Source organism: Xenopus laevis, chromosome 8S (assembly GCF_017654675.1).
Source record: "Xenopus laevis strain J_2021 chromosome 8S, Xenopus_laevis_v10.1, whole genome shotgun sequence".
NCBI classification, from domain to species: domain Eukaryota; kingdom Metazoa; phylum Chordata; class Amphibia; order Anura; family Pipidae; genus Xenopus; species Xenopus laevis.
Genome location: NC_054386.1, coordinates 37431074 through 37503162, shown reverse-complemented (window position 1 = coordinate 37503162; position 72089 = coordinate 37431074). Strand labels below are relative to the sequence as shown.

The 72089-nt window shown below is 43.9% G+C and overlaps 1 protein-coding gene across 3 annotated transcripts; it reads left to right on the top strand.

Moving 5' to 3' along the window:
• Nucleotides 1-21480: 21480 nt before the first annotated feature.
• Nucleotides 21481-63806, top strand: phf8.S (PHD finger protein 8 S homeolog). Of its 3 annotated transcripts, XM_041575156.1 has the most exons (23): nt 21481-21712; nt 26957-27274; nt 28682-28767; nt 28886-29003; nt 29272-29432; nt 29565-29706; nt 30421-30607; nt 36666-36828; nt 36908-36995; nt 42919-43025; nt 43185-43276; nt 44813-44902; nt 45041-45292; nt 47088-47197; nt 47332-47516; nt 48274-48359; nt 48742-48869; nt 49448-49540; nt 60108-60445; nt 60920-61015; nt 61838-61947; nt 62042-62315; nt 62475-63806. In XM_041575156.1, exons 2-23 carry the CDS (start codon nt 27177-27179, stop codon nt 62570-62572), a joined length of 3102 nt encoding a protein of 1033 aa, XP_041431090.1. In that variant the 5' UTR covers nt 21481-21712; nt 26957-27176; the 3' UTR covers nt 62573-63806. The 3 variants fall into 3 exon arrangements, with proteins under 3 accessions (XP_041431090.1, XP_018088305.1, XP_041431091.1); XM_018232816.2 differs by lacking the exon at nt 49448-49540; XM_041575157.1 differs by lacking the exons at nt 21481-21712; nt 26957-27274; nt 28682-28767; nt 29272-29432.
• Nucleotides 63807-72089: the final 8283 nt, after the last annotated feature.

Genomic DNA, 72089 nt, shown 5'->3' with positions numbered 1-72089 from the left:
AATTGACACAGGACTTACAAGTTGTCATCAGGCAACTAAATTCAATTCAATAGTCAATTGGATCCATCTCAGTGTCTCCAGGCATGGATTGACATTCCAGGGAATTCGATAAGTCTCTCCCAACAGAGGCAGATCAAAATATTGTCCCAAGTGAAGGCTTGTCTGGGAGTGAGGAAAATTCCAGCACGCCAGTTTATGTCGATGTTGGGTTCAATGTCTGCCTCAATAGGGCTGGTGCCTTGGGCTCAGTGGCACATGAGGATTCCACAGATATCCTTTCTCAGGCAATGGAAAAGAAAAAACCTGGATCAACAAATAGTTATAAAGAAAAAGATAAAGGAAGAATTGAAATGGTGGCTAACCCCAGGAAGGCTAAGCAAGGGAACAGTGTTATTTCCATAGCCATGGTTAATTTAAAAACAGACACATCAGGACTGGGTTGGGGAGCGGTGCTAGGTGAACAAGTAGCACAAGAAAGGTGGCATGTTCCCTCCAGCAATCAGCAATCAAATATCTTAGAAGCAAGAGCAGTATTCTGTGCACTACCGTTTTTTCAGGGAAAGGTAGAAGGCAGGAACATAAAACTACGATCAGACAATATCACAACAATACGGGAAAAATCAGAAGTGATTGGAGTGTTCCCTGTCTGGCCTCGCAGACCCTGGTTCACAGTCCTGCAGGAACTTGCTGTAGATCACCCATAGAGACTCCCAGGCAAGGACCAGACGGGGATGTGCCATAGGATCCTTCAGGTCTGAACCTGGTGGCTTGGAGATAGAGCGGGGAAAACTCAAGGCCTGGGGGTTATCAGAGGAGGTAATAGACACTCTTATCAACTCCAGGAAGAATTCGACCAATACCAGATATTGGAAGACTTGGGAAAAATTCCAAATATGGTGCATATCCAATAACAGGAAACAGCAGGCAAATTCGGTTGCTCAGGTATTGGGGTTCCTATAGACCAGGTTCAGCGCCGATTCTGACTGAGGCGGCTCCTGCAATGCCGCCCCCCCTCACCAACTTACGTGTCGGGAGGGGAGGCAGAAACACTATTGTGGAGAGCGCAATTGCGCTCTCTCGCAATAGTACAGCCGAATTTCCGGTTCAAAAACCGGAAATTCGGCTCTTAAAGGTGCAGGAGCGGCTTTTTGCTGCCCCTGGAATCCTTTCAGGCGATGCCGCCTGAGGCGAGCGGCTCAGCTCGCCTCATTGGCGGCGCGCCCCTGACCAGGTTGAACAAATGATTCAGTCCTTCAACCTTGAAAGTTCAGGTATCAGCGTTATCCTCAATTTCGGGGGTCAGATGGGCCCTTCACCCACTGGTTGAAAGGTTACCAAAAGACTAGTCTCATCTAAAAGATTACATTGTCCACAGTGGGATTTACCCACAGTGTTGGGGGTCTTATCAGGATCTCCCTTTGAACCCCTACAGGAAATATCCTTGTGGAACCTAACGCTCAAATCTCTCTTTCTGGTAGCGATCACATTGGCAAAGAGGGTAGGAGAACTCCAATCCCTAGCCCATGATTCTACCAGTCCAGTATTTTACCAGGATAGAGTGGTGATTAGATTTGACAATGAAGACTCCAGATTTAACAATCTGGATGTGGTTATATGTCTAAAGGAATATGTCAAAAAGACATCAGGAAGACAGATAGATTATTCATAATACCAGGAGGGAAAAGGAAGGGATTAGCAGCATCTAAAGTACCTTATCCAGATGGATAGCAATCATGATTAAGAGGTCCTGCTCCCTAAGAAACAAACCTCCTCCTCAGAAAGTAAGGGCTCACTCTACAAGAGGCATCTCGGCTTCATGGGCAGTGAAGATGGGAACACCAATGGAGGTGGTCTGTAGGGCAGCTTCCTGGTCATCCCCACACACATTCATATCCCACTACAAGGTGGATGTGGCAAATCTAAAAAGATCTCAGTTTGGAAGAAATGTTTTGCAATCTGTTGTTATCCAGAAATAAACCTTTTTGCAATAACTGTGGTTTAGAGTATTTTATATATTCCCTCCCAGTTCGCTTGGGTACTTCCCAGGCGTAGCTGAAATGGTGTGGCCAGGGTAAAAGGGAAAATTACTACATATTATTATTTTATTATTATTATTAACATGTATTTATATAGAGCCAACATATTGCGTAGCACTTTAAAGTAAATGTGATTATACAACTACATCACATGAATTATATACATAGAATATATGGAGTAACAAACATCACAATCAATACAGGTACAAAAAGGTGAGGAAGGCCCTATGCATAGGCATACAGTCTAAAGGGAAGGGAGTAATACACAAGGTGTGGGAGTGGGCAAGATCGAATTAAGTGGGTGAGAAATGTGGTATTGTATGTGGTGTTGCGTTTGGTAGTTAAACAGAGTGAGGGTAGGCTTCTCGAAAGAAGTGCGTTTTCAGAGATTTCTTGAAAGCAGAAAGGTTGGGAGAAATCGGACAGACCGTGGGAGAGCGTTCCAGAGGAGGGGTGCAGCCCTTGCAAAGTCTTGAATGCGAGCATGTGAGGAGGTAATGAGAGAAGAGTTGAGTAGTAGGTCAGTAGAGGAGCGTAGTAAGCGAGTGGGTGAGTATATAGAGATGAGTTCAGAGATGTAGGGTGGGGCAGAGTTATGAAGTGCTTTGAAAGTCAGTGTCATTAATTTGAATTTGATTCTGAAAGGTAATGGAAGCCAGTGCAGGGATTGACAGAATGGTGAGGCAGAGCGGTTGCTGAGGTGTATGAGCCTCGCAGAAGTGTTCATTATGGACTGGAGAGGTGACAGTCTCTGGAGGGGGAGGCCAATTAAAAGAGAGTTACAGTAGTCTAGACGCGATATGATGAGAGAGTGAATAAGAATTTTGGCAGCGTCTTGGGTGATAAATGATCGCATTTTGGATATGTTCCTTAGGTGGAAGTGATATGATTTAATAAGTGACTGGATATGAGGAGTGAATGACAGGGCAGAATCTAGGATAACCCCAAGGCACCGGGCCTGGGGAGAGGGGGTGATAGTGGAATTGTTAACTATGATGGATACTTCGGGGATGCTACTGGTGTTAGTTGGAGGAAAGAGAACCATTTCAGTTTTAGAGAGGTTTAATTTAAGGTAGCGTTGCGACATCCAGGTAGAGATAGCGGACAGGCAGGAGGAGACGCGAGTTAGGAGTTCTGGGTTGAGATCAGGAGATGAGAGATAGATCTGAGTATCGTCGGCATAGAGGTGGTAGTGGAAACCATACGAATTTATTAATTTGCCAAGGGAGGAAGTATAGAGGGAGAATAGTAATGGTCCCAGGACAGAGCCTTGAGGAACTCCAACAGAAAGAGGTAGGGGAGAAGATGATACTCCATTGTAGGAGACACTGAAGGAACGATTGGTGATGTAAGAAGAGAACCAGGACAGGGCTGTGTCACGAAGGCCAAGTGACTGGAGGGACTGGAGGAGGAGAGGGTGATCTTCAGTGTCAAATGCGGCTGAGAGATCAAGCAGTATTAGTAGTGAGAAATGATTGTTGGCTTTAGCGGTTAAAAGGTCATTAGTTAGTCGAGTCAGTGCAGTTTCCGTGGAGTGTTGTGGCTTAAAACCAGATTGTAGGGGGTCCAGCAGGTTATTGTCAGAGAGGAATGAGGTTAGTCGGTTGTAGACTAGGCGCTCAAGTAGTTTAGAGATGAAAGGTAGCAGAGAGAAAGGTGGGAGGTTGTCAATATTGGAGGGATCAAGAGAGGGTTTTTTCAGAATGGGGGTGACAAAAGCATGTTTTAGTTGAGAAGGAAACAGTCCAGTTGAGAGCGAAAGATTAAATAGGTGAGTTAAGGCTTTGATTAGACAAGGATTGGTATTGCGGAGAAGTTTTGAGGGAATTGGATCAAGCGGGCAGGTGGTAAGGTGAGAAGAGGCCAGAAGCTTTGAGACTTCCTCATCAGTGACAGGGGTGAAGGAGCACAGGAGAGATTGGGGAGTGTGGAGGGAGGGTGGTGGAAGTCTAGGGGGGTTGAGTAGTGTAATGTCCCTTCTGATAGTGTCAATTTTGTTTTTGAAGTGCTCAGCAATATCTTGGCCGTGATTTTCCTTTCCTGGCCACTAACCATGTCAGCAAATTTGCTCACCCCATCCCTTAGTGGGAGTTAAGACAGCTTGTCACTCGACACCAGGTACTGGGTTTTGGGGGGTGGATCCTTCTGTATGGAGCGCGGAGAGGGGCTTACCCAGGCGTAGCTGACATGGTTAGTGGCCAGGAAAGGAAAATTACGGTAAGTATGTAGTAATTTTCTCTTTTCTAACATATGGAACATAAACTTTACAGTGGGCTCATGTGTAGGGTAATATAAAAGCTCTATTTTCTTTATTAAGGTTCCCTGGACTTGTGTAATGTAATGTATTTGCTGCAACATATGCATCCGTGCTATTTTTTAATTTCCCGCCATAAGCAAATTAGCGTATCTTCGCTTTGATTGGCGAAGTAATGCTAGCACAACTTCGCCAGCGTTCGGCACCTTGGACAGAACTTCGCATGTTAGTGAATTAGCGTTGTCCCATCGATTTTACACCTGGCGAAGTGTTGTGATCGCTGCAAAGCCGTCACTGGCGAATTTTTGCCACTTAGTAAATTAGCCCCTAAAAGTTAACTTAAAGGTCAGGGCTAGCCACTTCTGTTGCTAGAATAAGGGGTAAGCAACAGAGGTGGCTGCCTAGGCCACAGCCTGGGGGTGGCAGTAAATTGGTTATTGGCAAGGAAACATCAAGTCCCCTTGTGAGGGAGAAGGTTGGGCGTGAGTAAGGGGTGGTATGGCTAAGAGGCAGGCCTTAGGTGCCAATAAAACTATGCACAGTACTGGCTAATTATTTATAGCAATATGTCTTCTTACCTATCCTAGAGAAGAAATTCTATAGGAAGTCCCTGTGATAACCAGCACCGCTGATACATAGGATTAGCTTTAAAATAAAAAGATCCAAGTTCTGTCAGAATTGCCATAGAGTTATAATTTTTACATTCATTTAGTTGTAATCTAATCCCTAAAATCTACTAGTTTGCAAATGGGCATCGCAAAGATTTTACCACCATACCACCATCATTGTTGGACAGGGGTACTTGGGGCCCACTGGAACCTGACTTTAACAGCTGACAACCTCACCACCACAACCACACCTCTACACGACAAACCTCCGGCGCACCCCTCCAAACCGCAGAATTGGGGGCCAAGCAGAATTTTCCCCAGTATCCTGGTGGATCATGGAGCTACTAAGGGGTCATACCATTCCAGAAATTGGGTACAACATTGTGAGGTTCATAATAAGTGGTGTCATATCTATCTTGGCATAATTATCATCATGTTCCTGTTGGCTTCTCTTATGCTTTCAAAGCCTGCTGGGCTACCTTCATCTTGTCATACAAGTTTTCTTGTGGGCATAACACTTGGCAATACGCTAATGCCATAGACAGTTATTTGGCCTGTAATCTCAGTCCAGACTTGCCATTAAACCCAGCTGCATCCTAAAGTGCATGTGGAACGCAGAGTTCTCCATCGCTATGATGCATGCGTGCACAAGCTTGCAGGGGGGGTAGATGCGTGTGGATGGTGGGCACTAGTACCCTGAGGCCTCAGGCGCTGCGGAGAGAAATCCGGCCCTGGGGGCACTGACAAATATGAAACAGTTCATCTTCCTGAAGATTTTGGGATGGGAAGCAGATTATAGAAACCCTTTAAAAATACATTTAATATGCTTTAGACTAGGGCTATGCAACTAGAGGTCAGTGGTACAGAAGTTATCCTTGAAAAAAGATTTTTATAGCTCCCATCAAACCCAAAGACCTTTGTCTAGGAAAATGGCTCATGACATTATAATCGGGCCACGGACCCCACTGAGGAAGCTACGCTTGATTTGAGAAGAGCTCTCCCGCGTGGAAGCGTATGAAGTTTAGCAGGTCCGCATTAAGCACCAAGGCCATACAGAGATTCATTGAGTTTGCCAACTACTACCGCCAGTTCATCAAGGGGTTCTCTTCCCACATAGCCCCCATATTGGGAATCTTTCGGCAGTGAAGCTTGCTCTTGAGGAGTGGAGTCATCTCTAGGAGGGTGCCCCTCATCCAGTCACTATTTACACTGACCATAATAATCTGGAATTTATACAGACTGTAAAAAGACTGAACCCCCGGCAGGCGAGGTGGGCTCTCTTCATTTCCCGCTTCAACTTTGTTCTGACCTATCGCCCTGGCTCCAAGAACCGGAAAGCTGACGCACTTTCCAGAAGTTTTTCCAAAGTCATTGCTTCCTTGTTCCCTCACTTCACCAGTCATCTTGTCCAGTCAGTCCTCTGCTCTGCCAGATAGACCAATTGGAATGGCTTTTGTGCCACCCAAACTCCGTCTTCCCATTTTGCAGCAGACTCATTGTTCTAAATAGGCTGGACATCCAGGCACTGAAAAGACTTGAGCTATTGAATCGACTCATCTGGTGGCCGACCATACGAAAGGATGTCAAAGACTTTGTTGCTGCCTGTACTATTTGTGCCACCTCCAAGCCAAGCCATTCCCGTCCTAGTGGTCTATTACAACCTTTACCCATTCCTTCTTGCCAATGCATCCACTTATCCATGGACTTTACCGTGGAGTTACCACCCTCAAAAGGGAACACCATCATTTAGGTGGTTATTGACCGCTTCAGTAAGATGGCACACTTTATTCCCCTTCGGAAACTTCCCTCTGCAGTGGAACTCTCCCAGCTATTCATTCAATTTATTTGCATGGCTTCCCAGCAGAAATAGCCTCTGACAGAGTTTCCCATTTCATATCCTGGTTTTGTTGCTCTTTATGTAATACACTAAGGGGCATATTTATCAAGGGTCGAATTTCAAATCGAAAAAACATCTAAATTCGAATTCAAAAAGACCAACGGAAATTTAGTCAAAGTTTATTTTTGGTCGAATAGGTCTGATTTTGATCAAATAGGTCCGCATTCGGCCAAATTCGAATCGTACGAATCGAAGAAATAACACATTCGATCAAATTCGATTCAAAGTTTTTGCCAAAAAAACGTTGATTTTTCAAAGTCCACCAATTGACTCTAAATAGGTTCTAGGTGGTCCCCCATAGGCTAAAACAGCAATTTGTCAGGTTTTCGATGGTGAATGGTTGAAGTCAAATTTTTAAAGAGACATGATAAATTTCGATATTCAAATTTTTTTTACTTTATTCAAATTCAAATCGAATTTGGACTATTCCCTAGTCGAAGTATACAAAAAATAGCTTGAAATTCGAACTCCGCATACTATCCCCAAACCAATAGGGCAGAAGAGCAGATGAATCAAGCATTGAAACAATTCCTGAGGAATCCCCAGGGGTGCTTCGCCAATGAGGCGAGTTGAGGCTGTCGCCTCAGGCGGCAGCGCCCCACTAGGTACCAGGGGCATCAAAAATGCTGCTCCTGGTACTTTAAGAGCGAATTTCTGGGGGAGGGGGGGGGCAGCAGCAACTGGATCGCCCCTGGGAATCCCGTCTCCCTCTGTCAGGACAATTGGTCCGAACTTCCTTGGGCAATAGACAAATGGGTGGTGAAACAAACTGGCAACCCCTCCTGGCCTGGGTGCATTTCTTTCTATGGCCCCACCGGCATCTTACACACTTACTCACCCTGGTGGTCTAGTGGTAGTATGGCGTCATCGCGCATAGGCGTGAAATTCAAATATTTATAGAGCCAGTGTCTATTGTACTATTGCCCAACATAGGTCTATTTTACTAGCTCCTGGGTGCAATTCTTCTTGTTAAAAACCATGTTTGACCTTGCCTGTCCCTGTTCCTGTACTGTCTGCTGCCTATCCTGTCCCTTGCCTGTACCTTGATTATTACTACAGATCCTGCTTTGTACTGTGAAACTGGTGTGTTTGACTCAGCCTCTGACCTTGACTTTTCTCTCTCTGACTAGTCTCCTGAATCTGTACCACCTCTTCTGATTGGTATTGATCCGGCCTGTTTCCCGATTATGCTTCTTTTTCTCCGTTCTAGTACTACATTCAGTTTCCTTGCCTGGCCAGAGCTCTCACCCTGGTTCTCTCATACTAAGACCTGGCAGCACCCTAGTAGCTGAGGGCTCCTCCCGAAGCCAAAGGTGGTTGTTATAGATGGAAGAGTGAGCTGGGACCTTGGAGTTAGCTCTGGGTTTGGGACTCTGTTCGTAACATTATGTTGGGCCCGACATGAACGCTGTAGGAGCAGCCACTTCCCCTGCCATCACGGAAGCACTCCTGTCAAGCTTTCTGCAGCATCTCAGGAAACAAGAGTCTCAGCAGGATCAGACAGTCCAATGTCTCCAGAGATTGTCTGAAAAAATGGACACTATCCAGTAGCAACCTGTGGCTCCTTTGACTGCATCAGGTTTGTCAAGCAAGCTTGCATCTGCATCAATGGTTAACCTTATGGTGGAGCCCAAGCTTCCATTCCCTGAAAAGTTTAGAGGAGATCGTATCTGGTTTTTTGTTTTTCGGGAAGCTTGCAAGCTCCACCTGCTCCTTCTCCTGCTTTAATCCCTGAATCTTCTCTTTCGACACCAAGATTCTCTGAGGAACCAATGCAAATGGGTTCAACCCATTTGTCCTCTGAGGAAATGGGTGGGGAGTCCTGTCAATTCTACTCCCCAACCAATATTCTCTTCTCAATTATTGCTCTTCTTAAATTGGGATAAAGGTTGTGTACAGTGTTCTGCCTTCATTGATTCTGGGGCAGTTGGAAATTTTATAGATTTCACCTTCGTACACACACACAGGATACTTATAGAGCCACTAGTTCCCTCTCTCAGACTGGTGGCCATTGACGGTAGCTCCTTTGGTAGTGGGTTGATGTCTTTCAAGTCTGGACTTTTGACTCAGTCCTTAGATAATCATCATGAGAAGATTTTCTTTTATGTCATTGGGTGCGCTCAGACTACTGTAATCTTAGGCCTTCCCTGGTTGCAGAAACACAACCCCCGGGTCGACTGTCACCAGTAAAATATTCCATTGGGGTGCATTCTGTGAATATTCCTGTTTTAAGTATTCCCATACATTAGCGGCAACTTCCCTAGAAGGGTTGCCTCAATTTTATACCTCTTTCCCTGACGTCTTCTCTAAAAAATGCCACCATTTTTTCCAAATTGGATCTAAGAGGTGCTTATCATTTAATCAGAATAAGGGAAGGGGGCGCATGGAAGACGGCCTGTAACACCTGGGATGGGCATTATGAGTACTTAGTAATGCCTTTGGTTTATGTAATGCCCAGCCATCTTCCAGGAGTTGGTGAATGATGTCTTCTGTGATCTTTTGGGTTTGCTATGTTGCTGCATATCTAGACAACATTTTGGTTTATTCCCAGACTTTGTCTGCTCATCGTATTCATGTAAAGGAGGTGCTACGCAGGCTAAGACAAAACCAGCTTTATGCCAAGCTTGAGAAATGTGTTTTTGAGGTCCCCTCCTTCCATTTCTTGGGGTACATTATTTCTCAAAAAGGCCTAGAAATGGAACCAACCAAGGTTCAGACCATTCTAAATTGGGCACAACCACTTTCGTTATGGGCAGTCCAAAGATTTTTGGGGTTCGCCAATTATTATAGACAATTTATAAAGGATTTCTCCACTCTGGTTGCTCCAATTATGGCCCTGACTAAGAAAGGGGCGGATCCCAGTATGTGGTCTGCTGAGGCCATAGCTTTTGACCGGTTAAAAAAGTCCTTTCTTTCAGCTCCGGTACTCCAGCATCCCGATTCTTCTCTTCCCTTCCTGGTAGAAGTGGATGCTTCTGAAATTGGAGCCAGAGCAGTCCTATCACAATGACACCCTGTTACCAATAATATTCATCCTTGTGCTTTCTTCTCTAAAAAAATGTCCTCTGCAGAGGTTAATTACAATATTGGAGTTGCTAGCCATTAAGTGGGCTTTTTGAAGAGTGGAGACATCTTTTAGACTTAGAGGGTGCTAAGCATGTAGTCTCTGTATTCACGGATCATAAGAACCTGTTATATATATCATCTGGCTCAAATCCCCAACAGGCCCTGTGGGCTTTATTTTTCACCCATTTTAACTTCATCATTACTTATAAGCCAGGGGAAAAGAATGCCAAAGCAGATGCCAGAAGTTTTGTTTCCAGTCCCAGGGAAATTTCTAAACCAGTTCTTTATTGTACCCAAGGAAGTGATTGTGGCAGCAATCTGACGTGTATACTTCCTAAACTGAAGCCCAAGTTAACTTACCTTACAATGTTCCTCCTGGTAAAATGTTTGTTCCTGAGAGTCTTCATAAAGCGGTTTTGCTGAGGCGCATGATTCTAAGGTAGCCGGGCATCCAGGTCGCAATAAAACTTGTTCCCTGTTGTCTCTGGTGGCCAACCCTGAGACAGGATGTTAATAATTATATTGAATCTTGCCCAGTATGCCAACATGCAAAATCATCCATTCCATTCCTCAAAGGCCATGGACATATAAATCCATGGATTTCATTGTGGAATTGCCCTCCTCTAATGGGTGAACAGTAATCTGGGTGGTGGTAGACCGTTTTAGTAAAATGTCTCATTTTATTTCCCTGCCCTCCCTCACCTCTGCTAAGTCCCTTGCTGAACTTTTCTTGTTAAACATATTTAAGTTGCATGGGGCCCCGTTGAACATAGTTTCTGATAGGGGAGTTCAGTTTGTGTCCAAATTTTGGAGGGCTTTTTGTTCTTTTACAGGTACTGATTTGTCCTTTTCCTCGGCCTATCACCCACAAACCAAGGGCCTTGACCGAGAGAACAAATCAATCACTAGAGCAATTTCTTAGATACTATTGTGTATATTTATTAAAAAGTGAAGTTAGAGATTGCCACAGTCCTCTAGAGTGAAATTCCGCCACTCACCTTTATTTCTATGGGATTTTGGAAGGCATATTTATTAAAGGATGAACTTTCACTTTCACCCATTGATAAATACTCTTTTGAAAATCCCATAGCAATGAATGGAGAGTGGCAGAATTTCAATCTAGAGGACTGTGGCAAACTCTAACTTCACTTTTTGATAAATATACCCCTATGTGTCCAACAATCAGTCTCTTTGGGTGGATTTTCCTCCTTGGACTGAGTTTGCTTATAATAACGCAATTCACTCATCCGCAGGAAAATCCCCATTTTTCACAGTGTTTAGTCAGCACCCTAGAGTGTTCTCTTTTTCTGATCCTTCCTCTGATGTTCCAGCTGTTAACACTCTAGTTAATCATTTTTCTAAGATTTGGCAAGAAGTCCAAGTTTCTTTGTCCTCTGCGGTTCCTGAATTCGGGGGGTTGTGGAAGCTAAATTAAAATATATTTAAGTATAATGGAAGTGCTACTTAAAATGCACTTCCCTGGTCCACTGTCTCATAAGTAATTCAGTATGAATGCAAGTGCATGTGTTTACAAAACAGGGGTTTTTAGTTATGATCATAAAGTTGAAAAGCCACCATACCACCTCAAGTTAAACCCCATATGGTGGTCCCTAACTTGTTTACCTCTGGTCATAGTATAAAAAGACACTTCTCTGCATAATAGCATAAAGCTCCCCATAGACGCGATGATTCTTCTTGCCGAACGACCAATTTTAGGGAAGTCCGACCAATCCTTAGAATTTATCGTGCGATTAGTGGGATTTGAACGATCGTACATCTTACGATTTTTCGGCCGACATCTGTAAGAAAATTGATCGGCCAGGTCAAAAAATCTTTGTCTGCCCCAGTGCAATCTATATATGTTTGCAGGGCCAAGCAGGCAGCTCCCCTTTGTTTTCCTGGCAACTTGGTCTTTTTAGCTGATGGACAATTTGTGCGATCGTGCGATCGTTCCAAGAAAATCATGGTCTGCCGATGAGGATCGGATCTTTTAAAAATCTCAACATCTATGGCCAGCTTTACCTGTATTCAGTGTGTTTTGAACATTGGTTTCAATCTGAAGGCTGAATCCGCCCCCGCCAGTAAGCGGCTTTTATGAGAGAGAGATTTCCCAAACCAACGCCCATATTTAAAAGCATAGGACCACCATTAGTTTAAAGGGGTGGGTATGGGGTGCTATTACAAAAAAAACACATGAAGCTAAGCCACAGCATCCAGCTAATACAATATACAAAATTCGGGGGGTTGTGGAAGCACTCTAAAGGCTAAATTAAAATATATTTAAGTATAATGGAAGTGCTTGTTACAATGCACTTCCCTGGTCCCCTCTCTCATAAGTAATTCAGTATAAAATGCAAGTGCATGTGTTTACAAAACAGGGGTTTTTAGTTACAGTTATGATTATAAAGTTGAAAAGCCACCATATCACGTCAAGGTTATAGTAAAAAAAGACTTACTTCTCTGCATAATAGCATTACCTGTATTCAGTGTGTTTTGAACATTGGTTTCAGTCTGAAGGCTAAATTCTCCCCCGCCAGTAAGCGGCTTGCTGCTCAGAAAAAAGCCTCTGAAAGACACCGGAAGGCTCCACCTGACTATCAGGTTAGTGATAGAGTTTGGTTATCTTCTAAAAGAAGGGAGGGGTGGTAATGTAAAGAAAGTACCTGGTGGTTAGTGGGGGTGCAATGGCGATGCCCGTTGCACCCAAGGCGGGGATGCCCACCAACCTCTACCTCCATTGTGCACACCGACATGCGTCCACCTGCGTCCAAAAGAGAATGACGCTCATCCACCGCTGCTTCCGGGTTTAACGTTGTGGCGCCTGACATCATTGAGCGCCTGCGCAAAAATTCAAATATTTAAAGGGCTTACACACTAGTGCTCACTGCCAGTGCTTATTGCCCAAATAAGGTCTATTCTCATAGTTCCTGGGTGTATCTATATTGTATGCTGCCCGTCCTGATCTTTTGCCTGTATCTTGACTACTCTCTCGGATCCTGTCTATTACCACTTACTGTGTACGGATCTTGCCTGTGACCTTGACTACTCCTGCAGTCTGATTTTGTGCTGTAATTTCCTGATTGGTATTGACCCAGCCTGTTCCTGACCATGCTCCTACTCTCCGTTCCTGTTTGCACATAAGGTTCCCTTGCTCACCCATAACTCTCTCCCTTGTTCTACCACATTAAGACCTGCCGGCATCTGAGTAGCGGAGAGCTCCACCTGAAGCCAAAGGTGGCTGCTACAGGCAGAAGAGCGTGCTTAGACCGGAACCTTGGAATTTGTTCTGGGTTTGGGACTCCATACGTCACACTATTATAGACATTTCATTAAAGATTTCTCTACGTTAGTGGCTCCCATCACTGCCCTCACTAAAAAGGGGGCTGACCCCAGAATGCGGCCTGAAGAGGCAATGGCAGCTTTTGAACTGTTAAAGAAAGCATTAATTTCGGCCCGAGTGCTACAGCATCCAGACTCTTCTCTACTTTTCTTGGTGGAGGTGGATGCCTCTGAGATTGGGGCTGGGGCAGTTTTGTCCCAAAGACACCCTGTCACCAATAAAGTTCAACCTTGCGCATTCTTCTCTAAGAAGTTTTCTCATGCTGAGATGAACTATGACATTAGTAACAGGGAATTAATGGCTAGACATTTTCTTTTGTACATAGTGTAATGGAAACTGTTACACTCACCCAAGATGGCTTCCAAGATGGCGACCTTCTGCTCCACCGCATGGCTCCTGCTGGGCGCTGTCCTGTGACATCGGCATCTTCACGCTCAGGGATTGGTCGTCGGCGACAGAACGGACGCCGGCGTCAGAATCGGGCGCTGGCGTCTGCGTCTGACGCCAGCGCGTCGACGTTTTGGCGCCAAGCCATGGACTATTTAAACCCCATTCCCCTTTTCTTCCTTGCCCAATTATAGGTTCCATTGACTTGTGTTCCTGGGTGTGTTTCTATATTCTGATTATCTGTGTACCGATCTTTGCCTGTTCCCTTGTCTCCGTTTGATTGCTGCCTGAACTGATATTTTGCCTGTACCTAGACGATTCTTCTGGATAAACCCTTTTGTACTTCGAACCTGGTTTGGTCTCCTCTTTGGTCCACAACTATTACTGCTGTGCCTTTGGGCCCCTTACAGTATAATTGGGCCATGGACCCCTCGGAGGAGGCCCAAGCACCTCTTGATGTCGGAGGGGCCATTCGTGGATTGGCTTCTCGGATGAAAACGTATGAAGCTCAACAATCCCATTTTGGCCAGGCCCTTGAAGCGATCCTGGAGAAGCTGACTGCTCTGTCTCCTGCGGCCCCTGCGGTTGTGCCTGCTCCGGCCATTTCAATTCTGCTTCAGGTTTCTGAGCCACGCCTTCCTGCTCCACCTCTTTTCAGCGGTGATCCAGAAGCGTGCAGAGGCTTTATTAACCAGTGCGAGATTCAGTTCGCCCTGCTGCCAGGTCAGTTTGATTCTGAACGTGCAAAAGTGGGTTATTTAATCACTCGTCTGCAGGGAAAGGCTTTGGAGTGGGCATCACGCTTTTGGGAAAAGGAGGATCCGCTGGTTGACAACGCCAGGGCCTTTGTCCAAGAACTCCGTACGGTGTTTGATGCTCCAGGTCGTGCCACTGCATCCTCCGCTAGGCTTTTCCAGCTGCAGCAAGGCGTCCGCTCAGTCTCCGAGTATGCCATAGAATTCCGCACCCTGGTGGCGGAGACTTCTTGGAACAACGACGGTTACCATGCAGCCTTTTACAACGGATTGGCCATGCGGATAAAAAACGACCTGGTGTCCCGAGAAATTCCCTCCAGATGGGAGGACCTGGTCACCTTGGCCGTGAAGGTTGATACCCGCCAGAGAGAGTTCCAGGTCGAACTAGACCATGAACGCTCCAAGAGGAATTCCCGATTTCAGCCTATCCTGGCCCCCCGCTTCCAGAGACCCTTGCTCTATGATCCTGCTTACATCTCGCCCTCTCCAACTCCTGCGGCTTCTGCTTCTTCTTCGTTACCAGCTGAGGAACCGATGCAGATCGGACGGGCCCGTCTTTCCGAACAGGAGAAGAATCGGAGAAGGGCGGCGGGGTTATGTCTCTACTGCGGGGGCAAAGCTCACTTTGCTCATGAATGCCCAGTGAAGCCGGGAAACGCCAAGGCCTAGGTAAGTTTGGGGAGACTTACCTGGGTGAGATTTGTCGTTCTCCCCATTCTTCTGCTCAACGTTTCCTCCTCCCAGTGCAGATCCAGTTTGGTTCCAAAAAGATTTCTTCTCAGGCCTTCCTCGATTCTGGCGCTGCTGGAAATTTCATGGATCGAGTCTTCGCTGGAAACCATTCCATTCCTCTCCAGTCTTTGGCGAATCCTCTTCGAGTCCTGGCGATTGATGATCGTCCCTTGTCATCTGCTATCATCTCGCAATCCACTCAAGAACTTTCTTTCAAGGTGGGCACTATGCATTTGGAAAGACTGTCCTTTCTTCTTATTGATTGCCCCTCCACTCCAGTTGTTCTAGGTCTACCATGGTTGTGTCTCCATAATCCTGTTATCGATTGGACCTCTACACAAGTTTCCAGGTGGAGCCCATTTTGCTTACAGAACTGTTTACCTGCTGTCCCTGTCGTTAAATTTCTTCTGTGTCTTCAAACTCTTCACTTCCCTCTGTGTATCAAGCATTTGCCGATGTCTTTAATAAGAGTTCTGCCGAGAATCTTCCACCTCATCGTCCATACGACTGCCCTGTAGAACTTTTATCCGGCTCCATGCCTCCTCGTGGCCGCACCTACCCACTTTCACCCTCGGAAACTTCTGCTATGAAGTCCTATATCCAGGAGAATCTTCAGAGAGGATTTATTCGTCCTTCCACCTCCCCTGCAGGAGCGGGGTTCTTCTTTGTTGAAAAAAAAGATGGTAGTTTGCGCCCCTGCATTGACTACAGAGGACTTAACAAAATCACCATTAAAAACAGGTACCCTCTTCCTCTCATTTCTGAACTGTTTGATCAACTTAGGGGTGCCAGTCTCTTTACTAAGTTGGATCTTCGTGGGGCCTATAACCTCATTCGGATTCGTGAGGGGGACGAGTGGAAGACCGCCTTCAATACCTGTGATGGTCATTATGAGTACTTGGTCATGCCTTTTGGTCTCTGTAATGCCCCTGCGGTCTTCCAGGAATTTGTTAATGACATTTTTCGAGATTTATTGGGGCAGTGTGTGGTCGTCTACTTGGATGACATTCTTATTTTTTCTAAGGATCTCCAGGAACATCGCAACCAAGTACGTGAAGTACTATCCAGACTGAGGAAAAACAATCTTTACGCCAAGTTGGAAAATGCACCTTCGAAGTCTCTTCTATCCCTTTTCTTGGCTATATCATTTCTTCTCTAGGCTTCAAGATGGATCCTGCCAAGGTCTCTGCAATCCTGGACTGGCCTCTTCCTACCAGCGTTAAAGCTGTTCAAAGGTTTGTCGGCTTTGCAAATTACTATAGACAGTTCATTAAAAACTTTTCTTCCAGACTTTCTCCAATCCTTGCCTTGATTCGTGGTGGAAACAAACCTCAACACTGGCCCCCTCAAGCTTTGGAAGCCTTCAAGTCTCTCAAGGAAGCATTTTCCTCCGCTCCAATCCTTAGACACCCCGAGCCTCTTCAACCCTTCTTCATCGAAGTTGACGCCTCGGATATCGGTGCTGGAGCTGTGCTATCTCAGAGATCTTCTTCTGATGGTAAACTTCATCCGTGTGCTTTCCTTTCCAAAAAGTTTTCTTCCCCTGAACAGAACTATGACGTTGGCAACCGGGAGCTACTTGCTGTTAAGCTGGCCTTGGAAGAATGGAGACACTTATTAGAGGGTTCTTCTGTTCCGGTAACGATCTTTACTGACCACAAGAATCTCGAATTTATCCAGTCCCTCAAACGCCTCAATCCCCGGCAAGCCAGGAGGGCACTTTTCTTTTCTCGTTTTAATTTTGTCATTACTTTTCGCCCTGGTTCCAGAAATAAGAAGGCCGATGCACTATCCAGAAGCTTTATTCCTGAGGATTCTTGCTCCGAGGACCCCGAACCTGTTGTTCCTTCTTCCAAGATTATCGCAGCCTTATTTCCTTCCTGTGCTCCTCAGTTACTCTCCGCTCAAGCTTCTGCTCCTGAAGAGACTCCCCTGGGTTTAGCTTTTGTTCCTCCTGAGTTTCGTCTTGCCATTTTGTCTCATTCTCACAATTCCAAACAGGCCGGTCATCCTGGGATTAAAAAGACTACTGAACTTTTGTCTCGTCTGGTCTGGTGGCCATCTTTAAGGAAGGATGTTAAAGACTTTGTTTCCTCTTGTTCCACCTGTGCCGTTTCTAAGTCTGGACATTCTCCCCCCAAGGGTTTTTTGTTGCCTTTACCCATTCCTTCTAGACCTTGGACTCATCTTGCCATGGACTTTATTGTCGATCTTCCAAGTTCTTCCGGCCACACTGTCATCTGGGTGGTGATCGACAGATTTAGTAAGATGGCTCATTTCACTCCTCTCCGCAAACTGCCATCTGCTTCGGGAACTTTCTGAACTCTTCATCAAACATATTTTCCGCCTCCATGGCTTTCCTGCAGAAATCGTGTCTGATCGTGGTCCTCAGTTTGTGTCTAAGTTTTGGAGGTCACTGTGCAAAGCCTTGAATATTTCTCTTCAATTTTCTTCCGCTTACCATCCTCAGTCCAATGGGGCCGCCGAACCTGTCAACCAAGCATTGGAGCAGTTCCTGCGTTGTCATGTGTCCTTGTGTCAGGATGACTGGTCAGACCTTCTTCCATGGGCGGAGTTTGCCCACAACAATTCCCTGCATTCCTCTTCCCAGAAGTCTCCATTTTTCTGTGTTTTTGGTTTAAACCCTTTGGCATTTCCCCAGGACCTCCTACTCACCAACGTTCCTGCCGCCAATGATCAAGCTGCCCATATGATGGCCATCTGGCATGCTACGGCTGCTAATTTGGAAAAGAGTGCTTCTTCCCAGAAGAAATTTGCCGACAAAAAGAGGATTGCTTCTCCAACTTACTCTCTTGGTGACAAGGTTTGGTTGTCCACTCAAAATATTCGTCTCAGGATTCCCACTCCTAAACTTGGTCCCAAGTTCATCGGTCCCTTTCCCATCATCGAGGTCATCAATCCTATGGCTGTCCGTCTTCTTCTTCCGCCTGAGATGAGGATCCCTAATGTGTTTCATGTATCTCTCCTTAAGCCTGCAGTCTCTTCTCCCTCTTCTTCTTCCACAGCTCCTGTTGTCATCAATGATCATTTGGAGTTCAAAGTTAGCAGAATCTTAGACTCTCGCTTTTCCAGGGGTGCTCTCCAATACCTCATTGAGTGGAAGGGTTTCGGTCCTGAGGAATGCTCCTGGGTGAGGAATTCTGACGTTCATGCTCCCATCCTTGTCCGCAGGTTCCACAAGCAGTTTCCTTCTCGTCCTGGTCCCGGTGGTCCTGAGGCCCCCCCTAGGGAAGGGGGTACTGTAATGGAAACTGTTACACTCACCCAAGATGGCTTCCAAGATGGCGACCTTCTGCTCCACCGCATGGCTCCTGCTGGGCGCTGTCCTGTGACATCGGCATCTTCACGCTCAGGGATTGGTCGTCGGCGACAGAACGGACGCCGGCGTCAGAATCGGGCGCCGGCGTCAGGACGCCAGCGTGGGGACGCTGGCTGCGCGTCACGTACCAGGGCCCGCCCCCCTCTAGTTACGGTACTGACTTTCAGTAAACTTTTTGTGCCAGTTAATCTCCGTGAGGCAGTGTTGTTGGAAACTCACGACTCCAAGGTGGCTGGACATCCAGGTCATTGTAAGACCTATTCCCTTCTGTCTCACATGTTGTGGTGGCCAACTTTGAGACAGAATGTTCATAAATATATTGATTCATGCCCAGTTTGCCAACGTTCCAAACCTTCTAGATCCTTACCTGAGTGGCTGCTGCAATCACTCCTCATTAATGTACCGCCATGGAATCATATATCTATGGATTTTATTGTAGATTTGCCTCCTTCCAGAGGGAATACAGTCATTTGGGTGGTAGTGGATCATTTTATTCCCCTTCCCACCCTCCCCTCTGCCAGGTCCCTTGCTGAACTCTTCCTATCCAACATATTTAAGATTCATGGGGCCCCTGTGAACATTGTTTCGGATAGAGGGGTTCAATTTGTCTCTAGGTTTTGGGGGCCTTTTGTTCTCTCATGGGGACTGATTTGTCTTTCTCATCTGCATATCATTCACAAACAAATGGCCAGACGGAAAGAACAAATCAGTCCTTAGAACAGTATATCAGGTGTTATATTTCTAGTAACCAGTCACTCTGAGCAGATTTTCTTCCATGGGCTGAGATTGCCTTTAATAATGCCACTCACTCGTCCACTGGTGTATCTTCATTTTTACTGTTTCTGACCATGATCCATAATCCTAGAGCCTTTTAATTTTCTGATCAGTCTTCTGATGTGCCTGCAGTTAATTCCTGGGTGGGTCTGTCTGAGATTAAGCAAAAGGTTCAAGATTCTTTATCTTCTGTGGTGGCTGCTCAAAAAAGAGCTTTTGATAAACACAGTAAGAAGGCACCTGAGTATAAGATTGGGGATAAGGTTTGGTTATCTTCCAGAAATTTTCCATTGAAGGTCCCGTCTGCCAAATTAGGCCCTAAATTCATTGGGCCATTTTCTGTCAGAAATCATCAATCCTGGTACTGTCAAACTGAGTTTGCCTCCTGAACTTAAAATGTATTTTATGTCTTTGTTAAAACCTGCCAGACTGGTGCACAGGGTCGGACTGGGAGGCATGGGGCCCACCGGGGCTACTGCCCCAGGGCCCCCTCCAGCCGCCACTGCCGCTCCGGAGTGCTGCAGGGGGGCTAGTGCGCATGCGCATGCGCGCGGGGCCGCGTTTGTGCGCATGCGCGCGGCGCCGCGTTTGTGCGCATGCGCAGCCATTGTATTCTACCGCGACCCCAAACAAAGTGGGGTCGCGCCGCCCCACTAAGTAGCGGATCTGGGCCGGCGGGGCCCACAAGAGCCCGGGGCCCACCGGGGTTTTTCCCGGTGTCCCGCCGGCCCAGTCCGACACTGCTGGTGCATCAGTCTTCTCCTCTTCCTCCGATTTCTGTGGAAGGTCAGCCTGAGTATGAGGTTCAGAGGCTGGTAGATTCTTGCCTTTCTAGACGTAAGGTAAAGTATTTTGTACATTGGAGGGGTTATGGTCCTGAAAAGAGGTCTTGGGTTCCTACCTCTGATGGACATCAGGTCCCCCATTCTGGTACACAAACAAGATTTTGAGATGATGCAAGGCTTGCCTGAATAACAGTGTCCACAAAATGTCTCCTGCCTGCTTGCTATAATTCGGAATTCCCAGATGGATGGAAACAAGATTCAAATCATTTTTCAGTGCAATTAAAATTCCTCTTGCTTGACTAACATAATAAAATAGGATTTTGAATAATATATTGTGTCCACATGGGAGGCACACTTCCAGGCTGAAGTCTCCTTGTTCTATTCTACACAACCCAATGCTGGGCACTGCAGGTATTTTAAACAATTAAGACTTTTTTTTTTAAAAAAAAACAAACAATTATCTAAATTGGTCAATAAAGCAACAGAAATAAAGGGACATATTTTGCTTGACAGTCCAATATAGGGGAAGGAACATAACTGCTATGGCAAGCTGGCAGAATGGACCAGTCCACCAGTGAAATATCTGGTTTAAAATAAAGGGGCACCAGAAAGCACCGGGGTGCTGCAGGGAACTTGTCTCACTGACGGCCAGCTCATACATAGAGGGTATGAATGGGACATATGGCATCGCCACAACTGCTGTATTACACAAGAAGACATTTTTTCTGTGTAAACACAACAACATAAAGCTTCCAATTGCATACCTCCCAACTGTAACAGCTCAACCAGAAGTCCCATATTGTTACTGAAATGCCCCGACTTTCCCTTTGATCTCCTGCACTGAACAGCCAGAAAAAGATTCTAAAACTTAAATGGCTTTTGGCACAGAGCCCAGAATAAGTGGCAGGTGCACTTAAATACATTTGTAACAATTTAAGATAAGCAAAGAAACAATTGTAACAATTTAATATAAGCAGGTATCTTGGGGAAACTGTGACTTGCAGCTTAAAGGGCAATTCACCTTCATTAGAAAAACAGACAGCAGCCCTGAACCAACCCTGCTCTTTTGTGCAGGTATGCAATTGGTCGTTATTTTACTGAACTGTACAGTACAGCAATAGAGTGATACTTCCCGCCAATGTATATGTAATGGCTTTAGTTAGGACAACAGTAAAAATAGTCATATTTTGTTACCAGAAAATGTGGTAACCTGAGGACAAGATAATGGTGGCAGTCACACAAGTTGCCAGACACTTATTTTAAGCACTACTTTAGTTTAATATGTATAGTAATTGTAGAGCAGAAGTACTACGACGGAAACACAACAGAACTGACTAAAACAATTAGGCACCACCAAGGCGGATATTTAGCGCTTTATTAGATGTTGTTCTTCATTCGACAAAGTACATTCACCAGCACTAAGATGCTTAATACCGATTACCATAACTAGCGTGGAGACAAGGGCTTCGCGCTTTTAAACAAACTTTATAGGTTTAGATTCGTGTCGCTCAAGAGTGATGCTGAGGGTGGGCGGAGCTTACAGGGTAATGGCGTCTCAGAGGCCTATTCCAACTCAGTTATCGATACCGCCGTGTTCGCGGGCCCAGCCTGCTTCAGCCCCAATTAGGATTCTATTCTGACAGTTCGGGTAATTTCGCGGCTCTGGCAGCTAGAGAACACCTTCGCTTTCACTTCGGGGTGGATTCTTCTGCGTTAGGCCTTGGGGCCTTGGCCTCAGGTAGAAAAATCGTAATTTTTCTCACAGGGCGACTGCGTATTGTACATGTACTCGCTTCAGGGAAATTATAACGCATATGGGCAAGTGAGGCCAAATTGTGAAATGGCCTTAAATAATACTGGTTAAATACACGAGACTGCAAAACCTTATTTTTACTTTCATTATTTCTGCTCGGTATTTATGCAACATAATTTATAGTAGTACTGTGGCATTGTGTGTAACTTCTAAGCGTCTAAATTAGGCATGGGGTTCCTAACCTGGTGGAGGGGGGTCCTAAACTAGCGGAAGGGAGAGGGAAAAGGCGGGGTTCATAAAAGAGGGAAGGGGAAAAGGGAGGTGGGTTCCTATTAAAGGAAAACTATACCCCCAAAATGAATACTTAAGCAACAGATAGTTTATATCAAATTGAATGACATATTAAAGAATCTTACCAAACTGGAATATATATTTACATAAATATTGCCCTTTTACATCTCTTGCCTTGAACCACCATTTCGTGACTGTATCTGTGCTGCCTCAGAGATCACCTGACCAGAAATACTACAACACTAACTGTAACAGGAAGAAGTGAGGAAGCAAAAGGCAGAACTCTGTCTGTTAATTGGCTCATGTGACCTTACATGTGGTTTGTATGTGTACACAGTGAATCTTACGATCTCAGGGGGCGGCCCTTATTTTTTAAAATGGCAATTTTCTATTTATGATTACCCAATGGCACATACTACTAAAAAAGTATATTATTATGATAATGGTTCATTTACATGAAGCAGGGTTTTACACATGAGCTGTTTTACTCAGTATCTTTTAATAGAGACCTATATTGTTTGGGGGGTATAGTTTTCCTTTAAAGGGGAGGGGAAAAGGAGGGGTGGTTCTAAAGGAAGGGAGGGGGTTCCTAAAAGAGTGAAGGGGAAAAGGCAGGGGGGCTCCTAAATGAAGGGAGGGGGGATTCCTAAACGAGGGGAGGTGGTTCCTAAAAGAGGGGAGGGGGGATTCCTAAACGAGGGGAGGGGGGCTCCTAAATGAGGGGACGGGAAAAAGGAGGGGGGAATCCTAAAAGAAGGGAGGGGGTTCCTAAAAGAGGGAAGGGCAAAAGGCAGGGGGGCTCCTAAATGAAGAGAGGGGGGATTCCTAAACAAGGGGAGGTGGTTCCTAAAAGATGGGGGGGGGGGCTCCTAAACAAGGGGACAGGAAAAAGAAGGGGAGAATCCTAAAAGAAGGGACGGGGTTCCTAAAAGAGGGAAGGGGAAAAGGGAGGGGGGTTCCTAAATGAGGGGAGGGGGAAAAAGGAGGGGGGATTCCTAAAGGTAGGAAGGGAGGGGGTTCCTAAAAGAGGGAAGGGGAAAAGGGAGAGGGTTCCTAAACGAGGGGAGGTGGGTTTATAAAAGAGGGGAGGCGGGCTTCTAAATGAGGTGAGGGGAAAAAGGAGGGGGGATTCCTAAAGGAAGGGAGGGGGTTCCTAAAAGAGGGAAGGGGAAAAGGAAGGGGGCTCCTAAACAAGGTGAGATGGGTTTATAAAAGAGGGGAAAAGGAGGGGGGATTCCTAAAGGAAGGGAGGGGGTTCCTAAAAGAGGGAAGGGGAAAAGGGAGAGGGTTCCTAAATGAGGGGAGGTGGGTTTATAAAAGAGGGGAAGGGGGCTTCTAAATGAGGTGAGGGGAAAAAGGAGGGGGGATTCCTAAAGGAAGGGAGGGGGTTCCTAAAAGAGGGAAGGGAAAAAGGAAGGGGGTTCCTAAACAAGGGGAGATGGGTTTATAAAAGAGGGGAAAAGGAGGGGGGATTCCTAAAGGAAGGGAGGGGGTTCCTAAAAGAGGGAAGGGGAAAACTGAGGGGAGTTCCTAAAAGAGGGAAGGGAAAAGGCAGGGGGGCTCCTAAACGAGAAGAGGTGGTTCCCATGCCTGGAAGAGTGTTCAGACTGGGCATCAGTTAAGTTGAAAGTCAGCTAGAGTGCTTATTTGCTGTTTATAAAAAGGTAACAGATACATTCATATATGGCCCTTAGGGACTGTGACAAAACGTGTACAAGTATCAGACCGGTTATCCAGAATGCTCGGGACTTAGGGGCTTTCTGGATAACGGATCTTTACATAATTTGGATCTTCATACCTTAAGTCTACAAGAAAATCATGTAAACATGAAATAAATCCAATAGACTGGTTTTGCTTCCAATAAGGATTAATTATATCTTCACAATTCACACATTTTCACAGTGCATCAAACCATGTAAAATAATGTAAAATAGAAGAAATAGTTTTTATTTTAATTTCTTTTGGGTCAAAAACGTCTGTATTAGCTCAAAAAAAGCTCCCCCCCTCTTGCAACCTCCTGTCCAAGACTTTCCACTATCTGACTGTAGAGCCACCTACTCTTTCTGCCTAGACTACAGAGCAACAGCCAGTGAGGGAGGAGTGGGCGTGTTTGTGATGTCACACTCAATCCTTCCATGCAGACATCTGGTAACCCTTACTGCTTGTTTTACATTCCCTGAACTGCTCCTTTCTCTCCCTCTCTGTCCTGTTCATTCCCCCCTCCCTTCCCTGCACTGTTCTTTTCTCTCCCTCTCTGCCCTGTTCATTTAACCCCCTCTCTGCCCTGTTGTTTCCTCCCCCCACCCTTCACAGCTTGTTCCTTTCACTTGCCCTGCAATAATTATGGGAAAAAAAGAACTTCTGTATAAATAAAACATAATCTGCTACTAAAGGTGTTTTATTCTTTTCTGGGGGCAATGTGTATCAGTTAGTGTAAATATCATAGTAATGTTCTACACACTATATTATGTTGTATACAAAAAACATCTTTTCGGTTTTCCTTTCTAACTTCCTGCATCTGTTATTATATGTTATACAATTCCAGAACATCAGCTGCAGTTATTCCCTTTTAACTCTCTTCACCTAAACATAAATTGTTCCATAACAGCTGCATTTTTACCTAGCAACTCCCTGCACCTGATCATAAATTGTTCCAGAACAGCTGCATTTATTCCCTTGCAACTCCCTGCACATGATCATAAATTGTTCCAGAACAGCTGTATTTATTCCCTTGTAACTCCCTGCCCTAAGTATAAATTGTTCCAGAACAGTTGCGTTTTAACTTGCAACTCCCTGTGCCTGATCATAAATTGTTTCAGTACAGCTGCATGTATTCCCTTGCAACTCCCTGTGCCTGACCATAAACTGTTCCACAAAAGGTGCATTTTCCCTTACAACTCCCAGCATCTGGTCATAAATTGTCCCAGAAAAGCTGCATTTATTCTCTTGCATATCCCTGCACCTGATCATATATCAATATGCAGGAAAACTAACCTACAGCTGCTGTTCTGGAATAACAGTAAATAATAATGTACACTGTTAGTATAACTTTTATAATTTAATCGAGGCAGAGAGTTGCATAGTGCATAACAATGTATTATGGACTATAGATTATGTCCAGCTGGGCATGTACATTTGTGACTGATGTCTATTTGCTGTGGAACACAGCAGCATACTGTTGTACTTTAAATAAAAGAAAATATTACTATTACATTATTTGCAGTTTGTATTAAACTTCACATCTAGTTGTATGTTGAACATTTAAAGGAGAAGGAAAGCTATGGAGGCAATAGATTAGCTGCAATAGTGCAAGCTAGAATGCTATATTTATTCTATAGATATTTTACCATACCTGAGCAAAAATCTCTATAAGCTCTCTGTTTAGGATAGCAGCTGCAGTATTAGCTTGGTGTGACAAGGGAGTCTCTCCCTGCTCACTTATGGCTCTGGGCTCAGATTACAGCAGATAAGGGAAGGGGGGGGGAGAGGAGCAAACTGAGCATGCTCTTGCCCAGGGCAAGGAGGTTTAAGATGAAGGCAGGAAGTCTGATACAGAAGCCCATGTGAACACAATAGAAGGAAAGAAATGCAGTGTTTCTTTTGACAGGGGACTCAGAGCAGCACTACTTTGAGGGTTTACTGATATATTTAGGTGGACCTTTCTGATTAGGCTTACTTATTTTTAACCTTTCCTTCTCCTTTAGGCTGGGAACACACAGGACAGAGGGTGGGAGGGGAGGGGTTTGGCTGCTACAGCTACTGATTTCAGCCTGTCAGCCAGTGCTGTGACCAATTCCTGTGGGAATTTGAAGAGACACTCCCACTCTTCATTTCAGCCTAGCTTCTGACCTGTAAACATCTCTCTGCAGCTCTGATATAATGAGTTCTAGGAGGTAAAATGCTTTCAAAAGGCTTTTCTTTCTGCACCATTACATGTTTTGAGGAAGGACGAGTAATATAAATATGAAGGTTATATAAAATGTCTCCTTTAAAATTTGTATTCTTTGGATAAAATGGAGTCTATGGGAGGCTACTTTGCCGTAATGCAGAGCTTTCCATATAACTGGTTTCCAGATAACTGATCTCATACCTGTGCTATAAAGTAAGAGCGTGCAGAATAAACAGCCTGAAAGTATTGGACTATGGTCTATAGCCCTCCTGCTGCAGATATATGAATGTTTACTATTTTTCTCTGGGACACATTCTCCTATACGTTCTGTTCATAGTGGTACTTGGGGGAATTGTTTTTCGGACATGCTGCTATGAGATTAAGGATGTCTTGACCAAATGTCTTCAAAGAGGGGGCTCAAACCACTGCTGAGCCATGTACATGCACAGATGTTTTTTCAGGGGTCCCCATCTTTTTTTTTTTTACCACGTGAACCACGTTCCAATGTTAAAAGAACTAGGGAGCAACACAAGCATGAAAAAAGTTCCTGGGGTGCCAAATATGGGCTGTGATTGGCTATTTGGTAGTTCCTTTGTTGACTGGCAGCACACAGGAGGCTCTACACACATTTTTTATGTAACTGAATCTTGCCTTCCAGCCTATAATTCAAAAATTAGCACCTGCTTTGAGGCCACTGGGGGAAACATCCAAGGGGTTGGGGAGCAACATGTTGCTCACAAGCCACTGGTTGGGGACCACTTTGTTATTTTGGTGCCGGCAGAAAATGTTATTTGAGAATTTTTAAGTACTAATCCAGGCCCTACCATCTCTCTGTTCAAAGATACCTTTCATTATTTTACCTGAAATTCCCATATTTGGGGACACAAGGGGGATATGTATAGAATTTATTGCATTTTGAGCAATTTCACCATGCTGTCCAGTGAAATATTTATTTTCTAGCAACACAAAGAAAGATGAGTTTTGCAAGACCGTTGTCGTTTGATAATATTTGACATATGTTTACTTTTTTTTATTATTTCTTTTTACAGAATTTACACCTGAAATAAGACTGTAACACTGTAAGACTGATTACAGTATTCTGCGTGATTGCTGGTTATTGAGGAAAGAGCTCCTCAACCATATCCGATCCATATTTTTATAACATTTAGACCTGCCATGGTCTTCTCTGCAGCTGGTGTGTGATCAGCTAGGATTTCTTCTAGCTTGCAAGCCTAGTTGTGTGAAGAAACCTCATTAAGGGGGCACAGGATGGCGTCTGTGCCGGTTTACTGCCTTTGCTGCCTGCCGTATGATGTCACACGATTCATGATTGAATGTGATGTCTGCCAAGACTGGTTTCATGGAAGGTATGTTTGCAGTATTTAATTGCTACTGCAGAATTATTTTTTGCTATTAGTATTAATGAAAAGCACAAGCACTGGAGTCAGTGGTGCATATGAGAGATAACCACCTGCAAGATCAGCAGTCTGTAATATGCAGTTCTTTGGTAACAATGCAGCAAAAAAAAAAAAAAGCTGTAAATGGACATCCTGGAAAGGATATGACATTACCTTCTTAGTCTTGTGTTTTGTCATGTTGTGTCAATATTTGTTGTGTATTGTCTCTGCAATCAAATATTAATGAAAACGTACTTCTAAAGGTACTTGGCACTTTTTTTGGACATGTTTAAACATGTATTTTCATTGTACACTACAAACTATGTAAGATCTAGTGAGAAACAAAATACCTATTTATAAAGTGTTGGCTTTTAACTAAAACAAACCTTTGGGTGCACTTATAAGCTTCTACACTGAGATTACATACCTACAAGAGTCACAGAAAAGTTCTGTTTGCTCACCCGAGTGCCATCATGTTACTCTTTTGGGCCATTGCCATTTGGTCTTGACAACTTTTTGGATGTGTTGTCTTTCCTACAAAACATGGAGAATTATTATGGGTCATTTAATCCTTGAGTACTTTTTCTCTGTAATAATAAACAATAATGATAAATAAACAAGCCAATTCGATCCCAAGCTTTCTGGATATTGGGTCCCATACCTGTATATCACTTTACCATCTCATTTTTATTAGCTGTGTATGATTTATGGACACATAGACCATTTTATCTGTCCAAACCAGGAAGGAACAGGCTAACTGAGGAATGAAGGATCGGATGCTGCTTAAAATTTAATTTGCCTTTATTGAAGTAATCTGGTTTTACATTATTCTCACACATTATAATAGTTTAAAACCAAATTGCTTCAATGGACATAATGGTATTTAATATAGATATTCGAAGATTATAGGACCAAAAAAGTAGCCCATTTGAATTGAAGTATCAGTTAATAACGTGCCTTGCTAGTAATTAGTTTTCTTAGGCCAATGGCATAGAACAGGATAGCGAGTGTTTCGCAACCTGCACAATTTTCAGTTTGGTGGGCAGGCAGCCAATCCTATCGCTGATCCAGTAATTATTAGTCTAAAACCTTCACTGACAAGTTTTAAAGAAATAGTCACCTGACCTGCAATTTCACTGGCATTGTCAGAGAATTACTCTGAAAGTGTAAATGAAGCAGCAATTGTAAGTGTTTCACTCCCTACGAATCCGAAAATCTTGGCACATGGCAAGGGTTTTGCTGCATGCATTACTCTTAGAGGCCATAACCATTGGTTTCATTCTAGTGTGAAATCTAGTGAGTACAGTTCATATTGATTAGAACAACATTCTTCAGTTTTTCACGTGTATTAATCTACTCTGCTTTCTTTGTGGACAGCTGTGTTGGAGTAGAGGAGGAAAAAGCATCTGAAATTGACCTATATCATTGCCCGAACTGTCAGATAACTCATGGGCCATCTGTTAGTAAGTAGTATTTCCTTTCTAAGTTTTATGACTTCAAAATAGTGTGTATGCAAAATAATAGTTTGTATTTATGTAGATAACCAGGTGTCCTATATTGTCTAACCTTGTGTTCCTACAGTGAAGCGTCGACGTGGGAATTTAAAACAGGATCCACATTTGAGCAAAGACATTGGGAAGCCAGTACAGACAGGAAGTGCAAGCTTTATCAAGGAGCTGAAAAGTAGAAATTTCCCAAGGTAACGTCTGGTACTAACTAGCTACCTTGGTGTTTTTCCTGGCCTTACATACACAAGGGAAAACAACAATAAAGGGCATTTCATTGTATTTTTGATTCTATTATTAAGATTGACTTAATTTGTTAATTTTTTGTATACTGTAATTATTGAATTTAAGGAATTGGGTAAATCCCTTTCAGAGGTCTCCATGCATCATGGCATGCAGTTGGTTGGCAAAGGATAATGTATAGCTTGTTACAGTATATCCCATTGTGCTTTAAATATGCAGCGCAGAGGAAATAATCCTAAAGCCCCAGGGTGTCCAGTTGACAGTGGAATATTTGGAGGAGAACAGTTTCAGTGTCCCAATATTAGTGCTGAAGAAAGATGGGTTAGGCATGACCCTTCCTGCTCCAACCTTCACAGTCAGTGATGTGGAGTACTATGTGGGTATGTGTTTGCATTGGCATTTCTTAACTCTGACTGAATAATTGGTTTCTCCTGTCTCTGTTTCTCTAATTTCTTCTCATTTTTCTGTTTTCCATAATTATTTTGTTTTTTTTATCATCTGGTTCCATTCAGGTCCAGAGAAAGAGATTGATGTGATAGACGTGACAAAACAAGCTGATCTGAAGATGAAATTAAAAGATTTTGTGAAATATTATAACAGCCCCAAACGGGAAAAAGTGCTCAACGTGATAAGCCTGGAGTTTTCTGAGACAAGGTTTGTTTTGGAGAGATTGTTTGCATTTATTAAGCTTTTTAATTCTTTTAGCGTCATGATTTGCCACATATTTGATCTGTTTGTCTGGTTAAAGCTGGCCATACATGGCTCTGATCTTAGGTGGCTACTGATGTATCTATCAGTATTTTTATAAATCCTGTCATACAAGGACATCTTAGGCTATAAATGTTGTTCTATCCCAACAGTACTGTAAAGGCCCTTTAATAATCCAAGTAGTGAAAAATTTGACTCGGACCCGACCAAAACCTTATTCTCCCTTATTATACTACCATCTTAAACTGCTGGCCCAAGTACATTAGAAATGCTATTAAATAACGAGGGCAGGGTTATTATATATATTTACATTTTAAAGAGAAATGGCAAAAATTAGGCCAGTAGTATATTATCTGAACTGTACATTATCAAATGCAGACTGTGCAAACCCTTTTAGTGGATTCCTAATGGAAAGTAATGCACAGCTTCACCTAAAAAGGGTGCGTTTAAAAGTGTAAAAATTATCTGGCTTTGTCCATAATTGCCTTGTAGTTTGGTGGGAAATTTGGCCATTAAGATACTGACTTTGCAACAATATTATATTTTCTTTAATCATTGATTGAAAAGGAGTACATTTGTTTTATTAGTTTTATGGAAAAATTCTATTGACCACAATGCTTTGATTAATCTATTGTAATAGTATTTTTTATTTCTTTGCAGACTCTCTAATCTAGTGGAGACTCCAAAGATTGTACGAAAGTTATCCTGGGTTGAAAACCTGTGGCCAGAGCAGAGTGTTTTTGAGAGGCCTAATGTCCAGAAATACTGTCTCATGGGTGTAAAGGACAGTTACACAGATTTCCATATTGATTTTGGGGGCACGTCTGTCTGGTATCATGTTCTCAAAGTATGTTTATATTTCAAGCCACTTAAACATAATGAGTTGTTTATTATAATGCTAAACCTGGATAGCTGCATACACCCTGTTGTGTCTTAGTGACAACTACTAGATTACACCCGCTCAATGCTTCCTGAAAGGTAAAACAGTATTTGGGCTCTGGCAAGTAATAATGCTTTACCAAGCCATGATATTATTTCTGCATATAATATTCTATACATCCATGGTTTCATACAGGGATGGTAAATTGTAACAAGGCTGCTGGAACAGAACTGGCTTAAGGGAGTATGGAAAAATGTAAATATACTATAAAAAGTTGGGTTTTAAAAAGTCCATCATGTTAAACCCTTCCAAACATAGCCCAGTACCCATAGATACACCTGCTTATGCAGCTCTTACAGATCTGTTCACTCAAATGTATAAATACCCACACATCAAAGGTCAAAGTAGCTCCTCCTCCTGCACTTGGCTTCATCCCCCTGTTTACTTCCTTTACCCTCAGTTTTACTTTAGTAACTTCCTGGCAGGGAGCAGTGGTACAGATTTATTCAGGTGCCATGCCAGAACCGTCTCGTATACGTAATTTCTGGCGGCCATTTGGTCATGTCCTGTGCGGACAAACACGTCTCATTCTATCCATAGCCAAAGTAAGTATCCCTAAGGCATCATTAAAGTAACATTTTAGGGGGACTATGAATGAGTTATTTTCCATTTTTTTCCCCACGGACGCATCTCCCCTACATAGTGCTTCCTTATGAGCATTCTCCCCTGCCTACCCCCATAGGACTTAGCTATCTACCATGACTGACAGAACAGAGGAGATGCCCATTAATAAGCCACAAGCCATGGCTCGCAATCCTCCCGTAGTATCATATTTTGCATGTGCATCTTGCAAAATGAAATTCCCTAATGCTTCTGCTGATCCAGTGTGTGGATCTTGCAAACCTGGTTCTATCCCCGCATTTTGTCTGTCAAGTGCAACCCTACCATCCAGCCCAGCTACGGCTTTCCAGTCAAGGTCGGATTCATAATTGGTGAATATCTCTTTCTTTGGCAGGACTTCAAAACCTACCTGAGACCTTAGGCAGAGTGCTGGGGCACCTGTCAGGGCAACCCCACAGGACGAGCACGTAAGCTCCTGTCCCTAAGCGCCCACACCCCTTATCCCCAGAGTCGCCTGAGGAGCAGGAGGAGGGATCAGGGGAAGAAGGGCAGGTGTTTCTGGGGAAGATTTCAATCAGGAACAGGATGCCCCTAGATTGCAAAGGGAAGTGGAAAGCCTTAGGGTAACATGGGGAGATTAGTAGCCCAGCAACAAATCTCTTCTTAGGCGTGACAATCTCCCCGAACTGCCTTCCCGCCGGCTAGAATGAAAAATCGCCGGGGGATGGCGCTTGCGGCACTTTGTTTTCAGAAGTCACCCGAAGTTTCCTCGTGAGGCGACTTCAGAAAACGAAGCACTGCGTGTGCTATCCCTCTAACGATTTTTCATACTAGCCGGCGGGAAGGCAGTTTGGGGAGATTGTCGCCCCGAAGAAGAGGAGATTTGTTGCCAAGGCGACTAATCTGCTTGTGTGCCCTTACCTTTATTCAGACAGTGCTACAGACTGAATATTGAAGACACTTCGGCTACCACTGAACCAAGCAAGAATATCTTCAAAAAGCAGAAAGTCTTCCTATGTCTTTCCAGCTTATGAGCAGCTGGACAACATTATTAGGGCACAATGGAAAGCACCAGACTGCAAGGTTAAGTTCTGAAAGCAATTCAGCAAGACCTACTATAATGTACTGAGCTCTGGTCCTCACCTCCAACAGTAGACCCTCCAGTATTGCTTCTATCCAAGACCACAACCATACCTGTGGTAGACACGCCCACCCCATAGACAGGCGCCTAGAGGGTTTCTGTAAGGCTATATTTTCAGGAGCAGGAGGGTCCCTGCAACCCATCTTTGCCTGAGCATGAGTATCGAGAGCAATGGATGTCTCAGTGGAACAGATGGCACAACTCATTGGGCCAGAGGAACCTACTATAGACTCCAGATTGCAGATATGAATGCCTACATTTGATATGCAGCACTAGATGCAGCAAAGCTAATTGCCAGAGCCTCCATCCAGTCTATCGCAGCCAGACGTTTTCTATGGCTAAAGACCTGGTCTACGGTCAAAGAGATCACTGGTCAGTCTCCCATTCGAGGGAAAACAACTATTTGGGGTAGAACTTGATAAAATAATCTCCTAGTCACACCAGCAGGGCTCCAGTTGGTCCACATCAAGAAATAAGGCCAAGCCTGCCTTAGCATGAAGGGGTGCCCACCCCAGATGCCTAAGAAACATTCGGGAGGTGTGGGAACAGAAGGTCCAGGATCCTTGGATGCTAAAGATAGTATCTCAGCGCTACCTCATCAAATTTTTCCAGACTCTGCCCGGGCAATTCTTCATATCACGCCTACCTTCAAAGTAAACAAAACTCTGTTTTCTGAGAATCCTTTGCGACCTCTCCAATTCGGGAGTAATACAGCAAGTTCCCTCTTGAGACAGAGGTCGAGGTTTCTACTCTAACCTCTTTGTCATACCCAAGAAGGACGGGTCTTATCGCCCTGTTCTAGATCTAAAAGCAGTATATCAACATCAGTATAGCAATATGTCAGAAAGTATCACTTCAAGATGGAATCGGTAAAGTCTGTACTTTAGACATTAGAAAAGAGGGAGTTCATGGCAGTGATTGACATCAAGGATGCATACCTTCACGTGTCAATACATCCCAAACACTACCGGTCGCTTGGCTTTTTCGCAGCAGGAGAACATTGGCAATTCGTGGTGCTTCCCTTCCACTTTCTTCCGCACCGCAAGTCTTCACAAAGTCTTGGCGGACCTAAGACTCCGGGGAGTGGGGGTCATACCATACCTGGACGACCTACTAGTCAAGACATCTTCTCCGTTCCTGACCACAAACCACCTCCAGACTGTGGTTGAAACTCTAACAAGGCTGGGATGGCTCATCAATTACCAGAAATCGGTATTCAGGCCTTCACAGACGACAAAATACCTGGGCCTAATTCTGGACACATCCATAGGAAGAGCTTTTTTTCCCACCAGCCAAGGTATCCTCTTTTTACACGCAGCTACTGACTATTCAGAAGAAAGATGTGTACCACTTTGTGTAGCCATGAGGGCGTTAGGAACGATGTTATCCTCATTCCCTGCTGTTCCATATGCACAGCTGGATTTGCGGGGAACTGGATCGCAAGATACTGCTAACAAAGCCATTTCTGGTGCCAATGGCATGGTTGCTCCGGCCAGTGACACTTCAATCAGGAAAACTTTTTCCAAACCACTCATGGACGTTCATAATGACAAACGCTAGTCTACAGGGCTGGGAAGGGGTCCGAGACCACACTGTACAGGGCAGCTGAAACCTAGGAGAAAGGTCTCTCCCCATCAACATCCTAGAACTGAGGGCGATCTGGCTCATTGAACAAACAACCCAAGGGGTCGTCTAGTATGAGTGCAATCGGACAACATGACTGCAGTAGCACTTAGTATACGCGTTTCCACCCTTGGCCTTGCTTCCAAGGGTCATCAGGCACATAAGGGAAGAAGGAGTCAAAGCAATATGGTAGCCCCATACTGGCTGCGCCGACCTTGGTTTGCAGAAATTGTCAACCTAGCAGCAGACACACCCTTCCACCTACCAAGCAGAGGAGACCTCATCCCAGGAGCCAATTGTCCAACCGAATCCTCCTCGGCCGGATTTAACGGCGTGGCGGTTGAGGCCCTGGTACTCACTAGATCTGGGGTCCCAAGGGAGGCTATACCTACATTTCTGAAGGCTAGAAAGCCCGTATCAGCACACATTTACCAAAGAGTATGGAAGACTTTCATATCCTGGTGCGAGAACAATTTCAACGATCCGCAGGTCTTCAGCGAGAGAAACGTCCTGCTATTTCTCCAGGAGGGATTAGATTAGGGCCTGGTCCCTAGTTCTCCAAAGGTCCAGGTGTTAACCCTATCCATTAACTGGCATTGAGACCATGGGGCAAATACACTAAGGTCCGCTTCGCCGCACATCGCCAGGCGTATTTTCGCCAGCGATACGCAAATTCACTAAAATCCGAAGTTGCGCTCAGGGGAAGCGTAAGGTTGCAAAGTTGCGTTACCGTTAATTCGCCAAGCAAAGTGAAGTTACGCTACGATGATTAATTTGCATACGGCGCAAAATTTAAGTTACAATGGAGGTATATGTAGCATCACTACACAAGCCTGGGAAACCTTCAAAACAGCAAATAAAATTTTTATTTTGCCCTACACATGTGCCCACTGTATAGTTAAGGTGCCATGAGTTAGGAAATGTAGGGGGGAAGGAGCGTAGCCCCAAAAAAAAATTTCGATCTTTTTCAGCCTATCGCCCATAAAAAAAGAAAAAACGCCAGCGTTTTTTGTGACTTATTTTGAAGCAATTCCTATCTACTCTATTGCACTTCGCCTGGTCTGAGGTGGCGAAGGAAGTCTGGGGTAAAAGGTAGCGTTCAGAAAAATGCGCGTGTCAGTGAATTTGTGTAGTTACGTCCATTGCGCACATTCGCCAGGCGTAAGGCTGCGAAGTAACACTAGCGAATTTACGCCAGCGTCCGTTAGTGAATCGGCGAATTAACGAAAATGCGCTACGCTAGCGTTAGGCGCTTCGTCCTTTAGTGAATTTGCTCCTATATGTCAAAACGTTCCTACAGGATGCCCTGAGACAGGTTCCACCACACCGTCACCCAATCTCTCGCTGGGATCTTCATCTAGTGCTATCAGCGATGCAGGATCAGCCGTTCGAACTTTTAGAGACAATACCACTACCTACAGTACATTGACAATCAAGGCAGTGTTTCTACTGGCTATTACCTCAGCTAGGCGAGTTTCTGAGTTGGCAGCCTTGAACTGGTTTGTAGGGCTGCAGTGTGGTCCTCTGTCCACACCTTTTTCAGGTTCTACAAGATACATACCCTCTCCTCAGCAGAAGCGAGCTTTGGAAAGAAGGTGCTTCAGGCTGTAATTACCTGAGCATCTGGGAATTAGGTCCTACCCTCATGGGCAACTTTGTGCCTGTGTCACCGAATCTAGGCAAGAGAAAAATAGATTTTTGTACTAACCGTTAAATCCTTTTCTCTTGTCCTACATTGGGGGACACAGGCCTTCCCTCCCTGTATTATTCTGCTCAAATTCTTGTTCAAGTTGGATTACGTTTATTCTGTTCAAACTTGTTCCCCAGAAATAAACACTTTTTTCAATTACTTCCCATTTTTTATTTTTTTACCATTTTTCCAAAATCTAAATTTAAAGTTTAAGGTGTTTCAGTCTGGCAGCTCAGTAATTCAAGGATAGATTCTGAACTGTTACAATTTTGCAACATTTAGTTGATACATTTCTCAGCAGCATCTCTGGAGTATTAGCAACTATAGTATCAATTCTAACAGCTGCATTTAATGAAATTCAGAGATTCTGTTCAGCGGGGACAAAGAGAAGAAATGTATCAACTAAATGTATCAATTTAGAACAGTTAACAGGATCGGCTACCCCCTCCCAGAGCTGCTTTAGAAAGTGAAAAATTACACTTTACACTTCAATAAGAAAAATGGTCACACATAGAAAATAGAAATTAATTGGAAAAAGTATTTATTTCTGGTGAACTGTCTGAAACCACCTGAACTGAAAAAAGTGTTGGAAGGTGAACAACCCCTTTAACTTTTAGGGAGGAGGGAGTTTCCTCCTATCTTTGTACTTTTAGTTTATAGTAGGGTTGTCCTTCCTTCTTTGGCCCAAAAACTGAGGGTAAAGGAAGTAGGCAGGGGATGAAGCCCAGTGTAGGATGAGGAGCTACTTTAACCTATTAGTGTCCATTCTCCAAGCAACAGGATCTTCATCCCCATGGTGCTTGTGTTCCCCAATGGTAAGCACAAAAATCTATTCAGGTACCAATATTCATACTTCTTGTAGTTTGATCGTTTGATATTATGCTTGTTCAAGAAATCATACAAGCCACTCTTCGTCATTAATGTGTCCCTTTATTGGCCTATTTTTTCAGGGAGAAAAAATCTTTTACCTTATCCAGCCGACCAAAACTAACCTGGCCCTTTTTGAGTGCTGGAGCAGTTCCTCTAACCAGAATGAAATGTTCTTTGGAGATCAAGTGGACAAATGCTACAGATGCCCAGTCAAACAGGGACAGACCCTTTTCATCCCCACAGGTGAGTCATGGTTGATACTGTTGAGTTGCTTTGTATGGTTCTTAGATTGCCTTCTCATGCCAATGTTGGTCTCTGTTAGGGTGGATACATGCAGTGCTGACTCCAGTTGACTGTTTAGCCTTCGGAGGAAACTTTCTGCACAGCTTAAACATTGCTATGCAGCTTAGGTAAGTGTGGGACCTATGGTATAAAGAGTGGACCTCCAACTAGAATTCTTGGTTGGCAGTTGGAGGCTTCTTTACACCAAAAATTCAGTTTAGTGTTTCAAATTTATAAAATGCTCTCTTTTGCTCTTCACTTACTTTAAGGCATGTGTTGGCTTTGCAGCAGTTTGTTGATAAGCATGCAGACCACATTTTGTTTTATTCTTTTTTTCTCTGTTGTCTCAAGGGGGACACAGGGACTATGGGATTAAGCTCCACCCTCCAGGAGGCAGGACACTTATTCAAATGAAAAAAGGGGGCGTGCCAGTACTGTGGCTTAACCCCAGGCTAGAGCCAATGTATTCAGTTTTTTTAAGTGTCCTGCTTACTAGGAGGATGGACAACCTGCAAGCTCCAAGATTTCAAGCTTCAAGTAGACAGGGGTGGTACCACAATCAGGGTTACCTGTATCTGTTGTGTACACCCCCTCCGTGGGAGGCCCACTGGAGTCATTCCCTGGCCCATAGGCTATAACAGACTCGGTTAGGCATGCCTGCACTCCTTGAGGGGGAGCAGAGGGCCTTACAGTGTGGCTGCATGTGAGTATAAAGGCTACTTTTACCTCACGCTGTGGTTGCTCTCCCCCCTACCCAATCTATTACTGCTCTGGCTGTTGTGCTGCATGTGGGGAAGGTTTATCTTCTAGGAACACGCTGCTCCAGGGGTACTGTTTAGGCGTCTCCTTACTGTTGGCGCCATTAGCGCTTCAGCGCGCTTCCCCTGGAACGCATGGGTGAGGAGGGGGCGGAACCGCGTTCCAAGCCTCTCTCTCATGCCGCATCTCGCGCCCTTTCCATTGCGGCGGCCATTTTGCGCTCCTCAACACGCTTCTCTCCTTCCCTTTAGTAACTATTGAGCGCATCCTTCTCTCTAGCGCCTCTACTGAGTCCGTTTTTGCAGCGCATTGCTCTTGCAGCAGCCTATACTTTTGGGGACAAAGCTACTTTACTCCAGTGCACACAGCCAGTTATTCAGCAGGTACCACAGACACTGCTTATGGCAGAAGGTAAGTCTGGGGGACTATTCCCCAGGGCGGGGGGGGCAGAGCACCAGCAACAGCAGGAAAAAATCACCTATTTTGCCTGCAAGAATTGCCAATCCAAAATCCCAGGGGGACAGGGGGAACCCCTTTGCAGATCTTGCTCCAAGGGAGCTTCTGTTGTACCTGGTTCAGGGGGCTCTCACCTCCCTCACACAGAACTATCGGGCCCCCCATCAGGAGACGACACTCCTCAAGACAACGCAGCCGGGCCATCTTCAGAACCCCCTGCTCCTCTGTGGGCTCTGCAACTCTCACAGTCTCTGGCCTCCCTGCAAAATCTACCTGCCCTCGCAGATAATTTGGGTAAAGCCTTGACCAGACTGGGGCATAAGTCCAGCGGAAAACGCAAGAGACCAGAGCCTTCCAGACCACGCACAGGGACCCACACTCCCTCTGATGGTTCAACTGTGGGAGGGGATTCCTCCCATTCAGAGGGCGAACTTCTCCCCTCAGAGGTGTCGTCGGAGGATGAAGAGGAACTTGAGGATGAGGCTAAAGGCCACGATGTCCAACACGATATCGAACATATCATCAAAGGTGTTACTGAGGTGTTAAAAGTTTCTCAGTCAAAGGAACAGGCGCAAACTTCCAGCTTGTTCAAAAGACAACACAAATCCTCGGTTTGTTTCCCATCTCACGATCAGCTCTTAGCTATCATACAAGAAGAGTGGAATTTTCCGGAACGAAAATTTCAAGCCACTCGTAAATTCTCCAAATCCTATCCCTTCTCCAAGGAATTGGTGGACAAATGGTCTATGCCCCCTACAGTCGATGCTCCTGTCTCTCGTTTGTCAAAATCAACTACACTTCCAGTGACAGACGCGGCTGCATTCAAAGACTCATCCGACAGACGTCTCGAAGGTTTTCTCAAAGCCGTTTACTCGTCAGCAGGTTCTACCCTGCGTCCAGTTCTAGCGTCGGCCTGGGTAGCCAGGGCGATTCAAGCATGGGCTGACTCCCTCCTTACGGATATTCAGGAGGGTGTTCCTAGAGTAGACCTCGTCTCATCTGTTCAATCCATAGCTGAGGCATCGGCCTATCTGTCCGAAACCACACTGGACACCGCGCAGATCACAGCACGGACTTCAGCTCTATCAGTAGCTGCTAGGCGAACCCTCTGGCTGAAGAATTGGTCTGCTGACCTCAGTTCTAAGAAGTCCCTAACTTCTATACCCTTTAAGGGACAGAGACTATTCGGTGAGGAACTCGAGAAAATTATTTCCCAAGCCACTGGGGGAAAGAGCACATTCCTCCCACAAGCTAAAGCTAGATCTACTCAGTCCTTTCGTCAAAGAAAATTTTTTCGAGGCCAATCTGCTCGATCTTCACGAAGATACAGTCCGCCTCGACGCTCCAATTTTCGAGCCAAACCTTCTGACAAGGGACGCCCAAATTGGAAGAATTCAAAATTCCAGAACAAATCTTCCTCCGACAAGCCCGTATCAGGCTGACGGGCCACCCCCTCCGGAATCGCAGCAATCCATAGGGGGAAGACTTCTGCAATTCCGGGAGGTGTGGAGTCGACACTCCTCAGACGCCTGGGTCAACGAGATCATCACAGAGGGTTATCATCTCGATTTTTCGTCCCTTCCCCCAAGAAAATTCCTCATGTCCAGAATTCCAACCAGTCCCACCAAGGCCCAGGCCTTTCTGGATTGCATCAACAAGATGGAGCAAAGTGGGGTGATCGTCCCGGTACCCCCATCAGAGACCTTCTCCGGTTTCTACTCCAACCTCTTCCTTGTTCCCAAGAAGGACGGATCATTCAGGCCAGTTCTGGACCTGAAATTCCTCAACAAGTACATCCGCTCAGTTCGCTTCAAAATGGAAACCCTGCGATCAGTCATTCGGGGCATGGAGTCGAGGGAATTTCTGATGTCTCTAGACATCAAGGATGCTTACCTTCACATCCCCATTTGGCCTCCTCATCATCGGTTCCTGAGATTCGCCTTCAAGAATCGTCACTTCCAGTTTGTGGCTCTCCCCTTCGGTCTCACATCAGCCCCCAGGGTGTTCACCAAACTCATGGCGGTGACGGCTGCGGCATTGCGGCTTCAGGGGATTTCGGTGACCCCTTATCTGGACGATCTGCTCCTCAAGGCCAGCACAGCAGAGAGGAGCGAAGAGGATCTCCGTCGAGCGATTGTCCTTCTACAAGAATTCGGTTGGACGATCAACTGGAAGAAATCCAACCTTGTTCCCAGTCATCAGATGACCTTCCTGGGTCTCGAGTTCAATACTCTGACACAACGGGTCTTTCTCCCACTCGACAAACAGGAGAAGATACGTTCTCTTTCCAAACTTCTTCTGCACTCTCAGTCTCCTACTGTTCATCTGGCCATGAAAGTCCTGGGATCCATGGTGTCCACCATAGAGGCGGTACCCTTTGCTCAACTTCACCTACGCCCCCTTCAAGCCAACATTCTAGCTGCCTGGAAGGGCGGATCTCTCCTTCAGAAGATGACTCTCCTACCCTCCACCAAACTGTCTCTTCAGTGGTGGCTCAAGCCGAGCAATCTTTCCAGGGGTCAATCCTGGGCCCACACCGGATTGGACGGTTCTCACGACCGACGCCAGTCTCCTGGGGTGGGGAGCAACATTCAACTCCCTGTCCGCACAAGGTCTGTGGTCTCCCGCGGAGTCCAAACTCTCTATCAACATCCTAGAACTCCGCGCCGTAAAGTTGGCGCTCCTTCACTGGTCCTCTCTTCTCCAGGCCAAAGCGATAAGAGTCCAAAGCGACAACTCCACCACAGTCGCATACATAAACCGTCAGGGAGGAACCCGCAGCAGAGCAGCGCTAGCGGAAGTTCAGCAAATTCTAAGTTGGGCAGAATCCAATGTGGCAAGGCTGTCCGCCATTCACATCCCGGGAGTCGACAACACCAGGGCAGACTTCCTCAGCCGCAATCTCCTGGACCCAGGGGAATGGGAGCTTCACCCGGAGGCCTTTGCGGATCTCGTTCGTCGTTGGGGGCATCCGCAAATCGACCTGATGGCCTCCAGGAACAACCGCAAAGTCAACACTTTCTTCGCCCGCTCCCGGGATCCTCTCGCTGCAGGAGTCGACGCCATGACACAACGTTGGCTGTTCGACCTGGCCTACATCTTCCCGCCTCTTCCCATGTTACCGCGGGTGCTAAAGAAGATCAAGCGGTCCCCTGTCACAGTCATTGTCATAGCTCCATTCTGGCCCAGAAGAACGTGGTTCTCGGATCTCCGGGACATGTCCATAGCACCGCCCGTTCGCTTAGCCCTCAGGCACGATCTGCTCCGCCAGGGTCCCATCTCCCACCACAACCCGGGCCTCTTCGTTTTGACGGGTTGGCTATTGAGGCGGCCATCTGGCAACGACAGGGAATAGCGGAGGATGTCATTGCTACTATGCTGCAATCACGCAAGCCCACTTCGTCTAAAGCTTATCACAGAGTTTGGCGCAACTATTGGAATTGGTGCAACGACACCGCCATTCCCATCTCCAGCCCCTTTTCCTTCACAGACTGTAACATCCCTAGAGTGCTGTCTTTTCTCCAACGGGGTCTGCAGTTGGGCCTGAAGCTCAGTTCCTTGAAAGTTCAAGTTTCTGCTCTATCTGTCTTGCTCCAACACCGTTTGGCTCTGGATGATTCCGTCCGCACTTTTCTGCAGGGTGTAGCACACATCAGTCCTCCATTCCGTCCACCAGTCCCCGGCTGGGACCTGAATACTGTTTTGGATGCTCTCTTGGATCCCCCCTTCGAACCTCTCGGGACTGTCTCTGAACAATGGCTTACCTGGAAAGTTGTCTTCCTCGTGGCAATATCATCAACTCGGAGAGTGTGTGAACTCGGTGCCTTATCCTGCGATCCTGCCTTCCTCGTCTTCCACAAAGACAAAGCGGTGCTCCGCACCTTACCGTCCTTTCTGCCTAAGGTGGTTTCATCCTTTCACATAAATCAGGAGATCGTTCTACCCTCACTCTGCCCGGATCCCAAGAACGACAAGGAACGCAGACTTCATGGTCTGGACGTTGTCCGGGCTCTTCGCTGGTATATTCAGAGATCCAAGGATTTTCGACTGTCTCAAAATCTTTTCGTACTGCCCTCTGGGGCCCGCCGCGGTCTGGCAGCATCCAAGACCTCCATTGCTCGATGGTTACGGGAGACCATTCGTCAGGCTTACCTAGCCAAAGGTAAATCTCCGCCGGAGGGCGTCCGAGCCCATTCCACGAGGTCGGTGGGAGCCTCCTGGGCTTGGCGCAACTCGGCTTCTTTGGACCAGATCTGCAGAGCGGCTACCTGGTCCTCCGTTCACACCTTCACAAAATTTTACAAAATTGACACGTTTTCCTCTGCGGAAGCCGCTTTTGGCCGCAAGGTGTTGCACTCTGTGGTGCAATAATGTGTCTTTTCTCTCGCTCCCACCCTGCTGTTCTGGGACTGCTTTGTTAGGTCCCCATAGTCCCTGTGTCCCCCTTGAGACAACAGAGAAAACAGGATTTTTGATACTCACCGTTAAATCTGTTTCTCTGTGGTCGATAGGGGGACACAGGGCTTCCCGCCCTATGCGAGTTTGACCACGTTGGTCTGTGTGGAATTTCTTCCTGAGTTATCTGTTCTGCCGTTAATATATTTTCATGAGCATTACTTATGTTCTTTGGTTAGCAGGTCTTTGGTACCAACTGAATACATTGGCTCTAGCCTGGGGTTAAGCCACAGTACTGGCACGCCCCCTTTTTTCATTTGAATAAGTGTCCTGCCTCCTGGAGGGTGGAGCTTAACCCCATAGTCCCTGTGTCCCCCTATCGACCACAGAGAAACAGATTTAACGGTGAGTATCAAAAATCCTGTTTTTTCATTCCCGCAGAGCATATGAGATTGAGAAGCGATTAAGCACTGCTGACCTCTTCAAATTCCCAAACTTTGAAACCATCTGTTGGTACGTGGGGAAGCATTTACTAGACACCTTCCGTGGTGAGTCTAAACTTGAGTCTGCTTTACTTTTGCAGAGTAAGGCAGGTGTTTGTACGTCTAGAGTTTTCAGAATTTCTTAAATATAGAGCTTCAGTTATATATGAATTTATCAAAAATACCTGCTGTTTTGTCCCAACCGCACTTTTTCTTGGTATAAAGGTTTACGAGAGAACAGAAGACAGCCAGCATCATACTTGTTGCTTGGAGCCAAGGCACTTAATACAACATTCAGAGCCTGGATCAAGAAGGAGGTGGGGCTGTTTTCATATGCATACAAGTGTCTTAAAGGGATTCTGTCATGATTTTTATGGTTTTTCCACTGCAAATAATTCACTCCATATAACATTTTATTCTTGAACCAATAAGTGTATTTTTTTTTTATTGTAATATTGATGTGTAGCCAGCTATCTCCGGTCATTTTGCCTGGTCATGTGCTTTCAGAAAGAGCCAGTGTTGCACGATGGAACTGCTTTCTGTAACGTCTCGTCAGTCAGGAACTTTAATGGCAGCTGGCACTCTTAGATGCACAAGAGTACCCCTGCGAATTCCAGTGTTCACGGATGCCCTTTATAGGGATGCACCGAATCCACTATTTTGGATTCTGCCGAACCCCCGAATCCTTCACAAAAGATTCGGCAGAATAACGAACCAAATCCTAATTTGCATATGCAAATTAGGGGTGGGATTTACTTCCTTGTTTTAAGACAAAAGTTCATGCGATTTCCCTCCCCGCCCCTAATTTGAATTCGGATTCAGTTCAGCCAGGAAGAAGGATTCGGCGAATCTGAATCTTGCTGAAAAAGGCCGAATTCCGAACCGAATCCTGGATTCAGTGCATCCTTAGCCCTTTTGGGGCCCCTGCCTTTCTGCTGCGGAACCAACATGGATTTGTGCTTTTAGGAGAGTGAAAGTTTGTAAAGAGGTACCGACAAGGATCCGGCAGAATCGTAGTCCCAAAAAGGTCAAGGCAGGCGTCAGGAATTGAAGTCCAACAGGCAGAAATCAAATTACCAGAAAAGTCACACAGGATAACAACGCTTTAGCAGGATCTGTAAACAGAAGACAGCTTGGGCACCGTTACAGAGAGGGAAAGGCCTCTTAAAGGGAATTTGGCGCCAAATTTGAATTGCTCGCAAAATGGTGACGTCATCATGTTCCGCAACGAACGCAAGACAGACTCCCGCAACGCAACGCGGGACCGCACATCTGGGCACAAGGACAGACGCGTCGGGAGGTAAGGGTGCGCACCAATCTCCCGGCACGTCTTACAAGGCTATTGTTTCTCCTACTTAATGTGACTGAAGGAGTCGCAGTGGGACATGTATTTTACTATTGAGTGCTGTTCTTAGATCTACCAGGGAGCTGTTATCTGGTTACCTTCCCATTGTTCTGTTGTTAGGCTGCTGGGGGAAGGGGTGTGATATTACTCAAATTTGCAGTACAACCATAAATAGTGACTGAAGTTTTTCAGAGCACAAGTCACATGACTGAGGGCTCCTTGGAAATTGACAATATGTCTAGCCCAATGTTAGATTTCAAAATTAAATATAAAAAAAATCAGATTGCAATTTTGAAAAAATGGATCAGTGCAGAAGTCTGCTGAAGTGGCACTATTAACTTAGGCGTTTTGAGAAGAACAGTTTTCCCATGACAGTATCCCTTTAAGACTTATGTTATATATGTTTATTTGGACTATTTAATGTAATTATATTGCGTGTGATCAAACCTGCACCCATCTCTTACTAATGGTTTTAGAAAAAACTCTAATTTCCTTGTTCTCATTTTAGGCATTGATGGATCATGAAGAGGAAATTCCTGAGACCATTATTACTTCTCAGCTTATTAAAGACCTAGACAGGGAGATTCGGCTAATGGAGGTGATATTTTAGTGTGTGTGAGTGGTCTACTCTGCTCAATGCTTGAATGGTTTCCTGAATGATTTAGTCTTATATATTTGTAACTGCCTCTACATATTCCAAATATTGAATCTTTTTTTCCCATTCCCCCTCCTACAGGATATTTTCCATCAAAACATAGAGAAAACTGGAAACCTCATGGGCCTATCTAGAAGTCCTTTAACTGGTGCTCCATCCACATCGAAAACAGCTCTTCCATTCAAGGGCAGTAATAAGAAGGGTGCTAGAGCAAACCAACTGATTAAAAAGGGAGGAAGGAAGGGCAGGGAAACAGAGGCTGACATGAGTCCAGAACAACCAAGCTCCCCGACAGGCCAACATCACAAAAAGTTTAGTACTTCATTGAAGGAGGTTTGTAGCTATAATTATTCTGGTAGCTCTGATTATCTAACTTAAGTGCTTGGCCATATTTTCTGCATCCTGATCTCATGTTGATATTTGTACCAAACCCTGTCACATCATTTTAACATACAGTCATATTAAAAAGTTTGGGAACCCCTCTTAATTCTTTGGAGTTTTGAAGCAACTTCCTTTTAATATATAACCGTAGTATTTCAGCAGTGACATAAAGTTTATTGGATTAACAGAAAATATGCAATATGTATCATAACAAAATTAGACCGGTGCATAAATGTGGGCACCCCAACAGAGATATTACATCAATACTTAGTTGAGCCTCCTTTTCCAAATGAAACAGCCTCTAGACTCCTCCTATAGCCTTTGATGATTCTGGATGGCGGTTTTTTTGACCATTCTTCCATACAAAATCTTTCCAGTTCAGTAAAATTTGATGGCTGCCGAGCATGGACAGCCTGCTTCAAATCATCCCATAGATTTTTGATGATATTCAAGTCGGAGGACTGTGACGCCATTCCACAATATTGTACTTCTCCCTCTGCATAAATGCCTTTGTAGATTTCGAATTATGTTTCGGGTCATTGTCTTGTATAGCCAACCCCTGTGTAACTTCAACTTTGTGACTGATGATTGAACATTATCCTGAAGAATTTGTTGATATTGGGTCAAATTCACACGACTCTCAACTTTAACAAGGGCCCCAGTCCCTGAACTAGCCCCACAGCTTGATGGAACCTCCACCTAATTTGACAGTAGGTAGCAGGTGTTTTTCTTGGAATGCGGAGGTGTTCTTCCGCCATGCAAAGCCTTTTTGTTATGATCTAATAACTACATTTTTGTCTCATCAGTCGAAAGCACTTTGTTCCAAAATGACTGTGGCTTGTCTAAATGAGCTTTTGCATAAAACAAGCGACTCTGTTTGTGGTGTGAGTGCAGAAAGGACTTCTTTCTCATCGCCCTGCCATACAGATGTTCTTTGTGCAAATTGTGGTGAATTGTAGAAATATGTACAGGTACACCATCTGCAGCAAGATGTTCTTTCAGGTCTTTGGAGGTGATCTTTGGGTTGTCTGTAACCATTCTCACAATCATCCGCGTATGCCACTCCTGTATTTTTCTTGGCCTGTCAGACCTGGGTTTTACAGCAACTGTGCCTGTAGCCTTCCATTTCCTAATTCCATCACTTACAGTTGAAACTGACCGATTCAACCTCTGAGGTAGCTTTTTGTAGCCTTCCCTGAAACCATGATAATGAACAATCTTTGTTTTCAGATCTTTTGAGAGTTGCTTTGAGGATCCCATGCTGTCACTCTTCAGAGGAGAGTCAAACAGAAGCACAACTTGCAATTGGCCACCTTTTCTCATGATTGGACACACCTGCCTATGAAGTACAAGGCTTAACGAAATCCAACCAATTTGGTGTTGCCAGTAATCAGTATTGAGCAGTAACATGCGTTCAAATTCGCAAAATGCAAGGGTACCCAAATTTTTGCACAGACAGTTTTTCACATTTGATTTAATTTCATACAACTGAATACTGCTTCACTAAAAATCTTTGTTCAGAAAACACCCCAGTACTCAGATGTTTCTGGGAAATGAAAGACATGCCACTGTTATCTTTTTTGTTGAAAGTGGAGTAAATTATTATGCAGGCTGAGAGGGTTTCCCAAAAGTTTTCATATGACTATATTGTTTTTAAGCCCTAACTTGTCCCTAGTATTTTCCCCATTACATAGATTTTTCTTTTTTTTCCCCATTTTATAATATAATATGATTCTTATGTTCCTAGATTGAAGATTCAGCCCTAGATCTTCTTGAAGAAAAGCCGGATATTGACTTGCTGGATGGAGAGATGGCAGACAGTAAATTGCAGCTGATGACTAATGGTATCAACATAAGGTAAGTTTGTGCATTATCTCTTTCACCTGATTAGCCATCCTTTACTATATTAAATATTTATCACAAAACAGATCTTTGTAAAAAAAAAAAAAAATTATGTATGACATGAACTGTTTCATGTGCATCTCTTACAGTGGCAAGAAGGTGCGTGTAGGAGCTGGAAGTAGACGCCAAGCAGCTGCAAATAAACGCATAAAAAAGGAGCAGTCAGATCTGTCCTCTGGGGATCCTTTCCTTCTAGAATCGGAGGATGACTTGCAAATTGATGAGACTCCCCACAAAGAAAAAAAAGTAGCTCTGACAAAGAAAAAACTACACAGTATGTAACCTCTAAAACCCTTGCTTTTTCCTCCTGGGCATTAGCTAAGCTTCCCAGCATTCGCAAGTTTCCTTTTAATATGGTGTTCCTGTCCAGAACCAGAGTTGCTGAAAATTCTGGCAGCAGTGTAATGTTAAAATGTTTAGAACAAGCATTACAACAAGACTCGCTACAACCTGATAACGCACCTCCCAGAAGTCACCAAACTAACAGATTGCTGACCTCTTATCTGAATTAACCATTATAGGATCTACCCCCCCCCATGCTATTCACCATAACAGAGCTGAATGTTTAAATTGTTATTGAAATGTTTATGTTTGAAATCATAATTACTATAATATCTTCTCCATGGAAACATGTAAAAGTATGTCTTGTGATTTTGCTTTATCACTTTAAATTAAAACAAGTTATAAAAAAAAAAAGTTTAGAACAGCTTTAAAGGGGAAGTTAACCTTTAAGTAAATGTTTGTGACTGGTCAGGTTGTTGGCTTTTTCTGTTATGAAATTGGACTCTTGCTGCAAAGTAATATTCTGTTTCCAGGTGCTGCCCAAGCGCACAATCTGCATAGGCAAATTCTTTATCACTTTTTTGCTATACTCATTTTTTATTTAATCATAACTTACATTTGTGGTATTTCATTTGACTGCTACATTGAGTTTATACTGTATTTCAGAGTTAAAGGTCTCAGGTTGAAGCCCTCTGTTCAATGCCAACTTTCAGGTATATACAAAATTTTCTTTTCTTTAATCACTGCAGAGTTTCCACGAAAGCTACCAAGAGCAAAGCCATGTTCAGACCCCAACAGAGTGCGTGAGCCTGGGGAGCTTGAATTTGATGTAGAGGTAAATTTGTTTTCAACAGGAATAATGGTGTCTCCAGAGCAGGCATGTCTAAACTGCAGCCCGAGGGCCAATTGCGGCTCTTTATCAAATTTACACTGGCCCTCAGCCTCCATCACTACATGCCAGTACGTGTCTATTGCCAACACCTTCAGCACAAAGGCAGCAGTAAAGACCAAGTAGCAGATCATTTCACTAATGTGCCCAAATATTACCGATACGGCTACGCAATGCCTTGTTTAAATGAGTTAAATGGTATTAATGGTTAAAAGAATTTCGCGCTAAATCTGGCCCTCGTTGCAAAAAGTTTGGACACCCCTGCTCCAGAGTGTTAGTATAAAAAGTTATCCTGCCTATATTCTGAATGCCTTTTACCTTATATTAGGAAGACTACACCACAGATGAGGAAACAGCTGAAGGTGATGGTGACCAACTTGGGGCCAGCAGTGGGGGACTATTAGACCTATTGAAAGCTAGCCGGCAAGTCGGAGGTCCTGAATATTCTGAAATCGAGTAAGGAAAATGATTCCCTTGGAACAATATGCCTCTTGGCCCTATAACTATAAAACAATGACAAAGTCAAATCGTACATTTGTAGTATTATGCCTGCAGTAATAATACTATTGTCCTTAAACAGATTGTTCATCTTCCAACACCCTTTTCAACTATTTTCAGTTAGTTCACAAAAAGTAAAACCTATTCTTAATTGCTTTCTATTTTCTCTTTATGGAATTTTTATGTTCAAGTTTAACGTTTCATTATGTCTTTCTAAAGCAGCTCTGCTGATACTTTGATACTGTAAACTGTTTAACCCTTTGCCTGCCAAGCACGTACGGCGTACGTGCTGGCAGGCAAATGCTCAGGCTGCCAAGAACGTACATTGTACGTTCTTTGGCAGCTGAGCGCTCTCTCTGCTTCGGCGGCTTTTGCCGCCTCCGCAGAGAGTGGGGAGAGAAGACAGCCCCCTAGGCAACGAGGCTGGGGGGCTGTCAAGTCGGATCTGCGACTCGATTGTCGCAGATCCGACTTCAAAGTAGCAGACGCATCGCATGGAGCGTCTGCTACTACACTCACCTTCTTCCTGCCTGCAGAGCCGCCCACGCACTTCCTGCTGCGCAGCAACTCTGCAGACACGCTGCCAGGACTCCTCCAAAGAAGACAGCGATTCTCCTGCTCCAAAAACGGTAAGTGCACGTTTTTTTACACACTTACCTGCACCTACACATACTTACAGTACATTTATGCATTTTAGTAAAGATTGGAATTTTTTTAAATTTTTTTTTTTTAATTTTAGCACACTTGGTCCCTTTTGTACAGTTATTTACACTTATTTACACTTATTTACATGTATTTGCACACTCAGATAACTTTTATTAGTGCACAAATATGTATACACAAACAGGTGTTTTTTTTTTTTTTTACGAATTCATTATACTGTTATCTTTTGTTTTTTTTGCCTAAAAACTTGTTATTTTGGCAGCGTGACTATTGGATAATCGATTTCGGCCACTAATTACGCTGTCAGAACAATTATTTTGTTATTTCATTGATTTACGCTATTTTTGTGGTTTTATTGCAATTTTATCCCTGCATTATTGTTCCCTATGTATCTTTAGTATCGTTTTGCTGTTTGGTGCTTTGGTATAGAAAGATAGATTTTACTTAGTTTGATCCGCCAAAATATGTGCTTTCCAAAAATATATGGGTTTCTGGGGGTCTTTTTACAGTTTGGGGGTCTTACGGCACATAACGTACAGTTAGGGTTCTCTTTTCTGCAGCTTAGTTGGCTAGCGTGAAAATTCATAGGCACGTTTTTCATTTGGGGTCCATACACAACACATACTTTGGTAAATCTATACATATTGGGCATCAAACTATTTATTAGACCTCTGACGTCCATATTTAGAGAGATTTTTCTTTGTACGTAAAACATTGTGTCCGATAAATGCGGCAAACTGCAACATTTTTAGGCGATTTTCAGAAATGTTGTAAAAACCTATATGTTTAGAAAAGCTTTGCAGTTTGGTAGTTTCGTGTAGAAAGACGTCGTTATCTTTGTTGGAATCGGCAGAATGTGTACTTTCCAAAAATGTATGGTTTTGGGGGGTCATTGCTGTTAGGAGGGTCTTGAGGCAAATAATATGAAGTCAAGGGTCTATGTTCACAGAAGGCGAATCGGCAGCGGAGAAAACTCATATTCACTATTTTTATTTGGGGTCCGCACATGCCAGCTGCCTTGGTATATCTATGCATATTGGGCATCAAACTGTTCAGTAGACCCTTGGCATCAATATTTATGGTGTTTTACAATTGTATGTAAGAAATTGGGTGAGATAAATGCGGCCAATTGCAATATTTTTAGGCGATTTTCAGAAATGCAAAAACAGTTGCTTTTATCGCCAAATTTAGGAAAGGCTTGCGACTTGGTACTTTGGAGTACAAAGACATGCATACCCAATTTGGATTCGCAGGAATGTGTACTTTCCAAAAATATATGGTTTTATGGGGTGAACGCACTTTTTTCTACCTTTGCCCCCCCCAAAACAATGTAAATGTGTTGATTTTGCAGTACCTGAAATGACAGACCATATGGGGGTCTTTGTTTTGGGGCCCCTATACGCCACGTACTTGGGTACACCTATACATATTGGGCATCAAACTGTTCAGAGGACCCCAGGCTTTCATATTTGGGGTGATTTGTCTTGATACCTAAAAGTATGTGGGTAATACAATGCTGCAGGGTCGAAATTTTGAAGTCATTTTTGGAAATGTCCCCAAAATCACCAAATTTAGGAATGGTTTGCGGCTTGGTACTTTGGAGTACAAAGACATGCATACCCAATTTAGATCCGTGGGAATGTGTACTTTCCGAAAATATATGGTTTTCTGGGGTGAACTTACTTTTTTCTACATTTGCCCCCCTCAAAACAATGTAAATGTGTTGATTTTGCAGTACCTGAAATGACAGACCATATGGGGGTCTTCGTTTTGGGGCCCCTATACGCCACGTGCTTGGGTACACCTATACATATTGGGCATCAAACTGTTCAGAGGACCCCAGGCTTTCATATTTGGGGTGATTTGTCTTGATACCTAAAAGTATGTGGGTAATACGATGCTGCAGGGTCGAAATTTTTAAGTCATTTTGGAAATGTCCCCAAAATCACCAAATTTAGGAATGGTTTGCGGCTTGGTACTTTGGAGTACAAAGACATGCATACCCAATTTAGATCCGTGGGAATGTGTACTTTCCGAAAATATATGGTTTTCTGGGGTGAACTTACTTTTTTCTACATTTGCCCCCCTCAAACAATGTAAATGTGTTGATTTTGCAAGTACCTGAAATGACAGACCATATGGGGGTCTTCGTTTTGGGGCCCCTATACGCCACGTGCTTGGGTACACCTATACATATTGGGCATCAAACTGTTCAGAGGACCCCAGGCTTTCATATTTGGGGTGATTTGTCTTGATACCTAAAAGTATGTGGGTAATACGATGCTGCAGGGTCGAAATTTTGAAGTCATTTTTGGAAATGTCCCCAAAATCACCAAATTTAGGAATGGTTTGCGGCTTGGTACTTTGTAGTAGAAAGACATGCATACCCAATTTAGATTCGTGGGAATGTGTACTTTCCGAAAATATATGGTTTTCTGGGGTGAACTTACTTTTTTCTACCTTTGCCCCCCCCAAAACGATGTAAATGTGTTGATTTTGCAGTACCTGAAATGACAGAACATACAAGGGGGGGTCTTCATTTTAGGGCCCCTATATGCCACGTGCTTGGGTACACCTATACATATTGGGCATCAAACTGTTCAGAGGACCCTAGGCTTTCATATTTGGGATGATTTCTCTTGATACCTAAAAGTATGTGGGTAATACGATGCTGCAGAGTAGATATTTTGAGGTGATTTTTGGAAATGTCACCTAAATCACCAAATTTAGGAATGATTTGCGGCTTGGTACTTTGGCGTAGAAAGACATGCATACCCAATTTGGATTCGTTGGAATGTGTACTTTCCGAAAATATATGGTTTTCTGGGGTGAACTTACTGTTTTCTACTTTTGCCCCCCCCAAATCGATGTAAATGTGTTGATTTTGCAGTACCTGAAATGACAGACTATATGGGGGTCTTCATTTTAGGGCCCCTATATGCCACATGCTTGGGTACACCTATACATATTGGGCATCAAACTGTTCAGAGGACCCTAGGCTTTCATATTTGGGGTGATTTGTCTTGATACCTAAAAGTATGTGTGTAATACGATGCTGCAGGGTAGATATTTTGAGGTGATTTTTGGAAATGTCACCTAAATCACCAAATTTAGGAATGATTTGCGGCTTGGTACTTTGGCGTAGAAAGACATGCATACCCAATTTGGATTCGTTGGAATGTGTACTTTCCGAAAATATATGGTTTTCTGGGGTGAACTTACTGTTTTCTACTTTTGCCCCCACCAAATCGATGTAAATGTGTTGATTTTGCAGTACCTGAAATGACAGACTATATGGGGGTCTTCATTTTAGGGCCCCTATATGCCACATGCTTGGGTACACCTATACATATTGGGCATCAAACTGTTCAGAGGACCCTAGGCTTTCATATTTGGGGTGATTTGTCTTGATACCTAAAAGTATGTGTGTAATACGATGCTGCAGGGTAGATATTTTGAGGTGATTTTTGGAAATGTCACCTAAATCACCAAATTTAGGAATGATTTGCGGCTTGGTACTTTGGCGTAGAAAGACATGCATACCCAATTTGGATTCGTTGGAATGTGTACTTTCCGAAAATATATGGTTTTCTGGGGTGAACTTACTGTTTTCTACTTTTGCCCCCCCCAAATCGATGTAAATGTGTTGATTTTGCAGTACCTGAAATGACAGACTATATGGGGGTCTTCCTTTTGGGGCCCCTGTATGCCACGTGCTTGGGTACACCTATACATATCGGGCATCAAACTGTTCAGAGGACCCTAGGCTTTCATATTTGGGGTGATTTGTCTTGATACCTAAAAGTATGTGGGTAATACGATGCTGCAGGGTAGATATTTTGAGGTGATTTTTGGAAATGTCACCTAAAGCACCAAATTTAGGAATGGTTTGCGGCTTGGTACTTTGGCGTAGAAAGACATGCATACCCAATTTGGATTCGTTGGAATGTGTACTTTCCGAAAATATATGGTTTTCTGGGGTGAACTTACTGTTTTCTACTTTTGCCCCCCCCAAATCGATGTAAATGTGTTGATTTTGCAGTACCTGAAATGACAGACTATATGGGGGTCTTCATTTTAGGGCCCCTATATGCCACATGCTTGGGTACACCTATACATATTGGGCATCAAACTGTTCAGAGGACCCTAGGCTTTCATATTTGGGGTGATTTGTCTTGATACCTAAAAGTATGTGTGTAATACGATGCTGCAGGGTAGATATTTTGAGGTGATTTTTGGAAATGTCACCAAAATCACCAAATTTAGGAATGATTTGCGGCTTGGTACTTTGGCGTAGAAAGACATGCATACCCAATTTGGATTCGTTGGAATGTGTACTTTCCGAAAATATATGGTTTTCTGGGGTGAACTTACTGTTTTCTACTTTTGCCCCCCCCAAATCGATGTAAATGTGTTGATTTTGCAGTACCTGAAATGACAGACTATATGGGGGTCTTCCTTTTAGGGCCCCTATATGCCACATGCTTGGGTACACCTATACATATTGGGCATCAAACTGTTCAGAGGACCCTAGGCTTTCATATTTGGGGTGATTTGTCTTGATACCTAAAAGTATGTGGGTAATACGATGCTGCAGAGTAGATATTTTGAGGTGATTTTTGGAAATGTCACCTAAATCACCAAATTTAGGAATGATTTGCGGCTTGGTACTTTGGAGTACAAATACATGCATACCCAATTTAGATTCAGGGGAATGTGTACTTTCCGAAAATATATGGTTTTCTGGGGTGAACGTACTGTTTTCTACCTTTGCCGCCCCCCAAAACGATGTAAATGTGTTGATTTTGCAGTATCTGAAATTACAGAACAAACGGGGGGTCTTCCTTTTGGGGCCTCCTATGCCACATGCTTGGGTACATCTATTCATATTGGGCATCAAACTGTTCAGTGGACCCAGGATTTTATATTTGGGGTGTTTTACATTGATACCTAATGATGTGTGGGAGATATGTTGCTGTAGAGTGGAAGCTTTGAGGTCATTTTTCAAAAAATTCACCAATTTCTATAAAACACTATAACTTTAGGAAACAATTGCAACTTGGTGGTTTGGAGTACAAAGATATTTCTACCCATTTTTGATTCACCAGAATCTGTTCTTTCTAGTAATGGGTAGTTTTCTTGGGTAAACCTACTGTTAGTGGAATGTTTGGCCTTGAAATCAAAAGTATGCCGTTTGGGGAGTGTTGCTTTGGAAATTTGGTTGTGTACTGCTTGTAGATTTTGAGCTATACAAGTGAGAAATCTCCATAAAACTATATATATTTGGTATTGTCGCGTTCAGGAGACATAGACCTTTCTAAATCAGCTGTGTTCTCGTACGTAAAATGAATGATGTTTCTGATATATGTGATTGTTCTTCGTGCAACATGATTTTTTTCATTTTATTTGACACTTAGAATCCAATATTTTTTTAGAGAAGTAGAATTACACCAAAATTCTTGCATATTGTGAAAGTTCAGGTTGTCCTGAAAAAAACAATATATTGTTTTCCTGGGTTAACTAAAAGACCACCCCAGGAAAGGCCCTTAAAGTGAAAGAGTGCAAAATATCTAAAAACTGCTTGGCAGTAGATGTTCGCATCTAGGACAAAACGGCTGGCAGGGAAAGGGTTAAATGATCCATTAGTTGATCCATTATATTATTTTTTGCCCTGCAGATGATAATCTCTAAATTTCATTAGAAATAGTTGTTGTGACTGAGAATAGTTGGTTACCCAGCTGGGGCTGAGAAATGTATCCACTAATGTAGAAAACTGTAACAGTTCAGAATCTGCACCTGGATTACTGAGCTGCCAGACTAAAACACTAGAAACAGGTAGGTTAAAATTTAAACTTCAGTTTAAGTAAAACTGTAAAAAATAAAAACAGAAATCAATTGAAAAATGTTTTTCTCCTTTTTCTGCTTGGGGGACACAGGAACAGTAGGGTATAGCTAGTATCACTAGGAGGCAGGACACTACAATAGGAAAAAATAGATCTGACTCCTCCCCACTGGCTATACCCCCCAGCAGGTGGAGCCCTAATCAGTTTTTTTGTTGTGTCCTCAGGAGGTAGGAGGTGCTTCTGTATCACATTTTTTAACTAATGCATATCCATTTTTCTTCTCACAGTCAGCCTGGCTGACAACGGGGAGTGATCAAGACCCCTACACTGAGTGACTGGGCTCAATGCCACCCTCAACTCACCTTCCCCTAACGTAAAGTCCTGTCAGGGAAGTAGGTGGGAAACCTAGGAGCAGCTTCAGAGGAAGCCTGGGGGAGCTATTCACTCCTTGGGACACTGCTGTTACAACGGCCACTCTCCACAGGCACATCGCCTGTGACTGCGGATCTAGAAACCATTCCCCACGCCCTCCAGATAACCTACTCTCGGAGGCAATTGATTCCCTGATTCTCTCAGTCCTAGACACCCTTCATATGCACGAGTCAGAGACCATGTCTACTTCATCTAACACTCTTCAAGAGATGAAGTAAAGCTTCTCCAGTTTTTTCCTTTTACTCACAGCTCGACCACATAATCCAACAGGAGTGGGACAAGCCTGAGAGTTGTTTCCAGGCAAACCGTAAATTCCTGAAACGTTATCCCTTTATCTTTATCCATGCTTCGTCCTTTAAGGACACCATGGACAAGAAACTAGAGGATTTACTGCGTTCCATATTTGCAGCCTCCGGTACATCTAGAGTTGCCAACTTTTCTGGAAAAAAATACCGGCCTAATAACATTGGGATCAACCGTCATTTTTACCAGCCAGGCTGGTTAAATACTGGCCAGGTGGCAACCCAAGGTACATCCATCCACCAAACCTTGGACATGGCCTTAGTTAGCAGAACGATCCAATCCTGGTCAAAGTCTCTGCTCAACGCAATTCAGTCTGGGGCACCATGCTATGAATTGTCACAGTGGGTGTCACAGATAAAGGATGCTAATAACTACATCTGCAAGGCATCTCTAGATACAGGCCAGGTCAAAAGCTGAACGTCCTCACTGGTGGTGGTTGCTCACGGATCGTTATGGTTAAAGCTTTGGTCAGCCGACTTTCTTTCTTTCAAAAAATCCTTGGCATCCATCACCTTAAAGGGAAAGCTGCTCTTTGGCCCTTATCTATATAAAATTATAAGGCACAGGAGGCAAGCACACCTTATTTCCGCAACCAAAAATGTGACCATCTTTTCACAGAGGAAAGTTTTTTCGTGGCTCACAAAGCAAGAACACAAGGGCATCCCCTCCATGCCAGTAGTCCTCAGGGAGAAGCCACTGAGGAGGTAAGGCCAGATCTTCCTGGCAGGGTCGTAAACCCGATACCAAGACCGCAGACAACCCCACCCCAGCATAACTCAGGCCATAAGAGTGCAGTTTTGCCACTTCAGCGATAGCGGGCTCACACTCGTCCAAGATGCCTGAGTTCACATAATTGTGACCCCAGGATACCACCTTGAGTTCTCGGCCACCCCACCTCGACACTTCTTTATGTCCAGAGTTCCTTCAGGAACCGATCAAGCACAGAGCCTTCGAGGATGTGAGCTTCAAATTGCTTCATACAGAAGTGACAGTCCCAGTTCCATCCTGAGAACACTTCAAGGGCTACTATTCAAACCTGTTTGTAGTTTCTAAAGGGGACGGCTCTCTTCGTCCAGTTTTCTACCTCAAAGAGTTAAACAAATTTTATCCGTCCGCGCAGGTTCCTGGTATCCCTCAACATAAAGGATGCGTATCTACATGTACCTATTTTCCCTCCCCATCATAAGTTCTTAATATTTGCCTTACAAAACTGTCTCTTTACAAAACTGTCTTCACGAATATCATGGCGGCAGCCAGAGAGGTGATCCACAACACAGGCATTTAGATCACCCCATACCTGAACAATCTAATTAAGGCACCCTCGGAATCGGAGGCCAAACAGGCCCCACACTCCAGGACCTGGGATTGTGCCTCAACTGGACAAGTCCTCATTGATTCCCAGTCAACTCTCGACTTTTCTTAGGATGCACTTCAACACCCTGTCCCAGAAGGTCTTCCTGCCGCATGAGAAGATACTCCACTTACAGTCATTGGCCAAGTCCCTATTGGAGAAACCAGCACACACCACCATGTTCTGCATGAGGGTCCTGGGGGTCATGGTTTCCATAATAGAGGCAGTGTAATTTGCTCAGTAGCACCTCAGGGAGCTGCAGTGGAACATTCTATCAGTCTGGAAACAGAAGTTGCTTCTCCCGATGATCTGACTCTCCAACAAAACAGGCATCTCTCCTCTGGTGGCTAAGGCTGAGCAACCTCTCCACAGGCAGACCACTAGGAAACCCTCTGTGGCATCTCCTAATAACAGACGCAAGCCGATCCAGATGGGGAGCAGTGCTGTAAGGACATATCGCTCACGGTCTATGGACCCGGAAAGAGAGCACTCTACAAATCACCCTACTAGAAATACGAGCAATCCAGCCTCGGCCTAAGGCACTGGCAGAGGGAATTGACAGGCCAAGCCGTAATGGTCCAATTCCACAGCAGTAGCCTACATAAACCACCAGGCCAGAAGAAGGAGCAGGGTGGCGTTAAACAAGGTCAAGAACATCTTTCAATGGGCGGAAACCAACCAAACTCTGTCCACAATCTACATTCCAAGACTCTAAAACTGGGAAGCAGACTTTCTATGCAGACAGTTGTTGGACCCAGGAGAATGGTCACTGAAAGAAGAGATTGTCAACAAGATAGCATCGAAGTGGGGAACACCAGAGGTGGACCTCATGGCCACCCAACAGAACTGAAAAGTTATTTTTTGCCAGGTACTGGGACCCCCTAGCACTAAGCGCAGACACTCTAACATCCGAATGGAACCTCCAGCTGGCGTACTCCTTCCCACCACTTCCCCTCCTCCCAAGGACAATCAAGAAGCTACAAGGAGAATGGACAACACTTATCCTCATAGCTCCCAGGTGGCCATGACAAACGTGGTTTTTGGACCTCTTCAACCTCTCGATAGAGGACCCATGGACCCTACCTCTCCTGCCAGACCTTCTCTATCAAGGTCCCATACACCATCCAAACCCATCAAAACTCAGGCTCTTGAGACCCAGATCCTGAAACGTAAGGGTTTCTCCAATGAGGTGGTGAAAGTAATACGGGCTCCCTGCAAACCTGTCTCGGCGAAGACCAACAGGGTATGGAACACCTATCAGCAATTGTGTACCCAGAAAAGACTTTGATAAGCTTTCCATTCCCAGTCTCTTGGAATTTCTCCAGGATAGACTGTCCATGGGTCTCTCCCTAGGTTCTCTTAAGTCGCAAATCTCTGCCCTGTCGATTTTATTCCAAAAATGTCTGGCCTTACTTCCCGATGCAAGGACCTTCATGCAAGGAGTAGCACACTTAGTTCCTCCAATTCGATCCCGCACTCATATGGGACCTCACTTTGGTTTTGCGGCCACTTCAAGAACCACCCTTTGAGCCCATGGCTTCCATCCCTCTACAGTTACTCACTCTGAAGAACATTTTTCTACTGCCCATCGCATCAGCGAGGAGTGTCCGACCTCAGTGTTTTATCGTGCAAGAGTCCCTTTCTCAACTTCCACACAGACAGGCCGGTACTTCGTACCGTACCATAGTTCCTTCCTAAGGTGGTCTTGACATTTCATATAAACCAAGACATCACCATTCCAACTTTCTGTCCTTCACCGTCCAACTCTAAGGAGTTGGCACTACACTCACTGGACCCTGTCCGGGCCCTCAAGTTTTACCTACAGAGGATCCATGACATACACAAGTCGGGCTGCCCTGTACGTTCTACCCTTGGGTCCTCACCAAGGAACACCAGCTTCCAAATCTACCATATCACGTAGATAAAGCAGACCATTCAACAACTATACCTCACTGGGAACCCCCCTCTCAGAATTAAGGCACATTCAACCAGGGGAATGAGTGCTTCCTGGGCTTCTTGAGACCAAGCTTCAGCAGGACAGCTGTGCAAAGCAGCTCTGTGGACCTCAAGGTGCAAGGTACCTCAAGCCGCAGTGGTCTCTGCCACGTAGGCCTTTCACTCCCTAGTCCAAAGGACATCTTTGGAACGTCTCCACTGTCCCTGTGTTCCCTAAGCAGACAATAGAGAAAAGGAGATTTTGTGTACTCACCGTTAAATCTTTTCCTCTTCAGTCGCTTCCCTCTCTGGATAGGGGCTATTCTACTTTCAGACGTGGTCGGGTAACCATTTTGCAAATTGTTGTTAGGTTACTGTTATGTTTTTTTAAAAAATTATCTTATTCTGTTGGTACAAACTGATTAGGGCTTCGCCTGCTGGGGGGGGGGTATAGCCAGTGGGGGAGGTGTCCCTCAAGCAACTAAAGAGAAAGATTTAACGGTGAGTACACAAAATCTCCTGTCTGGTGAACAATCTAGAAACAATGGAATGGATATAAGTGTTTGGGAGGTAATTGGTAACAATATAACAGGGATGTCATTTTTTTAACCAGTCCATTTTTGTGGATAGGAAATAGTTGTTTTAATTTAAAACTTTTTTTCTTTATAGTGAAGCCCCTGCCTCTCCCAGCACACAAGAAGCAATTCAGGGTATGTTGTGCATGGCCAATCTTCAGGCCTCCTCATCTTGTACACCTTCCAGCCTTCAAGCTTGGTGGGCAGCTGGGCAGGAGAGTGGAACAGTAGCTGGACCATTGCAGGGGAACATGAAGACTGCTGGGAATAAGAGCAGTGGCAATGGGACCAGCACTGGAAGCAGCAAAGTCCTCTTGAGGCCTGGAAAGAGGCCTGTGAAGCGACCAGCACACCGCAGCATGGACAGTAATGATGAGGATAGCAGTGATGAGCAGGAGACTCTGGGGGCCTGCTTTAAGGATTCAGAATACAGTGAGTGCAGACAAGTAAAGATATTTAGTTACATATTGTTGATTTAGTGATACGTGACCCAAAAGAATGACGTGTAACTAAAAGAAACTACATGAACAGTAAATCAGAGTTATTAATTTTAACAATGTCTACTATAATTCTTGGGGGCTAAGAATTTACAGCTTCACTCTTTGTAATGGCAGGACACGCTTTACTCTCACATTAGCTTTACCTTTCCAGATTAAGTTTAGCTGTAATTATATTATGTCCTACAAGACAGCACAGATCTGTGTCCTCTAGGAAAATCCCATGGTGAAAATGTATATTTTTATCCTAAATTTACTAATCCATGAAAAATCTTTTCAGACCATATTTTTAATGGTCTGAAAAGATTCATGTTTTTCAATATGAAGCCAAATCCTTAATTAATTCCGTCTCCTATTGCCAAACTAAGATTTAGAACCAATTCATCACAAGCTATATTTGTGTCTGCAGTTTACCCTTCACTGGAGTCTGATGATGATGATCCTGCTTTGAAATCACGTCCTAAGAAAAAGAAGCAGACAGATGATGTTCCATGGAACCCAAAAGGTAAGTCTGATTGAATAGCTCCAGGATCACTTCACCTGGTGGGGTATGATAAGAACAACCTACATTTCCTTCATGAAAGGCATCTTATGGGACTTGCTTTACAATCCATATAATCTGTGTGAAAATAAAAACTGTGTAAATAGATAGGCTGTGCAAAATAAAAAATGTTTCTTATATAGTTAGTTAGCCAAAAATGTAATGTATAAAGGCTGGAGTGAACAGATGTCTAATAAAACAGCCATAATCCAACTTCCTGCTTTTCAGCTCTATAACGCTTGAGTTAGTCAGCGACTTGAAGGGGGGCCACATGGTACATTTTTGTTCAGTGAGTTTGCAATTGATCCTCAGCATTCAGCTCAGATTCAAAAGCAACAGATATGACCCATGTGCCCCCCCCCTCAAGTCTCTGATTGGTTACTGCCTGGTAGCCAGGGTCACCAGTCAGTGTAAACCAAGAGAGCGGAAGAAGTGTTCTGACTGACATGTTATACATCAAATCACTCCAGCCTATATACATTACATTTTTGGCTAACTAACTATATTGGATACATTTTTTTATTTTTCACAGCCTATCTATTTACCCAGTTTTTATTTTTACACTGAACAATTCCTTTAAGCTTTGCTTTTTCATCAAAGCTGAAATAGGGTACTTAATAAATCAGTGCCTCCAGAGTATGTTCCTCTTATTAATAAACAAATAAATGCATTGTGTGGAAATTGTTTTGTTTAGTCACATTACTGGTGATAAGAGCCATTACAGAGATCATTCTCACTTCAAGTTGATAAATGGAATGGGCAATTTAAAGTTTTCACTTTTTCCAGCCCGTGTCACTCCAACACTCCCCAAGCAGGCTCGGCCAGTACGTGAGGGGACACGTGTAGCATCTGTTGAGACGGGACTTGCTGTGGCTGCTGCAAGACTTTCCCAGCAGGTAAGAAACTGGCCATTTTTGGATTATTTTTGAATGTTTTGCAATGATAATTAAGTAACATCTGTTAACATTTTACATTTTGTTCTTTGTTTAGGAACAGCAGAAATCTCTGAAGAAAAAGGTAACAAGCAAAAAGAAACCTGTCGGCGAACCCGAGCCACCACTTTTACCATCAGAACCTGAGCCTCCCCCACTGGAATCTCAGACAGAGGTTTTTTCTGGAAGTCTTGTGGACCATGAATACACTGCTGGTCCCAATATATTTGGGATGGCTCAAGTAAACCGTGGAACTACACCAATGGCACCAGGGGTCTTTTTGTCGCAGCGGCGGCTTTCAGCATCTTCACCAGGAAGTCCAGCAATGCAGGGTAATTATTTAAGGTAGCACTTAAGAAGGAAACGAATATGCCTTGTTCATTGCACAGAATATTGCATTTAGCCAGGAATCTCTACTTTTAGGGCCACATTGGTAATAAATAGGGCTAAATTTTTTGATGTGTTTTTATTGATCTTACATTTATTTCCAGTTCCAGGAAAACGGCCTAAAAAGGGTTTGGCCACAGCTAAACAACGCCTGGGCAAGATCCTCAAGATCCACCGGAATGGAAAGCTGCTTTTGCTGTGATCTGCAAATCCCTCAGGCATTTGGCTAGGAGCCAATTCTCATGGCACTAGCAGACTAAAAGAATTATAAAGGAGGGCCCAGAAAGGGTTCAGACTTGGATCTTGGACTTATTTTTTTATATATCCCCCATCAGACACACAAAAGACCAGACCAGACTGGACAGTGCTGCAAGGAAAGCAGCACATATATTGCCATAATATGGTAACTGACAAATTCAAGTCTCTTCAAGCCACTGTTCATTCATTGGCTTCACCCTCCTCATCCTTTAAACAACATTTTTTTTAAAAAAAAATATGTGTGTGTGTGTGTAGGCAGGGGATCTTTAAAAGGATAGCAGATAAAGTTTAGAGGGGCTTTGATCACAAGACACCACTAGAATAGTTGAGATACAGGGCTCAAAATCTTTTTCAACATAATACATGTGGAACTGATTGTTAATATCTCAGGTTAGGCAAACTCAGAAGCTTACTGCATTTAGCACCAGAGATGCCACTTTCATTTCATAACTAAATTCCTGTAATGCTTTTTGTGTTACTCTTTTTGTTTAATGTGTTTATAGTCCATTTTCTGTAACTCCTGTCCAGCCCAATGTTTACTTTACAGAGTCATAAAACTATACACATGGCACCAGCTAAAGGAATTCACTTTCATCAGAGGTCCTTGCCATTCACATAAACCTGTGCTTGTCTCTCTTAGCTCAAGGATGGAACCGGACTGGAGATTAGCTGCCTTTTCATTAATAAGTAGCAGAATTTAAGAATTCTTTTAGCTTAGCCGTTCAACAGAAAACTACATGAACAAATAGGATCGGATGCTGAAATGTTGTTCTTTTGGTGGCCACCTGCCCTGAAGGAAATTGGACCTAAACCTTTCCAATATTCACAGTTGTGTCCTTAAACAATTGTTCCTTCCTTTGCCTTGCATATAAAGTGTGGACTTACCTTGGTTGATATTTAAGCATTTGGCTTTTGGGGGCAAAGGCAAACTGGATATAAGAGAGCTTTTTAGAGCAACAGTAGTACTGTTATATATGTTTTTTTTTTTGTTTTTTTTAATTTAACACACTTTAGGTTTCCTACAAATTGAATTCTGTTCACATACTTTTGAGTTCTATTGATGGATTTAAGCAGACCTAGAAGTAAGAGGCACAGCATCCTGCCTTAAATGAATTTCTCGCAGTGCTTAACTGGACGTTAATATTTTATTTAGAAATTTAATCCATGGCCATCTGTATTTGACTGCATTAGTAATGCTTTTAGATGTTTATTATATCCTGTGTTGGGATTCCGAAAACGCACAGTGGCTTGCTTTGGACCAGTCTACTGGTGTTAATCGGTCCTGTTTTTGGCCCTTGCCCTGTTTCATATATATTTAGCATAAACTCGATCCAGTTTTTCCTTTCCAAAACTAATAGCACTTGCATAGGGAGATTATTGCCAAGACTCTCCCACCATTTCTGCATATAGACCCTATCATTTAAGTATACCTATTTATACTGATCGCAGTGAAAGATAGTACCCACAGGCTTCACTTGGATGTAACTGGCTTAGCACATTACACACAGTTGGAAGACTCTCGAAACCTGGATTTTTATATATAAATATATATATAATGTAAATGACTGTTTCAATTGTAAATATATTTGAAAGCATTTTCTCCCCCCCCCCAACAATAGTTTTTCCACTTGAGTGTGATGCATTTAAATGTTCCTCCAGGAAAATTTGGGCACTGTTTCTTTAAATGTAGCGTTGCTGTAAGGAACAGCCACTTCAGAAATAATATGCTTGTAGGACAGTGATGGCCATCCAGAGCCCTTCCAGGAATCATTGAGCTATAGCTTCCAAATGATTTTGATAGGATACTAGGAGAGAGTATTTCTATGACATTAAAGGGGGTGCTCACCTTCCAACACTTTTTTTCAGTTCAGTTGGTATTAGACAGTTCACCAGACATAAAGTCCCTTTTCAATTACTTTATATTTTCTGTGTCACTGTTCTAATATTGAAGTGTAAAATGTAAGTTTTCACTTTCTAGCGCAGCTTTGGCAGGGGGGGGTTGCCGACCCTCTAAACTGTTCAAAATTTAAACATTTAGTTACATTTCTTATCTTTATTCCTGCTGAGCTGAATCCATGGGTTTCAGTAAAGGCAGCTGTTAGAATTGATACAATAGTTGCTAATACTCCAGAGATTCTGCTGAAATATGTATCTGCGAGGGGGCAGATTTATCAAAGGTCGAGTTATAGAGTTTATTTTTTTTTTTACCTCGAATGACCTCGTAACTTGAATAGTATCTTATTTAAGAAAAAACTTGAATGTCTCAAACTCGAACGAATATTACCGACCAGAAAATTTAAATTGAATTCAAATCAAATTACACTAAACTCGAATCAAGTTTTTTCTCTAAAAAAAAAAAAACTTGAATGAAAGAAAGGCTACTAACATCTTCAAATGGGTCCCTGGACCTCTGCCATTGGCTTCTACATTAGCTCGGCAGATTTTAGGTGGCATACTATCAAATTCGAGTTTTTCCCAGGGTCAAGGTATGATAAATCTTGAATTAGAGTTTGAATTAATCCCAACTCGAATTTGTGAATCCAACTCGAAAATTCTAATTTACAATTCTAAACTTAAATCTACCCCTAAATCTTGCAAAATTGTAACAGTTCAAAAGCGGCACCTGAATTACTGAGCTGTCAGATTCAAACACCAAAGACAGGGATATTTAACTTAGATTTTGAAAAAAACTTAGGAAATGATGGATGGAAGTAATTGAAAAAAAGTCTTTATTTCTGGTGAACAATCTGAAAACAATTGAATTGAAAAAAGTGTTTGGAAGGTAAACACCCCCTTTAAGGGGACCTACAACTTATGCTTGTTGTAATAAAAAGTCACAAGAAATGATAAAGAAAAAAAAAATACCAGCCATGGGAAAGTTTTTATTGATTTGTAAAAATTTTTTAATAGAAAAAAATTGAGGAAAAAGCCTTTTAAGAAGTATCCTAGCAGATGTGAGGATTTATTTTTTTGTGTTTGCACACCTGATGTAACTGGGCAGCTGGTAAAGTTGCTTCACTCCTGGTTTCTGTCTTCTAATGTAATTTATATTTTTTTAGACTTGTCATGTAGTTATAAAGAAATACATCAGCCTCCACATGCTTTAATCTGCCTTTGTCTGTAATTTTTTTCATGTTTGTGAGCATTTGTGCTTTTATTACTGGACATCCAACTTTCCCTTGGGAAAATTGGTCTTCTCATTGTTTTCTTCCTAGCCTCGAGTTTGCAGAGCAGCTAAACTACTAAAGGCAAGTCATACATTAATTATAATTACAGTTTCCATATATCTGCATGTTAATATATGCACACAATACTCTGCAAAATTATTCATACTCTTGATTGTTTTTACTGCATAAGAATCTTTCACCTTCATATTTCAATTCTAAAATAATTGTAATCTAAGTTTCAGTTCTTGGTGATAAAAATATTACAGAAAAAAAATAATGTTGAGTAACTTCTGCAATTGGAGTAGCATGTGCATAGGTACATGCGTATACATATTTTAAAATTTTATATTCTGCAGATTTCCTGAAGTTGCACTAGTTATGTGATGATTGCTGGGGTCATGCCTAACCTAGCATCCAGAAAAGGGAAGGGGTATGTTGTTGAACAATTGGACTATGTGATAGCATTTTATTTACATTGCAAGCTACAAAGAGGTGCAATAGGCAGCAAGATCATTTAATATCTTGAGTTCACGGCCGCCATCTTCTTCTCCAGTGATCTTTGTGTCTTGACAGCATTTTTGGCGCATGCGCAGTTCGAGTAAATTTCTGGTCCTGAACAACTGTGCATGTGCCGAAAGTCATGAACATTTTTCGGAAATTTTCATGACTTTTGGCGCATGCACAGTTGTTCGGGACCGGAAATTTACTCAAACTGCGCATGCGCCAAAAATGCTGTCAAGACACAAAGATCAAGAAGATGGCGGCCGTGAACTCAAGATATTAAATGATCTTGCTGCCTATTGCACCTCTTTGTAGCTTGCAATGTAAATAAAATGCTATCACATAGTCCAATTGTTCGAAGAAGAAGAAGAGTGCTGACACCCAGGATAAGACCATGGGCAGGTGTTCTGCAGCCATAATAGTTAACCCCCTACGTGGGCAGACCCACCGAGGTTGTGACAGCCCTGCGGGGCAGAAAACCACCCAGAGATACCTTGCTCCTTTCTGAGTACAGATGTTCTGGCTGGTAGAGGGTCTGGTGGCAAAGTAAGTACCCTTACAACTCTCCTGCACACTGCTTCCTCTAACACTGTGTGCAGTCTGGCGTGAGACACGCCCCTCAATGCGTTGTCATGGCAACCCAGGGGACAGCGATATCGGCAGGCGGAAATGCACTATGGGAGGTGACGCGGCACTCCTCACCACACGCTACCTGTCACCAAACTGACCCAGGAGTGGTGCGCAACACAGTCCCGTACCAGGTTCCCAGCTTGCAGCATGTCTGTCGTCTCCTCGATGCAAACAAAATAAAGACCTGTGGCACAATTGATGTGATTGAATCCGTGTTCTGTGTTTATTTAACTCACAAACAAAGTGGCAATGTTTCGGGACTCTACTGGGCCGTTTGTCAAGCCTAATGGTGTATTACAGGTGACAAACATAAATAGTGAAAGAGGTAGAGCCCCACCCCACAGTTCAAAGTTCACAGAGTCCATGTTCCTCTTCGCAAAGTTCATAGCAATTGAGTCCAGGATTGTCGAGGATCAGTAGATACTGTATCAAGTGACAATGTGCCCAAAACGCTGTCTTTACCATCAAAGGTGCAACAAAGTATAATAGCAATATCATTGTACAGAAATATAAAAATGACACAAAGTTGTAACATAATAACATCTTTTAGTAGATCAAACTGGACTGCACTGGAATCCTGTGGTAACCATGTAACATACAGTAATCTACCTGAGACACCTTATTGTATGCTCCAGTTGGTAATGACACTCAGGGTGTTCAATGTAGATCATATTCCTTTGAAAAGAAATAGAGCAAGATTAAAATGGAACAAGATTAAAAACAAAATTATAGACAAATTACCAAATCATACATTTGTCTTATACACCACACTTATACAGAACTACATACCTAATACATTTTAAATAAATGCTGCTAGGGTATAATCCCTGTTAAGCCCTCAAGGCCAAATAGTATCCAGTCTATGTATCCATCGCATTTTCAATTTCTTAAGCATAAGAATCCTTTCTCCCCCCGTCTCTGGATTCTACCAAATCGATGACCTGAAAACGTAATTGGCTTACTGTGTGTCTAGCTTCCTGAAAATGTGCTGGAACTGGAAGAGCAGTCAATTGTTTACGTATCGTGTTTTTATGTTTGAAAATGCAATCTTTGACCGTCTGTGTGGTTTCCCCAATGTAGATAAGTCCACATGGGCATTTCAATAAATACACCACGAATGAGGATTCACATGTGTAATAATTCTTAATACTGTATTTCTTGCCTGAGTGAGGGTGATAAAACACATCACATTTGTTTACTGAATTGCATTGTGTGCAATTAAGCCAGGGAAAGGTCCAGGATATCCAAACTGACCAAAAGAACATCATGTGTTGGTAATTGTGAGGATTCTAGGATTTTAAGTAAATGGTTGGTGTCTTTTATATAAGAGGTGGTATTGTGTACCGGGGGTTGTAAAATTTTGTCCATGTATATATTCAGTGGACTGAGTACAGAATCTGTTCCTGCAATAATTGGACGTCCATGGGGTTTTTCCATAATCTTATGGATTTTTGAAAGCATGTAAAATACAAGGGTAACCGGGTTAGCTTTGATGAGAAAATCTTTTAAATTGGTCATCAATTATGCCCGCATCCACAGGCTGATAAACCCTGGTCATTATACGTTGTTGTATAGAACTAAGTGGGTTAACAGGTATTTTCTTAAATACCTCATTATCTGCTAACCGGTCAGAAATCTCTGACAGATAATAATCCCTGTCCATAACCACCAAAGCCTCACCCTTATCTGCAGTCTTAAATATCAGTTTATCATTGCTCATTAAATCAGAAAGACACTTTTTACTCTACCCATCATATTAGAGTATTGATCAACCATAGGTTTATGTGAAAGTCATTCTTTTAGCTTGGTTATATCTTTATCCACCAATTTTACATATGCTTCCACAACATTATCATTAGAGGGTGGTATAAATGTACTTTTGTTCCTTAAATCCACTTGTTTAGGTGATAACTGTGAATGTCCCAATCCTGCATTGGTATAAGCTGTTCCCTGTGTTGCTGGTAAGAAAAGTGACATTTCAAACGGAGGTTACGGAAAAAAAATTGTAAATCAATGTCAATTGAAAATGTATTAATGTACAAACTCACGTGCACACTCAGGCCCTTTCTGCCATGATCCCGCTTGGTGCACAGCTCCTCAGGGAGACGGCCCTCCCAAATTTTACCGATAAAAAGCAATACAGGCTGGCACACAGAGCGATTCACCTGACGAAGGGGGAATGCCCCCGAAACGTTGTGACGCAAAAAACGTACCAGGGGTTGCACCCCGGTTTGAATCGCTGTGTGTGCCAGCCTGTATTGCTTTTTAATTGAAAATGTATCACATAAACTAGTGGGAGAATATGATAAGCCGTTCTGTAATACAGATGTTTGTTCAAGAGTTAATACCACATTAGAAATATTGTATACTAATGTGTTCTGTAGTGGTTCCGTGCCATCCTGTTGGGTTGTTGTCTCCTCTCCATCATTGTTCCTTGTGGGTAGCATTGATAACGGTTCCCTATGTGTGGAGGTCTGTGTTTGCTGTCTCTTGCCCCCTCTCTGTTTCCTGCTGCGAGGTCTTGGGGGCTGCATTCTAAAAAAGAAACCAAGGTCGCTGTATCGTCAGACGCACTCTCACTCGAGGATCCTGCCGGACGGTCCCACCTACGCTGCCTTCTGGGGTAACTGTACTGGACATGCCGTGTATTTCCCGGGCGTTGTGGATCCCTCAAGCTGTGCTGTGCTGCTCTCCACCTAGTTGTCCCGCTGTGCGTTCCCGGTCTCTGCGCTCCACTGGTATTGTCAGGAGTGTTAGAGCCAATTACTAGAAGAGTTCAAACAGCCAATTGAATAGAACTTCAGTGGAGAGATTGACAGGCTGAAGTCCTCAGGCAGACTGCAGGCAGGCGTAGTCAGAAACTGGCAGAGGTCGGTAGGCAGGCTGAAGGCAAGCGTAGTCGGAAGCAGGCAGAGGTCGGTAGGCAGGCTGAAGTCGAACGTAGTCAGAAGCAGGCAGAGATCGGTAGGCAGGCAGAGATCAACGAAGTCAGGAACGGGCCGAGGTCAAACACAGAAAATCAGAACATCAAGCAAGTCAAATCACAAGTGGGAATCACAAGCAAGGAAATAACCAAGCACTGTTTGTTTCCACAGACGCCTATTTAAAGGGACTATTTTGGCGCCAAAGCGTTAGGGCGCAGCGTGATGACGCTGAGCGTCAAACATTACGCGCCCACGTGTCCGCATAAACGGTTGTGCACGCGTGCACAGGCAACAAGCGCAGAGAATGTACAGAACCCTGTACACCCCTGCGCCTGCGCACAGGCGAAGGCTTAACTGCGCCCAGTGGTACCTTACAGGTATACAGTCCCCTGGCGATAATCCTCAGCGTCTCTCTCAGGAACTTTGAGCGTTTGCACTCCTCTCTGGATCTACAGTGTTTCTGGACCACCTCCTCCGTGCGTTCGAGTAGTGATTCCAATTCCTCTCTGCTGAAGCTCCCTCGCAGTTCTTGCTCAATTGCAGTGATCTTTGCCTGGATCTGGGGGATGGCCAATTGCAGGTACTCAATATTTAGTACCAAGATATCAAATGAACACTTATTGATTATTTATTCATAATGGTTTGGTGAATTCAACATTGTCCAAAAAGATAGTGGGTCATAAATGAACCTGCAAACCCCATGGGATCCTTTTTGCTTTATGATATGAGGAGGATATGTCTCCTCCTTGATGTCTGCAGCGCTGACACACTCCAGGAACAGGTGGGAAGAGCCTCTTTCTCCAGCGCAGCTTGCACACAACTACAGGCGCCTCTCTGCCTCCATCCCAGTCGGTTCCAGGTGGCATGTGGAAGATAGGACAAAGGGTTCCTTTCCAAGGGAGAGGGGAAGAGTTTCAACTATACCCTCGCAAGTTACTTACTTCACATGCGCCAAATGCCAAACTAAGTTTTAACTGGGAGAAAGTGATCCCCTCTGCAGCTTTTGTTCACAGGCGGGAGGAGGGTTTGTCTCACAACCAGCTAGCACCCTAAGGCTTCACCCGAAAGATTCAATCCTTCTGCCTCAGAAGGTGAATTGCTATCCTTCGAAAAGTTCTCCAGCGACAATGTGGTTGAGGACAAGGAACGAGGCACCATGACATAGAGGGCAGATTGATCCCCCGAAAGGTCATCAACAGGCTAAGGGACCCTTCAAGTGACAAAAGAAGACTAGTTCCTTTTTCCCGGCTCATGAGCAATTAGTAGCACTAATTAAAGACAAATGGAACTCACCGGAAAGGAAGTAGCGACCAAATTCTCCAAGTCCTACCTATTCCCCAAGGAAGTGGCGGACAAGTGGAATACCCTGCCAGTGGTACATGCACCAGTCTCTAGATTATCTAAGTCGACTACACTACTGACGTGGCGGCCTTCAAAGATCCCACAAACAACTAGAATCAGCACTGAAGGAAATTTATTTAGCATTGGGTTATGCATTCAGACCCGCCTTAGCCGCGGCCTGGGTCAGCAGAGTGATTATTTTGGGGCTCCAAGATGGCACGGCCAGATCGGAGCTCCTACAACTCGCACATCAGTGGTCAGAGGCCCAACTCCTAGCTAGAATGTCATCCCTAGCAGTAGCAGCTCAGAGCCTGTGGCTGAAGAATTGGTCAGCAGATTTCAGCTCCAAAAAGTCTCTTACATCTTTTCCATTTAAGGGCCATAAACTATTTGGTGAGGAGTTGCCGAATAGAATCTCCCAGGCAATGGGAGGAAAGAGCATCTTTCTCCCCAATCCAAATCATGCCCTTTATATGCAGCAAGAAGAGGCATATTTTTTTGTAGCTCAAGGAACAGCACACCCAAACGGGGTAACTCTCCCTGCCATTCCAGCTTTCGTCCCAGAAACACTGCCAAGAACAGACCAGGCTGGAGAAAGACCAAGCCTCAGAACAAGCCCCTGGTAGATAAGCCCACCTCAGCCTGACGGGGCACCCCTTTCCAGAAGCACAAGAACCTGTCGGGGGAGGCTTCTGTGGTTCCGGGAGGTATGGCTCCACCACTCTTCAGATTCCTTGGTGAACCCAGAAAGTTCCTGATGTCAAGAGTCCCAGCCCAGGATACCAAGGCTTGTTCCTTCCTGGACTGCATGTCCAACCTGCAAAGGGAGGGAGTGATTAAACCTCCACAGGAGAGATTCTTCCGTTTCTACTCCAATCTCTTTATAGTCCCAAAGAAA

Bases quoted from the DNA above. Each gene is read 5' to 3' on its own strand.
- phf8.S (XM_041575156.1), top strand. From the start codon at position 27,177: ATGGCGTCTGTGCCGGTTTACTGCCTTTGCTGCCTGCCGTATGATGTC. The intron at 29,707-30,420 runs GTTTGTTTTGGA...ATTTCTTTGCAG, and splicing joins CTGGAGTTTTCTGAGACAAG to ACTCTCTAATCTAGTGGAGA. The intron at 61,016-61,837 runs GTAAGTCTGATT...CACTTTTTCCAG, and splicing joins TGTTCCATGGAACCCAAAAG to CCCGTGTCACTCCAACACTC.